Source organism: Sturnira hondurensis, unplaced genomic scaffold (genome assembly GCF_014824575.4).
Source record: "Sturnira hondurensis isolate 20B ecotype Veracruz unplaced genomic scaffold, ASM1482457v3 Scaffold0019006, whole genome shotgun sequence".
NCBI lineage: Eukaryota > Metazoa > Chordata > Mammalia > Chiroptera > Phyllostomidae > Sturnira > Sturnira hondurensis.
This window is the reverse complement of record NW_028091637.1, coordinates 481,816-551,468: the sequence shown is the minus strand read 5'-3', so window position 1 is coordinate 551,468 and position 69,653 is coordinate 481,816. Positions and strand designations below refer to the sequence as shown.

Genomic DNA, 69,653 nt, shown 5'->3' with positions numbered 1-69,653 from the left:
AGTGTGTTTTGCAATGCATCAAAAAGTAAGATGAATTCATGATGCGTCCATGAATGGGAAAATAAGCAGATGAACAGATAAAGAAAGGAGAGTAAAATGTTAAGGGCGAATCTAGGTAGTGGGTATAGAAGTGTTCGCTGTGTGGTTCTTCCAAATTTTCTGCATGTTTGAAATTTCCCATAAGAAAATATTGGAGGAGGAGCCCAGGTTTCATATTAACTAACTGTCACATCCCCCCTCCAAAGCCTCTCCCAGAATGCAGGGTGCAGCCTATTTCCAGGTTATTTTGAAGTAGAAAAAAAGCTCATTTCAATCCACCCTGAAAACTATCACTGTCTGAATGATGAATTGCTTGTGACATCAACTGAACATTATTTTTCATTATTTCCCTGCTCAGAGCACTCAGATGACACGTTGCCTGAGGCTGAAGGCCTACAGTTTCAAGGACTATTCAAAGTCCCCTATAAGCACCAGGCAGGAACATTTCAAGGGCAAAGGATTTTGGAAGGCTTCCTCATCAAGCTGTTGTGAGCATTTAGCTCCTGTGTGGAGAGCCCTTTTAGAAAGTGGGTATCAAGAAAATGAAAGGCAGCACCCTGGCCAGGGTGGCTCCGCTGGTTGGAGCTTCATCCTGTAGCAGAAAGGTTTCAGGTTTGATCCCTGGACATGTTTGGGAGGCAGCCCATCAATGTTTTTCTGTCACACGGATGTTCCTTTCCCTCCCTTCCTCACTCTTTTAAATGAATGCATAAATAAGTGATACAACAAATTGGGGTTTCTCCCTCTCGTATCAATTAATAAAATTTTTTATGAGAATAAAAGGGAACGCTTTAGCTTACAAAGTATTTACAGCTTATACTGAGGAAAGGAAGCCACAATCAGAAAAGAAAGGGCATGGGGCCCGTTGACCACTGGTGGCTACTTCTGCCTCATTGATATCTTATGAGGCTGTTTACAAAGAATAACCTTTATGCAAATGTTTAGGTGGATCTCCAAGAAATACTATTGAATGGACCCTAGTACAGTATATTACCATATCTGTTAAAAACAAACTCACATCGGCATATAAGCACAATTCTGTGTAAGTTCAACAAATGCATAGAAAAAGATTTAGACTCTTCACAGTACTTGCCTTTCACGGGACACCCTTGAGAGTAAAACTCATTTTTCTCATTTTTGTTTATTCCCAGTTCCTCACTCAAAGAAAGTGTTCAGTAAATACTAGTAAGTAAACTCTGTCTTTGATCTGTTCACTCTGTCTCCATGGTTATCACCTCTCACCCAGCTACTGACAGCAACTTCCTAACTGGTCTCTCTGCTTTTACCTTGCTCTACCACAATCCCCTCTAAACAGTAGTACAGAGGTTTAAGGCTGTAATGAAAACCTTATTTCGTAATTCCCTGCTCAAAACTTTCCAGGGACTTATCATCACATTTAAAATACAGTTTCAACTCCACAACCCGGTCGGCAAGGCCCACCTCTCCCTGCCCTCTTCCCCAGTATATGACATACCCCAGACAAACTCGGGATGCTCCTTCCTGCCTCAGGGCCTTTGCATTTGCTATATCCCCTGAAACTCTCCTCCAAACAGCATGGCTGGCCCAGAATACCTTTAGTGCTGTTTTATTCATTTTTAGTTTTAGTTTTCCTTAATAACATTTTTCTTTTGGGTTGTTTTTTAATTATATTATAATGATTATGCCATAATGATTATGCCATAACAGTTCTCCCAATTTTTCCCCTTTGCCCCCCTCCACCCAGCACACCCCATTCCTTCAGGCAGTCCTCCCACCATAGTTTTTATCCATGACTCATGAGGATGACTTCTCTGGTTCCTCCATTTCTTTTACTGTACTTTACATCCTCTTAGCTATTCTGTAACTGTAGCTCTTAATCCCCTTACCTCCTCACCCATCCCCCTCTACCCACCCCTCCCATCTGGCAACCACCAAAACTCTCTACATATCCATGATTCTGTCTCTGTTCTTCTTGTTTGCTGAGTTTATTTTTTTTTAGATTCAGTTGGCAATAGATATGTATTTATTGCCATTTTTTTGTTCATAGTTTTGATCTTTTACTTAAATAAGACCCTTTAACATTTCATATAATAATGGGTTTGGTGATGATGAACTCCTTCAATTTGTTTTTTCCTGGCAAGTCATTCATCTGCCCTTTGATTCTAAATGATAGCTTTGCTTGGGAGAGCGATCTTGACTGTAGGTCCCTCCTTTTCATGACTTTAATATTTCTTGCCAATCCCATCTAGCCTGCAAAGTTTTTTGTGTGTGAAATCAGCTGACAGTCTTACGGGAACTCACCTGTGGATAATTACTTTACTCCTGTGGCTTTTAAGATTCTCTCTTTAGCTTTAGCCTTTGGCCTTTTAATTATGTCGTGTCTTGAAGGGGGCCTCTTTGCATCCATCACGTTTGGGACTTTTTGTGCTTCTTGGACTTGCATGTCTATTTACTTCATCAAATTAGGGAAGTTTTCCACTATTTTTTCAGATAGATTTCGAATTTCTTGCTCTTTCCCTTCTCCTTCTGGCACCCCTATGACGTGAGTGAATGTTGCAACACTTGCAGTTGTCCTGCAGGCTGTTTACACTGTCCTCAGTTTGGGGGGGGGTTCTTTTTTCTTCATGTTCTTCTCCTTGGTTGATTTTTGCTTCCTTATGTTTTAAATCATTGATTTCATTTTCAGCTTAATCCGCTCTACTGTTATTTCCCTGTAAATTGTTCTTTATTTCAGTTAGTGTATCCTTCGTTTCTGACTGGATCTTTTTTATGCTGTTGAGGTCCTCACTAAGTTCCTGAGTGTCCTTATAACCAATGTTTAGAACTCTGCATCTAATAGATCGCTTATCTCCCTTTTGTTTAGTTCCTTTTATTGAGTTTTGTAAAAGGTGAAAATTCATATGATCTGAAGAGAAACAAGAGTATTTTTTTCTTGAGTTTTGATCTGTTCTTTCATTAGGGCCATGTTGCTTTGTCTGTTCATTCTGGCTGGCAGCCTCCCTGTGTTTGTTTCTGTGTGTTAGGTAGCGCTGCTATGACTTTCTGTTTTCATAGTGTTCCCTAATGTAGTAGTAGGTGTCCTGTAGGGTTCAGTGGCACAACCTCCCCATCACCCAGGCTGGGTACTCAAGGTGCATCCTTTGTGTGGGCTGTGTACACCCTCCTCTTCTAGTGGACCCTTGATTGCTGTTGGCGGGTCAAATATAGGGATTTATCCAGGCCAGTCAGTTGCAAGTACTGGTTGTGACCCCTGACCACCAACCTCCACCCTCAGTGGAAGATTAGCTATGCAGGAGTAGGGTGATGGTGCTCCAACATCGTCTGCAGCCATCCACTGGGTGTGCGGGCTCTGGGATTTCCCAGGTGGTTCGGGCCAAGGTCAGGCCCACCGGAGTTTTGCCGAGGACCACCCTGCCTAGGCTATAAAGCAATCTGAGATGGCTGCTACTTGTGCTGGGTTTGGAAATTCCTAAGTGAAGCCAAGCTGTGAATCTAGTCTGGCTGCTGCTGGTGCCAGGCCTGGGGCCTCTGAGCAAGCAGTACTAGGAGTGAGGGCTCACAGGGGCTGGCAATTGCTTCTTTGAGAGGATTTAGGAACTTGGGAAGCATGAGCCAAGCTAGACATTCACATGGAAAAGTATTTATAGATTGGGCAGGTCCGTAAATTGGGTGGGACAGAATCTCAAGGGGATCTCCCCTGAGGGCAAACTGTTATCCAGGTTGATGGAGTTTCAGGTGTGGCACCTGCCTGCCGGTTCTGTGGCTCTGGGGGGGGGGGGGGAGGGTTCAGAAAAGGAACAATGGCCTCTGCCCACCTTTCTGTCTAGCTCTAGCCTTGGGGCCAGACACTTTAGTTCCTCCCTGCATGCCACTGGTGCCTTTGAACCTATATCCAGGTGATGGGGCTCAGAGGGAGTGAGTCTCAGTGAGTCTGTGTTGGGTTCTTTTAGAGGAGCTGCTTGGGACTCCAGAAGTTTCTTCCACTGACTCAATCCCCACTAGCTTTTGCAGCCAGAAGTTAGGGGGACTTATCTTCTTGGCACTGAAATCCTGGGCCGTGGGGCCTAGAATGGGGCTGAGACTCCTCACTCCCAAGATACCCCTCCCGAATTTTTAGCCACTACATGGGAATGTGTGACCAGCCACAGCCATCCTCTCACCAGTCTGGGTGGTTGCAGTTCTTTCATTCCATAGTTGTCAGGCTTCCATTCAACTCAGTCGCTGATGGTTCTGTGTGATGGTTGTTCCATAATTTAGCTGTAATTCTGAGGAGAAGTCACAGCCTGATTTAGTTGTAATTTTGATGTGGTTGTGCAAGGAGGTGAGGCCTGTTTACCTATGCTGCCATCTTGACCAGGAGTGATAACAATACTTCATGTTTAATATGAATAGACTTAAATGTATTTGGCTGAGCATTGCCCTTGTCAAAAGGGCTTTGCCCCGTTCATTTCTGTTTTGAATATTAACACGTACTTGTTTTACCAGCTGACCTACCATTTACAATGACGATATAAACTAAGAAAAAATGAAGTCTCCTTTCTACTGAACTCAAGCTAAATGGCTGACAGCATTTCTAAAGCGATATGTGACTATCTTTTTCAGCAACTTGAAAATTATGTAAGAAAATGGAATTTCCAAGAACCAAATTTTGGTATGACCTAGATTTTCTGTCACTATCTGAATAGCATGAACTTTATCTTGTTATTGCCAGATAATTGTTTTTTAAAAAATCTAAGAGGGATGCTAATTCACTAACTCTGTGAAAATGTTCATATATGTAATTTTACAAATTAAGAAAAATTTTTTATCAGGACAGGTGTTCTAATTTAGGGTTCTTTTGTAAGGGCAAACCTATTGCCTCCATTCCTTTATCTTTTTTTGAAAGATTTTGTTTATTTCTTTTTTAGAGTAGGGAAAGGAAGGAGAAAGAGAGGAAGAGCAACCTTGATGTGGGAGAGAAACACATCAGAAACATCAGTTGGTTGCCTCCCACACACCCCCAACTGGGAACCTGGCCTACAACCCAAGCATGCGCTCTGACTCGGGGTCAAACTGGCGACCTTTCGGTCTGCAGGCTGGCACTCAGTCCACTGAGCCACACCAGCCAGGACATCCATTCCTTTATCTTAAGTTCCTGTTCCCTGAACCCTCTGCATCTGACTCTCTAGATCTAAAATCAAAGCTCAGAGCAGCGTTTCAGCTGCTGAATAGGGGCTATGTATCAGCAAGCAGTTTGGGTAAAGAAACCAAAGAAGAAAAATGGAAAGTAGTATATAGTACAGTAACTACTATGGTAACATGATATCCTCACAAAGTACAAACATTATATCTGTGCATAGTGACATGTTTTTCCAAAGCACTGAAATTTATACATTATTGAACTATTTCAAACACATAGAAAAATACAGTGAGTGATAAAAACACCTGTACATTCACTAACTGAATTTTCTTAATATTCTCATTATATATATATATGTGTATGTATATATATATATATGTGTGTGTGTGTGTGTGTGTGGTTTAAAAATAGTCCTTCATATTTCTCTTTGTTTCATTTCCCAACTGTCCTCCTCGCTCACGCTTTTTAACATTTACAAAATAAACCCTGTGAAGAAGGGTTGGGCGAACCTTTACTCTAAAAAGCTAGATCGTAGATTAGGCTTTGTGGGTCATAGTCTCTATTGCAACTACCCAACTCTGCCAAGGTGTAGTGTTCTGGGAAAGAACACTTCTCTCTCTCACGTGGTTGGAAACCAGCAGGATATTAGCATGTTATAACTGCCCCCCAAACACTCCCGTCTTTCTCATTGTTGTTTTGATCTACACTTTTTATGACACAGACCAACTTCGTATTTTACTGCAACATATTAGTTTGCTACGACCGCCACAGCAAAGTACCAGAAACTGGATGGCTTAAATAGCGGATATTTACTTCCTCATAGTTCTGAAGACGAGAAGTCCAAAATCAAGGTGTTGGCAGGGTTGGTTTCTTCTAAGGCCTCTTCCCTCTCTTTGTGTCTATATCCTAATCTCCTCTTCTTTCAAGGACACCAATTAAATGGTATTAAGGCTCACCGTAACCACCTCAGGTAACTAATTACCTCTTTATAACCTGATTTCCTAGTATAATCACACCCTGGGGGGTTAGGATTATGAATTTGGGGGAGGGGCATAATTCAGTCAATGACATGCAGTAGATCAGCAATTTTCAACTGCTTTGTGATGAGAATTTTAAAAATATGCAGTACCTGACTATTCAGTCGGGGACAATAACCTCTTTTTTTCTTAGATTGTCAAGTTAAAAAATGACAAAGCCAACACAACAATAGATATCTGGTGTGAATGAATCAGAATTATGTCTATTTTTTGTCAGATTGTTACAGAACAGACCCAAGAGGGGGTGTATGGTATACTATTACCAAAAGGGCCCTCCACCAGGTTCCCTGTGCCTGCTGCCAGAGGAAAGACATTTCTCAATGCCAGAGATTTGTGAAAAGGAAAGGAATTATTTATTTAAAAGCTATACAGACTTAGAGTAGTGACTTAACGTCTTCATTAAAATACTAAATGAATAGAATACCCACAAACATACACAGTCCTTCCTTCTCCCTCTGCCCTGGTCTGGGGTACTGTATCTCAGGAAAAGTTGAAGTCCATGGGGATTTGGGCTCCCAGCACCATCCGCTATGTCTCCACCGTGATCTCCAGTGAATCCAAAGCCATGTGGCACCTTCTCATGGCCCACCAGCAAGAGTCCTTTCACCCCTTTTCTTCCAAGCAAAGTCTCTCCTGCTTCCTAAGCCACGTGGCAAAAGGGATCTCCTCAAAGTCTCGTGGTACTGACTCTGCCAAAGCTGCGTAGTTCTCCCTGGTATGGCCACCTCGTCTGGTTTTAAATCCCCGCACCAGTCTTCTTCTGCAGCCCCATTTCCCACTCCTCCCCCAACCAGTTACACCTGCCAGCACTTCCGTATTCTTCCAGCTTTTGTGGGCTGCCATAGTGAGTCTGGGCAGGTGTGGCCCCACGGCACGGTGCCAATCATCTCCAAACTCTCAGGCAGGCGCTGTAACCAGGGGGAGCTGCCTCCCAGTTACTTCCTGGGTGGAAGTCACTTCCATCCCCCTGGTTCAAAGCATGGCCGCAGCTATTTAACATATCTATGAAACCAGTTAAAGGTTATAGGTATGTTAAATGACCATGCCAGAGGTTAGCTGCAAAGCTGTTGCTGCACAAAACAGCTCCGAATGGCCCTGCTCCATGTGTCCCTTCCACCAGCTCAGACTTGTGGAGGTAAGGACATCCTCTATGTATTTTTGTAATATTTCCTGGACACCCTGAGTTCTGGACCCCATTACAAATCTCTATTTGGGGCCACCCCTCTTGGCTGCACCCTGTTACAAGATCAGCAATATATACATGTATTTAGTAATTAGTTTATCTCATGTGTGCCATGAGATAAAAGAGATCAAAAATTGCTGCAGTAGATAACATATTTAATATATTTATGCCAACATAGTTTAACAATTACCATGTTCGCAGTTTCTTGCCCTATACTCCCTGAATTTAGCTTTGCTTCTTTTTCTTGCTGAACATACATTAGAGTAGTCATTTTAGAGAGGATCTAAAGCATTGCTTATCCAATCTTCCACTTAGGGAAGGCCTTAAATCCATAGGATGTAGAACATTTGCAACAAGTGTGTTATATCTGGTTAGGATGAGTTTAACATTTTTTGGAAGTCTATAAAGAAAAATGACAACCTTTACATTGGGATGGCATTTTTCTGTCAATTTTTAAAATAGACGTTTTTGGCCCTGGCCTAGTAGCTCAGTTGGTTAGAGTATTGTTCCCATATGCCAAGGTTGCAGGTTCTATCCCCAGTCAGGGCACAAACAAGGATCAACCAATGAACATATAAATCAGTAAAACAACAAATTGATGTCTCTCTCTCTCTCTCTCCCCCCCCACCCCCCACTTCCTCTCTCTCTAAAAATCAATAAATTTAAAAGAATGGACATTTGTGTTTCTTTCACACAAAAAGAAAAGAAGGAAACAAAGAATAGAATCAGAGTTCATCATGTTGTATTTTCAGCTGCTTTTATTCCTTTGTCTCTGTGTTCTGAGATATTTATTTTTAGTAGACTTTTTAAAAAGATGTAACATGTTTAGTTAAGTGCACTCATTTAATTGTCCAGCACAATGAAATTTTATATGCATATACTTAGCTACTCATTATTCAGATCAATAGATTAATTTACCAATAATCAAGAAGGCTTCTTTTTGCCCCTTTGTAGTCTATTGTAAGGCAGTTACTATCATCATGTATTAGCGCTGCCTGTTCTTAACCATAGAGTGTGGGTTTTGTTGCATATTATTGCATTGGCCAAAAAGTTCATTCGGTTTTTCCTTACAATGTCTCTAGTAGAGCTTAGTTGTCTTTAACTTCATTCAAAACAATTTTTTTTCAAAACAATTTTTAGATTGTCCTGTGACCAGTGGTACATCAGCATGCATTTGAAAACAGAACTTACCAAAATTGGTGAATTTTTGAATAACCATTTTAGTATCGAAGATGAAAGGAATAAGCAACATTTTCAGCATACTGTGCTTTATTATTTCACGAAAGGTAAAAATGCAACTGAAATTCAGAAAAAGATTTGTGCAGTGTATGGACAAGGTGCTGTGACTGATCAAATGTGTCAAAAGTGGTTTGTGAAGTTCGTGCAGAGAGTGCTCAGTGGACAATGCTGCATGGTCAGGCAGACCACCTGAAGTTGATCACGATCCACTGGAGACGTGACTTGAGAACAATCAACGTTATATCACATGGGAAATAGCCAACACACCCAAAACACCCAAATCAATAAAGTTCTTGGGGGAAATGAAAACTGTGCCGTTTATTTTAAGGACAAAACTGAACGAACTTTTTGGCCGACCCAGGGCTACGTTTACAATGCCCTCCGTGTTGCTCCGTGTGGGCAGGCGTCACTCCTCACAGCCGTGCAGCGTTCGGTCATGTGGCTATACCACGGTTTATCCATTCTCTCCATGATGAACATGTCCAGTTTTTTACTGTGATGAATAAAGTTGTTATGAATATTCTTATAATGCCATTTTGCAGTCATAGACACTCATTTCTCCAGGGGACATACCTAGGGGCACAGTTGCCCTATCATAAGAAAACTGTCAGTTTTCCAAAGCGATTGTACCAACTTATACCCGTCTACAGGGTACGAAATGATTCGTGTTGCACATGCACACCGAACCTTGATATTATCACTCTCTTTGATCTTCGCCATTTTGGTGGTGGTATAGTGGTGTATCTCTTCGTGGTTTTAATTAGCGTTTACAAAACACGTAATAAGGTTAAAATACATTTTCATTGGCTTAGTGGCATTTTCGGTACCCTCCTTTGTGTCTTTTGCCCATTTTAAAATTAGTTTCTCTTTTTCTTATTGATTTTGGACTTTTAATTTATATTTTGGATTTGAATCTTTTAGTGGACATGTGTTGCAAATTTCTACAGAAGCCCTTACTTTTATTGGTCTGATTTACCAATACTTTCTTTAATGGTTACTGCTTTTGTGTCTCACTTAAAAACTCTTTGCCTAATGCACGTTTGTAAGGATATTTATTCTCCTCCGTGTCATTTTAGTTTCATTGTTCTTTCACAGTTGGGCCCTGTTACATCTCAATCAACTGCTGAGTATAGTGTGAGGTAGTGGTTGCCACCTTATTTAAATTTCTTTTTATATTTCCTTTTTAAACTATCGGTGTTAAATGTTTGGAGCAGGAGTGCTTTTATAGCATGACCTTGTAGCTCAATCTTTGCTGAAAGTTCACTGTAGTGCTTTTTAAGAATAGTCTTGTACCCTATTAGAGATTGCATGGTCTTTAATTAGATTTTAAAACAGCATCATCATTAGCCTCAGTCAAGAGGAGCCCCAACTCTGTGACCCATAGTTTAGAGATTTGCCTGTGTCAAAAACACTCAAAGGCAGTGTGGGGGTGGTAGGAGGAGGAGGGTCACCTCTGTCACTTGTCATTTGGTGTGAGCACCAGACAGGGCAAAACAGTGAACCCAGACATTCAATTCACCCTTCTAGCTAACAGTATCAAGCCCCAGGAAGACAACCTTCCTCCCATCTCTTGTCCCAGTTCCTCAAACAGAAAGTGCCGGATTCAGAATACCGAGAAGTTTTGCATGTGAGAGAGGCACAATTTAGGAGCACACGAAGGATTTGAGTGGCAGGAATGCTTAGGTAAGAGAAAAGACAAATCAATTAACTTGTCAAATCCTTCTTCTTAGCATGAATGCAAAAGATTCTTGCATAACAAAGTATTGTTTCCCAGAGTGCCAAGCAGCCCTTTTCTTGCTTCTTTTTTTGTTCCAATTCATGCTTCTGAAGATGCTCATAAATTAGCACAGTAGTCACTGACACTGCAGTGTCTGAGGAACGTTTCATAATATTAAACAATTTATTTTACCCTTGAATTTACATGTGTATAGATCTGAACAGTACATATGGGAAGAGCGACATCAGTTTTTTAGTTGGCAAATAGATGAACACTGAACGCAAAAACCATGGACATTTTTTAAAAATTATTTTGAAAGACATTGAATTTTTTAAATAATAAGCTATTCAGCTCATTTTATTCTCTTTAAAAATTTGATAGTGACTTACTACAACTTCATTTTGCCTTTCAGTTTTGAAAGGTCCTTTATAATATTTTAAAGGGTAATGTTTTTTGACACGTAAAAATTATTTTAAGTTTTGAAATATACTGTCATTCACAGTTTGGGGTTGCAGATACACTCAAAATTTGAATGAAAATACACTTTAAATACAATTACATTTGACCATGTGCATGTATTACTTTGAATTAAAAATTTAAGGTAAAAGAAGGCAATAGAAATATCATAAGCAAAAAGAAAGTCTATAAGAAAAAAATGCGTCTGCAAATGATGGGTACTCAGTAAATATAAGGAATCCCTTTTTTCCTACCCTCACTTCCCCCCCTTGCTTTATTCTTGACATCAGATGAAACATCATTTTCCTCCCTTTTCCCCCACGCTCCACCCTCCAAATACAAACATACAGATTCCGTTTAAAATTTGGTTGTCTGATGGGGGAACACATCAAAAGTTTGGAAGAAAACAGAGCCAGCAGAACTGACAGGAGAAATGAGAAGAATCTCGTCGAGTTCCATATAGAAAATTTACATCAAGTGCAGCTGTTTAAGGCGACCAGTCTTCTTAGCAGCACTCTGATAGGTAGCCTATGTGAGGCGTTTCTTGGCCTGGTGAGAAGTCACAGGCATCTCAGAAATGGGAGTGTGACCAAGGGGAATTTAATGACTTTACTAACAGTTTGACTTACAGGCTGGGCTGCCGGCCTGCAGCAAAACCAAATGAGAGTTTCAGGAAGTTAGCACTGCTGGCTACATCCACACATCTTCAGGCACATACCTGGAATGTTTGAACAGCTGGAATCCCGTTTCCGAGTTGACTGATGAGAAATTCAAATCTGTTATAGCACTCAACAATAATAAAATAAGGACAGCTAGCAGGTTTAGGGCACATGCCAGGTACTGCGCTTAAGCCATTTTGGCAAAATATCCTGCCTATTCCTTACTAATAATAATGGTACTATTCCTATTTTAACAACAAGGAACTTAAGTCTCAGAGAAGTTAAGGAACTTGCACCAATGTTTCTCCTGCTCTTAACGACTTTAATTTTCAGCTGTTCAGGATGGTGGCTACCATTTTTTAGAGGGTCGACTAAGGACCTGAACATGTGTTGTACCTGACTTAATCCTCATAAGGACCCTCATAAGGAGCACCACTGGCAGATGAAACCACTTTAGCTGCAGTGGCTGGTATCACATGTAATACAAATGATCATTGTAATGGCTGCAGGGTCTCTCCCCAGCTCCTGGCATAAAAGCAGGAGGGAAAGCGAGCTTTCTTCCTTCACCCTGTTGAGACTCCCGCGTTCTGTACGGAAGAGAGTTTTTATTCTAGAGCAGCACCATTCAACAGAACTTTCTGTGATAACAGAAATGTTCAAGACTGGTGCTGTCCGACAGGGAAGCCACTAACCTCACGTGGCCATTGAACACGTGAAATGTGGCTAGTGAGATTAATAAACTGAACATTTCATTTTATTTAATTTTAACTAATTTAAATTTAAATACGCACGTGGTTAGTGGCTCCCATACTGCAGAGCACAGCTGCAGAGGGTAAGACTGAATGGTGGCCAAGGGCCCAGTAGAGTCTAGGAGCTTCTCATTTCCACTCCCCTTCTCTTAGCCCTCCTATTGGCCAGCTTATGGGGCACCTGTATCAGACTAAGGCACTGACAACAACTGAGGAAAAGGGAAGACAATTGATATCTTTCTTACTCCCTTTATTACAAACTAAATACTCATGTGCTCCAACACTCATTTCATTTGTTCATTGATTTATTTAACAAATATTTACAGAACTCTTCTTGCAGGGCAGGCATCTCTACATTGGCCCTGGGCTAAAAAATGGCACGGAAGACAGAAGTGGACAGACAGGAGGTACATAATCACACAAATTCATGATGAGAACCATGAACAAATGAAAAGCCTGAGTTGGGAAGGCAGATGGCAGGGATCGAGGCTTCATTTGAGGCAGTGGGAGGTCCCTTTTTGATGATGCTAAAGTTCGACCGGTAAAAGATGTTTTAGCTGAGAAATGAACAATGAGTTAGAATCCGTGGCAGTGAAGGGAAAGGCATTTGCAGCGGAGGGAGTCACAGGCACAGGCCCAAGATGGGCAAAGCCTGGCCATATTGGAGGAGCTTTATAGACGAGAAAAGCTGGGAGAGATGAGACTGAAGAGGCAGAGCCTTGTCTATCATAACAGGGCTTTTGACCTTTATCCTAAAAGCACGGATGAGCTACTAGAAGGTTTCAAGCAGAGGAGCGACATGACTAGAAAACAAATTTAAAAAACAAAACAAAACAAAACAAAAAACCTTGGCTTGTAATAAAGGCTTCATTGTTCTTTGTTCCTTCCTTCCTTCCTCCTCCAGCAGGCGGGCAGGTGACTTCCCCAGACACAGGCTTGCAGCTGGCTCCGGAGGCCGATCCTCAGAACAGACCAAAAGTGCTTGGTCCTGGGCCCAGATGATGAATGGAGCTAAGCTGTGTTCTTTCCTCTAATGCTCTGTGTGCTCTCTCTGTGTGTTTCTGCCATTAAATAAATACTGGGGTATTTATAAAAACTGTCAGCAAACCACCCACTCCATTTTCTCCACGGCAGGCCCAGACGCCCTCAAACAGTAACAGCCTGTACCAGAAATCTCCGTGATATCCAGAGACAGCTCCTGAAGGACTACTTAATATAACTCTCTTCCACAGGGCAGGTGCCTGCGGCCTTAACCTTTATGATCATAGTTGTGAAACATCTAGTAAACCTGAAGTTCACAGGCAGGCTTAAGCGGAACAAGGGCAGCCTATTAGAGAGATCGACTTTCGCTGTTTACTAGTCTGGCCACCTCTACACTGAGCCACATGAGGTCGATTGACCTTCGCTGGGAGAATGACAAGCTCAAGATGTATTTCTGTGGGGAAGAGGCAAGAAAAGAACAGTAAGATAAGAAAAAAGACTGGTGAGTGTATCCGAACTTCAAAAGCTTCAAATAATAAGCATCCGACTTACGGACGCAAAATGAACCACTGTCCTCTTCTTCCAAAATGAATTCATTTTACCTCTGTCCCTGGCATAACAAGAAAGTCACCCATTTTGCTGGTTGACACTCTGAGCATGATTCCCAACATGGCCACTTCCTCCAGGCAAGGCAACTCACGTTCCAGAGCTTCAGTATTTCTGTCTGTGAAATGGGTTCATAGTGTCCATTTGCAGGGTGGTATGGACATGAGGCAATGTAGACAGAATGCTTAGAAATAGTCCCTGCACATGGTAAGCTCCACTGACATTGTTATTATCCAGTAATACAGATGTGTGTCTATCTTTTCCTTGACACTGAGCTCCTCCAGTGTTGGGACCAGCCATTTGTTTTTAGGTCTAATGCCTACTGCTGTAGATGCTCAACACAAAAAATGAAATGCTAGCATCCACATAGTCATTGCAATATTATTAGCTCCTTTCATCTAGATATGCAGTCAAGATTCATCCATGTCTTTTCCTGGCCGGATAGCTCATTTCTTTTTATCACTGAACAATGTTCAGTTGTATGGATGTACCAAGTTTATTTATTCATTCATCCACCTATTGAACGACAGTTTGGTTGCTTCCAAGTTTGGCAATTACGAATAAAGCTGCTTTATACATTCCCATGCAGGTTTTGTGTGGATGTAAGTTTTCAATTAGTCTGGGTAAATACCAAGGAATTCGTTGCTGAAACATGTTTAGTTTCGGAGGAAACTGCCAAGCTGTCTTCCACAGCAGCTGCACCAACTTAAATCCCCACCAGCAGCGAGAGAGAGTTGCTGCGGCTCCACAGCCTCCCCAGCATTTGGGGTGGTCAGTGTTTTGGTTGGGACTTGAGCCAGTCTAATCGGTATATAGTGGTTGTTTCAATCTGTGATTCTCTAGCGATATATATGTACAATTGAGCATTATTTCACGTGTTTATTTGCCATCTGTATGTTTTCTTTCGTGAATATTCATGTCTTATGGCCATTTTTAAATTGGGGTGTTTGTTTTTTTATGGTTGAAATTTTAAAGTCCTTTGTGTATTTTAGGTAGTAGTAATTTGTCACCTATGTTTTGCAAATATTTTCTCCCAAACTATGGCTTGTCTTTTCGTTCTGGCAGTGTCCTTTGTGGAGCAGACATTTTTAATTTTTATGAACTTCAACTTCCCACATTTTGTTCTGTGGATTGTACTTTAAAAAAAAGATTTTATTTATCTTATAGAGAGAGGAGAAGGGAGGGAGAAAGAGAGGGAGAGAAACATCAATCAGTTGCCTCCCACACGCCCCACCCTCAACTGGAGGACCTGGCCTGCAACCCAGGCATGTGCCCTGACTGGGAATTGAACCCATGACCTTTCAGTCCACAGGCCAGCACCCAACTCACTGAGCCACACCAGCCAGGGCTGGATTGTACTTTTAATCTAAAATGTCACTGCCAAATGCAAGGTCACCTTGATTTTTTCCCTATGTTGTCTTTCAGCAGTTTTATAGTTTTGTGTTTTACACTTAGCTATTTAAACCATTTTTGGTTAATTTTGTGAAAATTGTAAGATCCATGTCTAGACTCTCTTTTTCTTTTTAAGATTTTATTTATTTATCTTTAGAGAGGAAAGGAAGGAGAGAAACATCAATGTGTGGTTGCCTCTCGTGAGTCCCCTGCTGGGAACTGGCCCACAACCCAGGCATGTGCCCTAACTGGGAATTGAACCTCATTCGTGTAGTTTGCAGGCCCGCGCTCAATCCACTGAGCTACACCAGCCAGGGCTAGACTCTCTTTTTCTACATGAGAATTTCTGGTTATTATAGCCTCATTTGTTGTAAAGATTATCCTTTCTCCATTGAATTGCCTTTCTCTTTTGTCAAAGAATAGTTGACTATATCTGTGTAGGTTTATTTCTGGGCTCTCTACTTTGTGGCATTGATCTATTTGTCTATTCTTCCATCAATACCACATTGTCTTGATGAGTATAGCTTTATAGTCAGTCTTGAGGGTGGGTAGTGTCCCTCCTCCCACTTTGCTCTTTCCCTCCAATATTGTATCAGCTACTTATCTGCTTTTTTACAATTAATTATATTTTAAATTTTTTATGGTTATTCTATTACAGTTGTCCCAGTTTCTTTTTTCCTTTTGTCCCCCAGTTACTTTTACTTTTAAAGTAGTTTTATTGTTTTGAGGGAAATTATTAATGTGTATTAATAAAAAACAAACAATATAGAAAAGTAATACCTATGTTAAAAATTGACTAATAAAGTAAACAGAAGTAAAGTAAATAGAAATCAAGTAAATAAAAGATTGACTCCCAATCAATGAGAAAAAGATCAACAACACAATAGGAAAAAAAAGTATCTGAGTCATCAGTTTCCGAGAAAAGGTCTAATGCCCTACAAATATTTGTAAAAACATTAACCTCTCTCTTAATTGAAAATGCAAAAAATAGGCCTGTAAAGTTCCTTTTTTAAAATTCTCATTATTAATCAGGACAAAGGAACTAAAACTCTCAAAAATGATGTAAGCTGGTACAAAGGGTAGAGGTGACAATATTTTGACCATGTCCTCCTTGAGGGAAGGGAATTGTTTTTTTCACATGCAATCCCCAGTGCTAAAAACAGTAACTGCCACATAGCATGTCCTCAAGAAAGTGCTGTTGCAAAACTTTGAAAAATTCAAAATACATCTGGTCACTGACGGAGGAATTCTACTACTGGGAATTGACCTTGAGGACAGATGTACGAAGATCCTTGTTGCAGCATTGTTTGTATGAGACAAATGCTGGAGCCGACTAAATGTCCATCAATAGGTAAAACGTTACATAATTTTTTGTATACTCATACAATAAGATATTATATAGCTATCAAAAGAATAAGGTAGATCTATGGGAACTGATATGAAACAATATTATTGCTAAGTGAAAAAGCAAATTATAAAACAGCATCAAGTGAGAAGATGTGAAATATAATCAATGTCTTTTCTGACCTGGATTGGAAGGATTCGTGTCATCCAGTGAGTCTGGTTTTAGATGGTGGATTGAGGAAGGAGGTAAAGGACGCTTTCACTGGAGACCTCACTTACTTGCTTTCTTCCTCCACTTTCATAAGATGCAAGTACAATATTTATGATTTTAAAAATTGATTTATTTTTAAAAATATAAAATGTGCAAAAGCTTGACATAAAATATATAAAGGACGTAGATTTATTTCATTGAAAATATCTTAATTTTTCAATGGGGGAATTTTTCAGTGGAGGGGGGAATGATACATTCTCATTTAAAATCTATATACTAAAGCAAAAAGAAGAAAGAAAAATCTCTTAGAAAGATAACACTAATGTTAGCATTAGTTTTAGATGTTTGATAAACATCTTTCTAGTTATTTTTTATGCATCTATATAATTTTACATTAATTGGCCCATTCTATTTATGCAGTTCTATTATCTGCTTTTTCTTTTTCTTTAAACATCTTTTTGATAATACTGTTCTTTTTTTAAAAAATATTTTATTTATTTATCTTTTTAGAGGGGAAGAGAAGGAGAGAGGAAAGAAACATCAATGTATGGTTGCTTCTTGTGCATCCCCTGCAGGGAACTGGCCCCTGCCAGGAACTGGCCTGCAACCTAAGCATGTGCCCTGACTGGGAATCGAACCGCGATCATCTGGTTCACAGGCCGGTGCTCAATCCACTGAGCTACACCAGCCAGGGCTTATTATCTGCTTTTTCTCATCAAACAACAGTTATGTGACTTTTTTATAAATAAATAAGATTTTGTATAGGCTTTTTAGTATGCTATTGTATTTACAACTCGTTTAGAAAACTAATCCGTTATCTTTAAGCACAATAATCACAATGCTGCCTCATTCATTTGTTTAATAATGAATTGGCACAAAGTAACATTTTAAAGATATACATAAAACATAACAGTGATACTATGAAGAATAATGTACACATCATCTAGTGAGCATTACCTGGAAGACCTCAATTCTATTACTTTTTCTGGCCTCTCTAAGTGCCATTTTGGATTTTGGGTTATCACTACTGTGTTTTTATTTATCATTCTATCACATATATTTGCACCCTAAAAATGTATTGTTTAGTATGCAAGCTTATGTACTTCACGTGAATGGAAATTTCCCCTCGAAATGCATTGAGACTGGCAGTTCTTTCAATCGATATAGACTGACTTCCTGTTATTCTTCCACATTGTGGATGGAGTGGTTGCTTCCACGGAGGCATGATATTTCATCGCGTGAATACATCATGATTTATTTACTCCTTCTCCTTGTGAGAGTCACTGAAAGGTGACCCAAGTGACCATCAGCTCTGGTATTCACACTCTTGTGAATTTCCCTCCCTTAGAGCGTGGGTGGGACCTGTGACTTGTTCCTCACCATCAAAATACCTGAAGTTCACGTCCCCAGGGAGCGGGAGCCTGCGGGAGACCCAGGACTTGCTTGCAGAAGATGCATCACTTGCATCACTCACTCCTCCCCACACTTACAGTGTGCGGGGCGGGGGGGGGGGGGGGGGGGGGGGGGGGGGGGTTGAACNGGGGCGGGGGGGGTGATGCAGCTGCTGGAAATGAATATGCAGTGCATGCACCCGTGGTGTGAATGAAAAGGCAACCGAATAATAAGGCATTCAGATTAAAAGTGTCCCACAGCATTCCCTACCAAACGTGTGAAGATTTGTTTATTGTCTCTACACGGTATTGGCACAGGGTAGGGAACAGTGATGAGAGGTTCGCAGAAGCCAAGGAGGCAGAGATTTCTCAAAGGAAGGTAACAAAGCCAAACACTTTGAGGAGCTTATCTGGAGGACAAGAGCAAGCCAGTGAGAAGCCTTAGACAGTTGAATCAAGTCTGCTGCTCCAAGGGGAATGCGAAGAGGTGAGCGCAGTGGAGGTGGGTGGAGTCGCTGAGAGGCTGGGGCAGTAACTCAGGAAAAATAGTCTGGTGCCCTGAAACAGTGGTAGCAGTGAGGAAGGAGGCCAGTGGGTGGTTAGAGAGACATTGAAGTAGGACGTCACATGGGCCTTAATGATTAATGCGCATATCCTGAAAGGGAGGACAGGGTGGTGGTGGCGGTCCCTGTTTGAATTAGGGTTCAATTAGTAAAGCCAAACTGTAGGAACTACAGAACAAAGAATTCATTGTTGAGCCCTGGCTCGGATGGCTCAGTGGATTGAGTGCTGGCCTTCAAACCAAAGGGTTGCTGGTTCGATTCCCAGTCAGGGAATACGCCTGGGTTGCAGGCCAGGTCCCCAGTTGTGGGTGCGCACAAGAGGCAACCATGCATTGATGTTTCTCTCCCTCTCTTTCTCCCTTCCTTCCCCTCTCTCTAAAAATTAAAAAAAAAAATCATTGTTGAAATCAGACCTCTGGGGAGGGGAGTTGAGGGACCAGCGAAGCCTGCGACCAATCAGTATGAGAAGCCAAGGATGGCCCAGCCACCAAAGAAGGACCACAAAGGGGAGGTTGATGGAGAACTCTGAAGGAAGCATTTGCCTTGACGGGGTCAAAGGCAGGCATCTGCTGATGGCTCTGGGGCTGCTGTTGGTCAGTAGGGCTTGTAGGATGAGTTGAATGCACAGTAGAGGGAGCAAGGACAAGCTGGAACACACCAGGCACCTCTGCCTCTGTGGGTCATATCATTGAACTGTGACGGTATTCAGATGTAGTGCTCCCAATTCCTTTCTTGGCCAACTTTCACCTGAAACCACACAGGGAAGGGTCTCTGGGAAAATAGTTTCCAGCCTCACCCAGCTAACGGTGGGGGAAGATTCTGGAGGAAAGGTAGTTAACTCCATTTTGGACATGACCACGGAGACATTTCAAGCTGGCCACGGAGATGTTCAGTAAGCACCTGAGCTTGTCTGAATCTCTTCAATGTGCAAGCAAGCTGATTCATGACTCTAATGACTCTAGATTATACTTCTAATCTACCCTGGGGTGAGAGAGTGGAAAGTAGCTGTAGATTAAGACTCTATGGATTAAAGACTTCTGGCAAAGATGGAGGCATAGGTGGAAACACTGTGTCCCCTCCCACAACTAAATTTAAAGACAGCAAAGTTTTAGAAACAAAAACGCAGACAGCAGTGGTGTGGGGTGGGGCTGGAAAGATCATTCCGTCCGACCGACCCAGGAGCAGAAGTAGAGGCGGTTGGTGGATCCCAGGCATGGGGTGGCGAGGGGTGGACCCAGTGAGGGTGCAGGGCAGCTGGCTGACTGTGGTCACATATTCGCACGCAGATAAACCAAGTGAAGAAGCGAGCAGTGAGACAGACCACTCAGGCTAGGGCCCCAGCGACAGGAATTAGAGCCTCAAAGCACCAACTGGAAAGACTTTCTTGGGGTCCAGGGGCCGGGAGAGGCTCCCAGGCTCACAGAGAGTTCGTCGGAGAGACCCACAGGGTCCTGGAGAGCACATGGGCCCATACACCCGGGAACCAGCACCAGAGGGGCCCAATTTGCTTGTGGGAAGCAGCAGAGGGGACAGAAATCTGAGAGAGAGCAGAGCAGAGCAAAGCGTCATTTTTTCCCCTCTCTGACCCCGCCCCCACATATAGCGTCACAACCCAGCTACTGGGTCGCCCGCCCTGGTGAACACCTAAGGCTCCGCCCCTCAAACATAACAGGTGCGAACAGACCAAGCATTATGACTTAAGAACAGCTCAAAGCCCCAGAGCCTATAATTCTAAGTGACCAAGAAATAGCCAAACTTTCATATGCACAGTTCAAAACACTGGTGATTAGGATGTTCACAGCACTGGTTGATTTTAGCCACAAATTAGAGGAACAAATGAAGGCTAAACTGATTGAAATGAATGGAAATGCACAGGAAACCAATAGTGATGGAAAGGAAACTGGAACTCAAATCAAGGGAGTGGACCTGAAGGAAAAAATTACCAAACAGAAAAATATGAAGAAACAAGAATTCAAAAAAATGAGGAGAGGCTTAGGAACCTCCAGGACATCTTTAAACGTTCCAACATCCGAATTATAGGGGTACCAGAAGGGGAAGAGGAACAGCAACAAGTGGAAAACTTATTTGAACAAATAATAAAGGAGAACTTCCCCAATCTGGCAAAGGAAACAGACTTCCAGGAAATCCAGGAAGCTCAGAGAGTCCCAAAGAAGTTGGGCCCAAGGAGGAACACACCAAGGCACATCATAATTACATTAGCCAAGACTAAAATGAAGGAGAGAATCCTAGAAGCAGCAAGAGATAAGGGGACAGTCACCTACAAAGGAGTGCCCATCAGACTGTCAGCGTATTTCTCAAAAGAGACCTTACAGGCAAGAAGGGGCTGGAAAGAAGTATTCCAAGTCATGAAATCCAAAGACCTATAGCCAAGATTGCTCTATCCAGCAAAGCTTTCGTTTAGAATGGAAGGGCAGATAGAGTGCTTCTCAGATAAGATCAAGTTCAAGGAGTTCATCATCACCAAGCCCTTATTATACGAAACATTGAAAGCACTTATCTAAGAAAAAGAAGATAAAAAATATGAACAGTGAAAGGACAGCAAACTCACAGTTATTAACAACCACACCTAAAACAAAAGCAAACTAAGAGGACAGCTAGATTGGGAGCAGAACCACAGAAATGGAGATCACATGGAGGGTTAGCAACAGGGGAGTGGGAGGAGGAGAAGGGGGGGAGAAGGTACAGAGAATAAGTAGCATAGACGGTAGGTAGAAAATAGACAGGGAGGGCAGGAATACTATGGGAAATACAGAATCTAAAGAACTTGTGACACATGGACATGAACGAAAGGGGGGGAGTGGTGGGGGAGGGGTGTGCAGGGTGAAGAGGAGTGAGGGGGGAATGGGACAACTGTAATGGCATAATCAATAAAATATATTTTTAAAAAAGAATCTATGGACTTAAGATATTGGTCAGGAGTGAAGGCAAGCTCAAGAAACCAAAGGACAGTCCAGAAAAGGTCTATGACTTACAGGCTGTGACTTGGAACAGTGAGATGGATAGGACAGGCTTTACAGCACAGGTAGGAGGGGACGTCCTGGAGAGATGGCCTGAGGTGCCCCAGATATATGTCGGTGGGAAGGCTACTGCTTTGTCTATTAAGAAGTGTCTCCTGGAATCAACATTTTAAAAGTGCCGGGACTTGTAAGGAAAAAAAAAAACTTGAAAGTCATTCCACTTGTTTTATTTTTATCTTACTATGCAAGCATAAGATAATATATTTAATGAATAGTCCTTCAAAGACTAGTTTGTGAATAGAATTTGGGACCTTATTGTTTAACTCATAAAGCGAGTTTTGATTGAGGTTCCGGGTGATGCAGTGAACGTTCCATGCAGACAGGTGTGTGCCATGGAGTATGTGGAACCCCTGCCGTGGCCATCACCACCCCCCCCAGCACGTCTCTACCACTGCCGTTGCCACCCCCACCCGAGCTGGAGGAACAGTGCTGGGGAAAGGTGGCAGGCAACAGGAGGGTGGGGCAAAGGAAGGTAACAATGCCAAAGGAACATGGAAGAGAATAGTGCTTTCAGGTAAATTGTCTCCATTTCTACTGAATAATAAACGTAATCAATGAGCAATTACATTTGCAATATTCTTTTTCCTCCACCTACTTAGTAATCAAATGAAACCTTGGCTCCTTGTTAGACTCTATGCATGAAAGAAGGATATATTCCTCTGACTACCTTATACAAAACAGGGCTTCTATTCCTCCCTGTACTCCAAATCTGTTATATTTTTCATAAGAGTACTTGCCTGTCTGATATTATGTTTACATGCATCCTTTATTTATTTTCTGTTTTACATATCAGAATATGACCTTCTTCTCAGTCTGTGACCATTTTGTTCACTGCTATATCTCCAGAAAATCAAACAGTACCTGGCCTATTGCAGACAATTAAGTATTTGCTGAATGAATGAATGAATGAATATAAACATTATATTCTAAGAATGGCTCCCTGAGAGAGAGACCTGTATTATGGCTATCTATTAGAAAAGATCAAGTCAAGGTCAAAAAATAGTATTCAGGTGTATTATGTATTTTTCCAACAGTTCATCATGCCTCAGAAAAACTGTATCCTTTACCTGCATGTTACCAAATAATAGCAGTTGAAATATTTAATATACATTTTGATCAGAAGAGCTTAAAAACTTTGCCAGTATTGATTCTCTTCCCTTACTTCTCTATTTACTTGTCTGTTTCTGTTGCTGAGTCTTCTCGCTCCTGCTGCTGTCTAACTGGCATTTCCCTTGGATTTGCTTTGGACTCCTTCCTGACTTCTCTCATTTGTGAGTTTTTCTAGGTCAGCTTCTCAGGTCTCATAATGCCTTTCCACCTAGATGAAGGGGTAGGCCCCTGGTCGGACACTGTAATGGGACTGTGTCCTGGGTTCCATCGGACCTGTGTAACCCTTTGTATGAGGATAGGGATGGCACTGCAAATTCTTCCCCTGTAACTTTGAGGACAGGACACAAACCTGATCTGTCTATGCATCTTGCGTTGCACACAGTCGTTGACCTACTGCAGGGATTAAAGAAGTTAACGGATGCCAATCAAATTTGTTGATGAGATTGAAGTATTTAAGAGTGACATAATTTGGGGATTGGCTTTAAAATTTTCCATTAAAAAATAAATAGAATAGGCCCTGACTGGTGTAGCTCAGTGTATTGAGCACAGGCTGCAAACCAAAGGGTTGCCAGTTCGATTTGCACTCAGGGCACGTGCCTGGGTTGCAGGCCAGGTCCCCAGTACGGGGCGCTCGAGAGGCAACCACACACTGATATGTCTCTCCCTCTCTTTCTCCTTCTCTTCCCTTCTCTCTAATTAAAAATAAAAAGTTATAAAAAATAAATAATAGAATAAAATAGAGTGGCTGAGGACACAGATGAAATAAGAGAAAAAATACTGATAATGGTTAAAACTGGTGATGAGTATATGGAGGCTCATTATATTCTTCTCTCAATTTTTATGTAACTTTAAATTTTTTCCATAAAAAATGAAACAAAAATTTGTTGATTAGATCCAGGGAGGCTTGCTAATATGCTAATAGTTCTAGAAGCATTTATACAGTAAAAAGTTGCAAATAAGATTCTAAATAGGTATGAGTAGCTATATCTAATATAGTTGTGACTTCAGAGAATTAAATATAAATTAGAAAAGCAGCAAAAGCACTTCAAACTTATCATAGTTTTGCTTGTCTCTTTAATTTTTAATTATATTGCCATGTGTAAACTATATATAAAGTTTGCTAAAGTCTACTTGCCTATCACATAGTCCACCATTTCATCTATCATTTATCACAGAAGTCTTTCCTAGAGATGAGATTTTCACATAGTTTATAGGGTGAAAATTCTATTGCCAAGAATCTTTTTTTTTAATTTTTAAAAATATTTTATTTATTTATCTTTAGAGGGGAAGGGAAGGAGAGAGGAGAGAAATATCAATGTATGGTTGCTTCTCGTGAGTCCCCTGCTGGGAACTGGCCTGCAACCCAGGCATGTGCCCTGACTGGGAATTGAACCACGTCCCTCTGGTTCACAGGCCCGCGCTCAATCCACTGAGCTACACCAGCCAGGGCTGTGGCTAAAAATCTTAAAGATGTTTGCTTATTTTCTATAGCCACTATTTTATTTATGCATTCACTTTTAATTTATTGACATTTCTCAAAATTGTGCATTTCGTCTTTCCAGTTTATTACTTATTAAACCAAATAACATAACTGTAAGTAGGCAATGATATCTACTCGTACATTTTATCACAACGTGTTAATACATGCACATTACTTAATTTTGAAATGCTCAGGTTAAGCTTCTGCTTTGAAAAATTCTCTCATTGATTTACTGCTATTTTCTTCAACTAGTTTTATGAAGAATACATTTCTCCCTAAGCACTGAAATTTCATGTCTGTAAGTAGTGTGTTTGCATGTGTTATGGTTCTCAGTGCCCTGTTCACTTGGCGGAGGAGGGGCAGCCATTTTTTCGGAGTGTCCCCTATCGCTAATTGCTTCACCGTGCATCTCTTTTGATGCTAAAACCAGTCCTGTTTGCTTTACAGATAAAAAAGCAGATGCTCTAGGAAATTGACTTTTTCTTAAATTTAAAAGCTTTTATTTATTTATTTTTAGAGAAGGAGGGAGGAAGAAAGAGACGGAGAGAAACAGCAATGTGTGGCTGCCTCTTGTGGGCCCCCCACTGGGGACCAGGCCCACAACCCAGGCACGTGCCCTGACCAGGAATCGGACCAGCGACCCTTTGGTTCCCAGGCTGGTGCTCAATCCACTGAGCTATGGGCAGAAATTGACTATTTTGACTAAGGTTGTGTAGTTAGTAAGTTAAGTCAGTTTAAAGAAATCCAAAGTCTACATTGTTCACAGTTCTCAAACTTTCAATGCTTGAACTTTCAATATGAGGTCATGATATAGTATTGAATGAAAATGGCAGATTCCAGGATGGTATGCAAAATATGATCCCACTTACAATTCAGAAAAGATGACATACGTATATTATATATTACAACACATATCAATACATTTGTTAATGTACCACTATAATTTATAACATTATATATCACTATATTATTATATTTAAAATTATCATATAGTAATATCTATTATAAATATATACTACATATTTGGAAGGAGAGCAAGCTGTTAATTACTACTTGCACTGAGATTTGGGAGTTGAGAATGGGATGGAAAGACAAATAGAACATTCTTTTGTTTCTACTTTGTATCCTTCTACATTGAACTTAAAAAATACTTTTTTCATTATATATTACTATATAAAAATATTATTTTGTCATTATTATTGAGCACACACAATGGGCTTATTTCTTATCTAAACCATCAACATTCTTGAATACCTATTATGATGCTTAGGATGTTTTAAGTCCCTGTGTTCTCCAGACACTCTTATTTCTTTAGGCCCTACCCTTTATTACATCTAATGCATTAAATGTACTCATACCAAGCAAAATTTATGTGAGTTGAATTCAAGTTATCTAGTTTTCAAAATGCCACACCTCATAGTACTTGAAGCCACTGACTTTGATGTTTCAGATTTTTGAAATATTTTATAACCAAAGCATTTTTCTTAGGTCTCTCATATTTCCATTGGTCCTTGCAAAGATCCCATGCCTTAGGAGTTGTGCATAAAATAAATAAAAATGTCTCCTGCTGAATGTTGCTCTAGATGCTTCTGATGGGGAGGGTGTCAGCTCTCCAGAAATCTATCATCCAACTCCACATCTTTTCTTCCCTTTCCACAGTCCATACCTCTTTTCCATCGCAGATCTAAAAAATTCTGTTCTTACACGCAATTTGGTTTTAGTGTCTCCCATTTTCTTATGAACCCTTTAATTAGGACAAGAGCATTTTAAGCAAGGCAAAAGAGAGTACAAAGGCAAATTATACTCATATTTTGAAATTAAATCCCTAGGTATCAAGCATGTACGTCCATATACCTGGGGTTAAACACTGGGCTGATTTCCCTGAGTGTTTGTTCTTCGGTGGCTGACTCTCTGGAAATTTTGACTCTATTTCGTTCTGTCATACACAGGTCCATCACCAATTTATTCAGTATTTGCTATGTGAATACTGATTTGGGGGGTTCACAGAAAGATGCATCAGAATATTCAATTCTAGGCCTATATAAAATGGTGAGGAACCAAAGCAAATCGCATAGATAAAGGTCTGCTTGAAGATATTTTCAGCGAGTCATCCCTGGAATGTAACTCAAATTTTTAATCTTGTTTGCAGAGTGTTTTGGAAATCAAGGGAATGGGATGATAAAACATCAACATTTGATTCAGATGAGGAAATCCTACCTTTACCAAAAAAGTATATTAAAAAGAAGGAGACACCATCAAGCGACTGTGAAGACCATGACAAGCAGATCTTTGATCAAGCAATCACATGTCCCTGTTCCATATGCAAGCGCAAAATTAGCCTACCTGGCCTTTTCCTCCATAAAAAACAACACGCAGCTCTGGCCACGCTGGGTCTCACACAGAGGGGTGAAAGTAAGCCAGCACCTTCAGTGATTGCTGTTCAGAGACAGCTAACGATTACTAAACTACTGTCATCTTTTACATTTAGTGAAAAAGTTCTACAGAACATTAATAATGCTGTTGAACTACTTTGGAAGAAGCAAATACCAGCAAAGTATAACATTCATAACATTCACAACAGTTTCATACATCCACAAAAGATCTGCCATCTGTTAATTAAAGGCGTAGCCATTTGCGATGACAGGAACTCTACATGGAGAGTTGATATGAACAACAAATTCACGGTAGTAAATAATTTTGGCAATAAACCCAATGTGTGTTTTTTCGGGTTGTTTGACGGGCATCACGGTCCCTCAGCAGCAGACTTCACGTCTACGGAACTCCCAGTTTTGCTTCTCCATCAACTTTCCAGATTTGATCCTTCCTACCAAATGACCACTGAAGAGCAAAAACTAATCAGGTCCTTTCACACAGTGTTTAGGGAAGAATACAGAGCTATAGAAAACCTCTTCTCCATGAAGAAACAAACAAAAGAGTTGAGGCGCGAGCAGGAGAACATACACAAAGCCTTTGCGAAAGCATTTTGGAGAATGGATAGGCTTTTACGTCTTGGAAGGAAAGAAGTCTCCAGGGTTCAGTGGAGTGGGTGTTCTGCAGTTGCCTGTATACTGGAATGCAAAATTAAGAGCCCCTATGCCAAGAGGAATCAGAGGGGAATTGCTGGTCATGATGGCTGGCCAAAGAGGTTTCCTTCCCAGAGGATGCCACAAATAATTTCTGGAGAACTACATGTTGCAAACACTGGTATGTACATTGAATAATGGCCGGGTTACAACCTTAACATTTTTTATTCCTGGCAGTTGAAGGCTCTTATGCTTCCAGAATTATGTTGCGACTTCTTAATGCCTAGAAATTGCATTGAGCAATTTAAGAAAGGACCAATATCTGGTTTAAATGCAGATTGCAGGCACAATTAATTGCAGTTATTTATCAAGGAGGCACATATATGAATTAATGTATTCAAAACATTAAATTACCTAAGTGGATAGCAATACAGCTGTTGATAAAGTCAAAGCAAATATAGTTGTTTAGATCTGAATGAAACAAAAAACATTTCTCACAATTCTCTTTTTCAAGAGAATGGGAAGTTCTTCGAATACTGTAGGTGTAATTGTTCATTTGGTCCATCGGTAGTTATTCTGATAATTAATACACTTCCAATAGGCCACGCTTGTGCTCACTGGCCAAGTAGCATCAGTTTCTCCTTACAGAAAACAATAGTTTGTGCCTCAATTTTATGGGTATGTATTCTCTAATATTTACTGTACTCTTTTAATTTTTTTCAATTTTTAGTCATAGCAAAAGATTTTATTTAATTTTTAGAGAGAGAGGAAGGGAGGGAGAAAGTGAGGGAGAGTAACGATGATGTGTGAGAGATACATAGATTGGTTGCCTTTCACGTGCCCCCACCCAGGGACCTGGCCCACAACCCAGGCATGTGGCCTGCCTGGGAATGGAACCTCTCTGTTCGCAGGCCGGCACTCAACCCACTGAGCCACACCAACCAGGGCTTCATATGAATTTTAAGATCAGCTTGTCAGTTTCTCAAAAATATCTAGGATATTTTGGTTTCTACCAAAAAAGGCATTATGTTGATTCTGCAGACCAATACAAGTATTGTCATCTTAACAAAATATACAGGGTCAGGTACAAATAATGTCCCTTTCATATTACAAAATTATGAGCATGTAATTCTGTGACATAAAATATCACACTCAAGTACACCATATGACATTTTAGGTGAAATTTTCAAATTGGAACTATAAATTATTACACTCATATTATTACTCTACCAACCACACATAAGCAGGTATTACTTCTGCTGGACCCTGTGTGTTGCATGTAATATGTATTCTTGTTGTTTAAGCATTTAAAGTAAATTTAAATAAGGCAAACTGACATATTTACCCACGTGGTTACCATTCCTGGTGCTCTTTATTTCTTTTTATAGATGTATGTTTGGTATTATTTTCCTTCTGCTTCAAAAACATCTTTCAATAGTTTTTGTAATACAGTATGTGTCTTCTGGTGATGAATCTTAAGACTCTATTAACACTATTTTTTTTCAAAGATGTGCATTTATTTGGTATAGAATTCTCGATCGTCAGATTCTTCCTTCCTCCTTTCCTTCCTTCCTCCCTTTTCTCTTTCTTGCTGTGAAGGTATTTTTATTTTCCATTTCTATGAGTTTTTAATCCCTTCATCTTTTTCACACAGTTCCCCAGCCCTCCACCCCACTCACAGTTGTCAGTCTCATCTCTCTATTGTTGAGTCTGTTCCCATTTTGTTAATTTTGCTCATTAGATTCCACATATAAGTGAAATCATGTTACTTGCCTCTCTCCAACTAGCTTATTTCACTTAGCATAAAACTCTCCGTCTCTCATTCCTACTGACACAAAAGGTAAAATTTCCTTTTTTTTTTTAACAGCTGAGTGGTGTTCCATTGTGTGAATGTGCCACAGCTGTTTTGTCCACTCATCTACTGATGGACACTTTAGGCTATGGACCAATAGCCTAAATTCTGGCTATTGTAAATAGCGCCGCCAATGACATAGTGGTGCCTATATTCTTTTGAATTTCTTCGGGTATATTCCCAGAAGTGGAATCACTGATCTACGTTGCATTGTTCATGATGAGGAATCTGTTGTCTAGTATCACTGTCCCTCTCTGCCCATAATATGGTTACCCTCTTTGGATGGTTTAGACGTTGTATCATTGGGTTTAAGCAAAACTGGTCGTGCTGTACCTCAAATTCCATCCCGCCCCTCAGTTTTCTCTTATCCTTAAGGAATTTCAATGATATACTTTAGGCCAATTGAAATTATCTAACATCTCCACAATGCTCTTTTCATTTTTAAAAACTTTTTGGCTCTATGCTTTGTTTTCAAATTTTTATTGCCATCTTCAAAATCACTCTTTTCTTCTGCAATGGCTAATTTTCCATTAATCACATCCACTGTACTTTTCATTGTTAACATTGTAGTTTTCATCTTTAGAAGTTTCATTTTTAAAAAATTATCTTCCATGTTTGTACTTTTTAAGCACAGGGCATGCTGTTATAACTTTTAATGTTCCTGCCTACTGATTCCAACATTGATGTTGTTTCTGAGTTACTTTCAGTTGTTTGCTTTTTCATTTTATTGTGGGCAGCATTTTCTTGCTTACTTGGTGTAAGTAAGCCTGGTGTTCTCATTTCCTAGGCCTGCCATACAAATTAACACAAACTTGGCTGCTCTCAACAAGAAAAACCCATTCTCTCCAAGTTCTGGAGGCCAGAAACCTAAAATTAAAGTGTTGGCAAGGCCATGCTTCCCCTGAAGCCACTCCGGGAAAATGCCTTCTTGCAGCTTCTAGTGGCTCTGGGCACTGTTTGGCCCGAGGCTGCAAAGCTCCAATCTCTGCCTCCATCCTCTCACGGCTTTCCACTCTCCTGCATTTCTCTTCTGTCTAATAAGGATTCTGTTGGATGATCTCAAGATTCAGTTACACTTGCAAACCCCACCCCCCACCCCCTGATAAGATCATTTTCAGAGGCTCTAGGGGTTGTTAGCATGGGGGTGTATTTTTTTTTGGACATTATTTTAAGCTTTGTTTTGGGATGAAGTTATTTCCCCAATCAGTTTGTCCTCTTAGATTGTATACCTTTTATGATTTGTTAGGGGTGTCCAGGTAATGCTCAATTTTGGGCTAAATATTTTCCTCTATTGAGGCGAGACCTTCCTAAGTTCACTACCTAGTGACCCACAAATTTATATTTTTCCAGTATGAATGGTGAGAACAGACATTGTTCCCAAACCCAGGTGAGCCCTGGGTGATACTCTTTCTAATCCTTTTACAATAGCTGTTTGCTTTTTCTTTTTGTGAGGGTTCAGGGGAGTTTCCTCACACACACCTTGGCTGACATCCTACTGAACACTGGGGGATTCTCAGCTTCTCTCTGTGGTACACAGTCCTAGGCCAACTCCAGCCCCCTTGCTGTCCTCAGACTCAGTTCAGTCACCTCAACACAGATGAAAGGTAATTCCAGTAACTGGCCAGCAGCAGAAATTACCTCAAGTTTTTATTTTGGGGACTCACCAGAGGCCTATGTTATCCTGAGTATGCATTTGCTGCCTGTTAACACAATCAACTTGAGGTTTTCCAGACAACAAATACAGAAAAACCTCAAAAATGTGAGTTTGGCTCCAAATCACTGCAATGAAGCAAGTCATAATATTTTTGCTGGGGGAAGGTTTTGGTGAAAAATGCAGAGTACATGAAGCACCATGAAGAGCAACAGAAGAAGGTATGCCTGTATGTGAAGGTTGGTGGTTCGTAATGGTAGTTCCCTTTCACTGTTCAGCTTCAGCTTATTATTATTATTGGTTTTTGGTTATTTGGGTGGTGGTATGGGGCATGTTTTAGTTCATTGTTTTCAGTGAGGGGATGATCCTTTAAGGTCCAAGCTGTGTTGGGAAGAACCGTTAGTTTTCCCCACCTTGGACAGGCCCTATTTTGCCTCTTGTTCTACAACCTTGTGAAAATTAAAAGCTCATTCATTCATTCAATCTTTTGACCTGAGAACTCTTTCTTAATAGCTCATCCATGCATCTCACCTAAAAGTATATGCAAACCATCCAGGGCATTTCTGGTCCTCAGTGGAAAGTCAGTTGGAGACCCAGACTGCCACATTACTGCTCCTTTGTAGTGCTTTAGCGTATCTGCTATCCCAATATTTATTGTCTAGACTGTTTGTTGTTAACACTTTCTTCTAATGAGGCCCCCCAAACTGCTTTTGTTCCCTAGCGTCTAGTTTCTGTCCCCATGAACCCACTCGAGATCCAAAGAGGAAGCAGAGCTTTACCCACTTTTCTACTATTCCCAATTCCTTAATTTTGGCCAGCTCAAGTCCCCTTCCTTCTCTTCTTCCCCAGGTTACCAAGAGATTCCTTTCTCTAATCCTCACAACCTTTGAGGTAAGGATAACCATGTTTTAATAAAGGAGATGACTGAGGATCACCAAAGTACTAAATAAGGTTGCATCATTAAATAATGAACAGTGAGTTGACGTCCTTTAGACTAATCCTGTTACATCAAATAAACATCACCAGCTGTCGTTTCTAGGGTTTATCTTCCTTCTGCTGCCTTCACCTTCATTCACGATTGATGCTGTATTTGCAGATCTCATTTAATTTTTTGTCATTTTCTTATCAAGATTTATTTTGCGCACTCATGGTAGTCTACTAAGTTGCTATTAAAACCACTTCCAGCCCTACCCTTTCCCCTTAACACCTAATTCAACTCCAGAATCACCTTATTTTATGCAGGAAAGAAACTGTATTCTTAACACTGGCCTTTTACACACTTTACCATCCCTTTCATTGGTGGTTGGTCGTGGACTCACACACCTGATTCTGAGAAGACATTCAACAGATATTTGACAGCTGGTTGACTGGTGCATGAAGCACCATTAGGCTCCAGATGTACGATCATGAAATACATCTTCCATGATGAACAAACGTTTTAGACATCCAGTGAAAACTAGCTCCACGTCAGCGAGGCTCCTGGGTGTTCAGTAGGAAGCCTGGTGTCCATGTACACAAACTCAGCCTCTTTTTGCCAAAACTACAGTCCTGAAGAAACTGGATAGGTTGTTTCCTTAATGTTTTATTTACATGTATTTCTGTTATGCTTCCATTTTAGATATATTTCATGTGCATTTAAATTTCCTTAATATTACTTTAAATTGCTTTTTCTTTCCTGAATAACTTTCTCATTTCTCAGTTACTTTTCCCTATTCCCTTAACCTATAATTCTACTTCATAATTTTTTTATATAAATGGGTCTGATAGAAAATACAGTTGTCTCAATCTTCTTTGAATAGGCTCTTTGCCTGCTTTCCCCTTCAGGGAAACTTTATCAAGTGTCTACTTATTAAAGTACCTTCTTAAATCCTCACAATAACCTTGACAAAAAAACTGCAGGTGGAAAATCAGTTATTCAGGTACATGAAAGTGACTTAGTCAAGGTCACAAGGATGCAAAATTGGGACTCAAGTTCAAACGTGTCAGGCTCCCAAGCCTGTCTTTCCCCCACGCTTTTTTCTAAACAAGCCATCTTTTTTACTCCAGGGCACTCACACATCCTACCTAGGTATGTTTCCCTTTCTTACTACTACATAAAACTTTTCTTCTTTTTTCTAGTTCTTTCTTAAACTGCCATGTTATCAAGTAGCTTTACCTGGAAAAAAAATCTTGATCTTGTCCATTCAGATGCAGAATTCCCCTTGGTATTTCAAGGTCACTCTGAGCTCACAGGAATATTCTTTTCACAAGTTGGAAATAACGCAGCAATTACGGGAGGCAGTTACATCATTACCCTCTACATAAGGAACACTTTGCTGGACTATATATGACATCTTAAAAAGGCTTAAGTACCATCTCAGAGCAGTTTTTCTTAATGCTTTCATCATTCATGTCCCTAACATGTTACTCTTTCAGTAGCCATCTCATTTTTGTTCTGGTATCATTTTCTTAAGAGCACACTTTCTCCAGCTACTGATAACTTTATGTCTAGGAATTTGAATTATTTATGCTTAGATTCGTTAAAATCTTTGTGTGGGGATCATCACAGTTCATCGCTAATTCTCGTATTCTCTGAACAGATGTTACAGGGACCCAACTTTAAAGCCCATCTGTCCTCCCTTTTAGTCATGACTTGCTCTTCTCTCTTCCTTCAGTTTTGCAGACACAAGGACATATAGTGCTGTTTTAAAATCTTCCTCATTTTCCATCTTCCTTGGGGCTTTTTGTTCATTAGTTTACCCTAACTTTTTGCTTAATAGTCAGCCCCATTCAAGCACCCCATTTGCAGCGACAGATGTGCAACCCTAGGTGGTCCAGGAAATAAAATGATTTGACTTCAGCACGTCCAATTTTTCTTACCTGTTCCATTAACACTCTTCCAGGCCCTCAATTTTACTTATCCCTTTACTTCCTGGGCTATGCACGAATAGTTGAGAAGTACCAGGCACCTGTCCTTCACTTTAACCTTCTCTTCATGTACCATTCACACAGGTAAGAAGAGTGTGAGTTATTTGGAAAGCACTATCTCCCTTTTTATCAGGATGAATGATTTGTCAAAGAAATTAAATAACTCACCTAAAGTCAGACAGCGTGAGTCAATGGCAGAACAAAAACTGCAACACAATGATTTAGTGTCCCTTCTTCTAGAAAATAGTAACAAGAGGACAATCAAGCCCTGGCTGGTGTAGCTCAGTGGATTGAGAGCGGGCCTGAGAACCAGACAATCACAGTTCGATTCCCAGTCAGGGTACAGGACTGGGTTGCAGGTCAGTTCCCAGCAGGGGACTCACGAGAGGCAACCATACATTGATATTTCTCTCCGTCTCTCCTTCCCTCTCCCTCTAAAGATAAATAAATAAAATCTTTTAAAAAAAAGAGGAAAATCAGCCAAAATGGCAATTCCTACTCTCCAGGCAGCAATTAAAAAAAAAAAAAGGCAAACAGTGCATATGCTACATGTATCAAGCTCTCTGCAGAGGCAGCTAAAATCAAAATACCAGTTTGCTACCCTTCCAATGCTAAATACATAATTGTATCAAATTCTCTTCAGAGTGGAAAAATAAAGCTTTTTCTTTTTGCTGAATGGGCTTTGAACTGTGACATAAGTAAACATTTAGGAACTCAGAGGATCTGACTATTCTGGGCCAAAATTTGTCTCATTTTTCAGAGCTATGGTTGCACTACTTTCCTGTGTATATACACATAGAGAAATTTAAATTTAACTTAAATGAGGTACTATGCCTTCCTTATAGAACAATTCATTTTACAGAGTTGGCATGTACAATTCAGTTTACAAAGTTGCCATTTTCTGTTGCTGGTACAGCAATAATTCACAACTAGCTAGAGTTAAGAATTATTAAAAAGACAATTTTATTTATTTAGAGGGGAAGGAAGGAACAAAGAAAGGGAGAGAAACACTCCCTACTGGGGACCTGGCCCACCCTGGGAATTAAACTGGCAACACTTTTCTTCAGAGGCCAGCGCTCAAATTCCCTGAGCCACACTAGCCAGGCCTGACAAATTAATTACTTTACTTATTTACCCTTTGCAGAGTCTTAAGTACAATAATCAGCAGAAAAGAAATGTGAATACAAATTGATAAACCCCACTACAAAGAAGAGGTCATGTAATTTTTAGGATTATCATTTATACAGTTTGTAGATCTAAAACATTTTCCACATACATCTTAAACTTCTGGTCCAATTAATTAACTCAAATACCTTAACAATTCCCATTATGTAAAAGAACCAATAGGCTCAGTCTATGCCTGATACCAATCCCTCACTAACCTATGCTTTCTGTCCCATCACACTAGACTGTAGACCTCCATCTTCTGAAATTTAAATTCCTTCACCTTAAAACCCAGGGGTTTAGCCCTGGCTGGTGTAGCTCAGTGGATTGAGTGCCAGCCGGCAAACCAAAGGGTTGCTGGTTAATTCCCAGTCAGGGCACATGCCTGGGCTGCAGGCCAAGTCCCCAGTGCGGGGCATGTCAGAGGCAATCACATGTTGATGTTTCTCTCCCACTCTAAAAATTAAAAAAAAAAATCTGTAAAAAAATTTTAAATTTAGACATGAGCCTCTGCAACAACAAACTTCTGATTTGGGGTATAGCACCATGTTTGAACCAGAATAGTCTATAATTCTCATTATTCCAGGAAAAGTCATTCTCAAAGGTATTATAATATCCAACCATCATTAACCCCACCTCAGAGTAATTTAAATACTTTTATAAATGATTCTGTATCAAGTATGGACTATGCTTGAATATACAATTATGTTTCAAAAACTTGCGAAAAATTAATTTTCCTAACAAACCACCCTTTTTATAAACCAAAGAAAGTACTGGTAAAACCATCCCTCCATCTGTTCAGTGCACTGTTTATTTTCTTAAGATTTCAATGAAGCACACATAACAGGTTCATCTGAAACATTAACTATAATCGACTTTTATATTTCAGTTTTCAATCAAAAGGTTTAATTTCATGTTGGCTAACTATTAACCATTTAATACATTAATAATACATAGTTTTTTCTTCACAGGGGTGACTTGATTTCTTTTTAGCCATACACACCAGGAACCTTACAAGACTGACATTAACAGTGGTATTTTAATTTTTCATCACCCATACATATGTTCGGTTTTTAATTTTTACCAGTTATAAAATCAGCAAATTTCACTTTTTTAAAAAAAAATCAAGGTTTATGATTTTAAATGAAAAGGTATTTATTTAAACATTTAAAAATGTCTGCTCTATGGAATATATGTTGGTTATTAAAAAGTTAAACTCTTGGCTCTACAAAATAAGTAACATTTGGAAGTGGTTTCATAAACAAAATTGACTTTTCAGTATCTATAATTTTAGTTATTTTAATATTAAATGCAGTATTTTAAACACTAAATTGCTTTAAAAGAAGAAATAAACTGGCTTCCCAGTCTGAATTACTATCTATCACCCAATTAATGATATCAATATTACACATACTGGTTTATGCAATGAAACAGAATTAATAAAGTTAACAGCATACTTTGATACAATTGGTTATTAAATCTGTAGGATCAATTTTTTCTAATCATCTTTTAGGTAATGTGCAAGCAGTCTTATGCAGAAATGGGCAAGGGTTTTGCCTAACCAAAGAACACACTATGCGAAACACAGACGAAAAAAGAAGAGTACTTCAGAATGGAGCAATAATTAGTTCCAATGAACCATATGGGCTCCTAGAAGGGCAAATAAAAACTACAAGAGGACTTGGATTTCATGGAAATCCCAAACTGAAAAAGTTCATGATTCCAGCACCTCAAACTATTTCTGTCCCTATAGATAATTTATGTCAATTCCTTATTTTAGCCACTAATAGACTCTGGGAAGTTCTGGATAACAAGGAAGTCACTGCACTGGCAATAACAACGTTTCAAGTGTATAAAGAAACACACCATTCCATCATCCAAAACAAATCTTCACCATCCAAAGTTCCTCTGTTTTCCCCAATCAATGAACCAAGCATTTCTAAATCAGACAGTAATATCCATGTATTGTTTCAACGTAAATCTGAAGAATATGTGTCAAGTAAAAATTCCGAAGAATATATGTCTGATTCAAAATATTCTCAATTTTTCACTCGTGATTCTAGAAATGCACAAATTCTACCAGAAATGACTAATCGTGATCCTTGCAGTGGGGAAGAAACTGACAGACATGTACATGGTGTGCCAAAAGATTCAAGTAAAAAAGAAAAAATAAGCACTGATAGTTTCTATGAAGATGCAGCTGAGTATATCAGCCATGAACTTGTAAATGCTGCTTTAGTGGCTGGCTCCAGAGACAACATTACAGTTATGGTCATACTTCTCAGTGGAAGTGAGTATCAGTTTCTGAAGATAAAAGATAAAAGTTCTGATTATCCAGAATACAAAAATATAAAGACAATTTCTTCAATGAACCAGATATTAGGATAATAATACGTCAATACCACACAAATCATTTTTAAGAACGTGGTTACGAAAATATAAAAGAAGATTTTAAGTTACACAACACCATTTATATATGTTCACTGTTCCATGCCAAAAAAGAGAGAAAAAACAACACTTGCTTTTTATACCACTTTATTCCAACCTAGGCACCTCAATATAAAACTAAACACTGGTGAACCGTTTTCCTTACTAATTCTGAATTACTGTAAATATACAAGTTCTGCTAGCAGTTCAACACTTAAATAGATTAAATCATCTCTGACACATGGTAGATTTCATATAATGAAAATACCAAAAACAATTAGTGCAATATACCGAACTGATCCAGATAAAATGAACTTTGGAAAACAAGGCTGCAAGATTGTTACTAACATATTGCAGTACTTACGCTACAAATTACTGGTACATTGTTTATCATGGTTCTAGCCATGTAAGAACTGAAGCCCCTTCCACTGAAAGGGGGTGAGAAGGGAAAAATTAGCTGTTTTAGTAACTGTACATTTTGTCTACTTTTAAGCAATTCTTAAATATTACAGAAAAGCAGTAAACAGATGGAGATTACAATGCAGTACCCTATTTACAGTACAGCTTGAATTTAAAATAATCAAGTTTGAATGTACATAATTGTTAGTGCATTGACTATATCATGTCCAAAGGGAACAAAAGCCCCTTCCACACCCCCAAACAACTAAACCTATATAAATGGCCTGCAGTGATTAAACAGAAATTACAGACACCTGGTTTGTTTCACTTCTGTTGAAGAGCTCACATGTTTGAAGGAAACACTACCCATTAAAATGCATTTATCAGTTTTCATATTCATAAAACAAGATAGGGTTAACATTTGATTTTTTTTACACCCCACTTAAAATAACAGGACTATCTACGATTTAAATGCCACTAATGCTCATTTCTTACCCTGTCCTGAAGATGTGGGATTGTTTTCTTGTGGCTAATTTTCTAAAATGTGGAATGTACGCTTTAAATATGGATACTATGAGAAATTACCAGTTGCCTGTATACCATAGCTAAGCATAAATATCTTTAGAACCTTCTTCTACAAAAGAATGTTTCTGAAAAGCTCAAATTAAATTTAAAATCTTTTTCATAGGTCTGGCTGGGTAACTGTAGGTTCAGATAGTCCTTTATCTCTATATATCCCCGGTGATGAGAAATGATTACCCCTAACCTTCCAAGGAAACAAGTGTACACACAGCTCTCATTTCCCCCTTCTACCGCTGAAACATTAGTCAGAGGGTCACATGCATGTTATTAAAAATTAAGTTCAAAACACTTAAAATAATTCTGTATTAGAAACTTGACTCTATTATAAGTCTCTTCTTTTGGAAGTCATACTGAGCTTGTTAAATGCTCCAATTCCACCGTTAATATTTAAGAAGCAGAAGAATATTCCAGCTGGTTCAGACTGGAGGTTTAGTTACTACAACACTGACTCCTGGTTGGCTGCGTGGGCTCAGTAAGGTCTACTCCTCTTCCCCGGGCAGAGTTTGCTCCTGGATTCTGCGGTTCATTCTTTGGCAACTTCTTAGCTGAGATATTAAATTATTAAAATAAACATAATCAGAATATTCATACTAGAATTACTTCCATCTGCTTATTTATAATCTTCCTTTCCAGTTAGGATATCCCAAAATTAGTACATAACCATGTCCATTAAAAAAAAGAAAAGAAAAAGAAAGATACCATTGATTGGCTGGCTACCTCTTGTACGCACCCCGACCTAACCTAGGACCAAACCCACAACCCAGGCATGTGCCTGGGACCCTTTTGGTTTGTGGGATGACGCCCTAACAATTGAACCACACTGGTCAAGGGCACCACATGTCCATTCTGTTCAAATCTTTACTGAATATCTATTAAATATCAAAACACTGATCACTGGCCTTGGGGAGTTTAGTGAGTTGATGGAAGGGTAATTGGGGACCAGTTGCTGACACACAATTAAAACTTAACCTGACTAGAGCTATATTAAATTCTTTACATAGATTCACTTAGCAATACCAGAAGAGTTGTACTTGATTTCATAATCATTATTTTTTTATTTTAATTTTTATTTAATTCTTGTTCAAGTACAGATTTCTGTCTTATATTCCCAGCCCCGCCCCCCCCCATTTTTAAAAATTCTAAGTTAATAAATGTGTTTGTAAGGGCAGCTCAACTTGTATCAATGTTTTTTGAATTGCCACAAACACCTTTTGGAACAAGTCAGGATATAAACGAATACCATTACCACCACCCCAGCAGAAATTGTTCTCTACTGTGCTACCTAATTATTATCCAAAATTATGACAGATCACATCTCTTATTTTCTTTCTGGCTTATAGACTTCGCCCTTCAAATACCTACCACTTTTCTCTTTAGTGGCTGATTAAGAACACTAGGCTGATTCACCAGGAACTCTACCTAGTGAGACTGTTCCTCAGGCTTTCTCTCTCTCTCTAAAAAAAAAAAAAACCCGACAAACTATTTCCCAATTTTGAGTCAGATGAGCACGGCCTGCCCCTCAACCAGCATTTAATGGCATTTACTCTGGGAAGAGCAGGGTAACATGCTGTTCTCTGGAGCATGGCTCCTACGATTAGATGTCGCCTGCTTGGAATCTGAGGATCCTTGATGTGCTGGATTCATCCAATGCTGAACATCTCTAAGAGTACAGATTGTTAAGGGTGGCTAGACACACTGGTCTCTATCACTTTTGGGGGTAGACTACTTACTATAGTAAGACTCTAACTTCACCTCAGCCTTGGCTCAATTTTACAAAAGTTAAACATGCTCTACTTCAAAATCTGAATGCCTAGTTATGTTCTGGACTTCTTTCCTTTATTTGTTGTAACCATCTTTAGAATTCTAAATGCTGGAATGACCAATGGATCTGGGAGCCAAGAGCAATGAGGTCTGGGAAGAAAAGCCATTACCTTGGGCCACTTCTCTAGGAACTGCTCTGGAGATGGTGTTATAAATGGTAAAACAATGGTACATTTCCAGTCAACTGTATTCACAAACAAAGCCTTGTCGGATAAAGAGTAGACTAGCACTATAACCTTTCATTGAGTTACTACCAAGTTAGGTTTAGGACTGAGTGATCATTTCTCACTTTAGCATGCTTCTCCAAGGGCTACCTGTAATTAGATATGAGTGAAATCAGGAAGCTGATGAAAATAAACTGCAATGAAGAACTTTTAGCTTCTACTGGTTAATTTTTACTGTGCTGATAAACTAAAAACACATTTTGGGGATCTCAAAGGAAGTTGTTTCCTGTCTCATATCTTATTGAGTGTTATCAAAGTAACACTCAATAAATTGATAACTGTGAGAAATTAAAAATCCTAGATCAAGTTCATGAAGATGTGCAAGAAAAGAAGCCTTTCAAAACCTTGTACATTAAAAGCAGACCATAAATTATTGTAGACTCTCCCACGAAGTATTTATTTATTCCCTTTGGGAAGCCATCAGAAGCAAAAATGTGAGTGCATTGTGTGATTTATTTGTTATAATCTAGTAAAAGAAATGGCAACTCCATTTCTCTCAAAGAAAGTAAATGTTCTAATTTCAGAAAAATAATTGAAAACTGTAGTATATTGGCTACTTTGACTGGAAAAATGACCTTCCTAGCACACCTGAATAAAAAATACAAATTAAATACTGCCAGAAAGCTTTAAAGTTCAGCTTGACTTGAAGGACCTATCATGTCGTTTCCTGTTAAACTTACAGGCCCAGTTCTGGGTGTCACCCATCTCCTTTATAAAAAAGGCATGTTGCCAAACAATTCTTCACAACTGTGCTAGCATTCCCCTAGTAACTGCAAGCCTGAGTTTCTCAAGAAAATATTTTATACAATAAACAGGCAAGTTTTTCCCTAAATAAGCCATCATTCAACTCTTTCATCTAATGAAAGATATTATGACAGTACTTGCAACTTTTAATGAGGTTTCTCTAGCCCCGGAATCAGCTCTAAATTGGTCAATCTGTATGACTTCAATATGAAAGAGCATTCCCTACTGGAGGACAGGAATGTGGACAACTGGTGAACAATCACTACTGTCTAACAACAAATGCTACGGCAGAAGAATGCTCGCACCCTAACAGCGTGGAGGCAAAAAACTGAGAGCCACCTAAGTAGACCCTTCTCATAGAATCTGCCCCTTGAAACTAATGGAAGAGTCAATAGAAAACCTTATATTTTTGTTATAGACAAAAGGAAAGAAACGTCTTTATTACTATTCCAACCTCTATTACCTACACTCAGCAACTGTGGACTAGCAGTCATCATCAGTTAAAAGTATCTTGAAGGAAAGGTAAGAGGTCTGCACAGGATCAAGGATCAAATGACCACTGAGCTCACACCAAACAAGAATGTTTTGCCTTCCCTTTGCCTCTGTGCCTCATGCTTTGAAACTTTCAAATGCACTATTTGCATTAAAATAATTTATACATCTGTATATTTATACATCGATGACTTAAAAAGAACTTGAAAAACAAAATTGAAAAACATGAAAAACAAGTCATCTTTTCAGGGCACAGAAGAGAGATGAAAACTGTTATTGATCAGTGAGAAAAATCTCATTATGCCTACATGCTGCATTGAAAACTATGGCTGAGCATATCACCTTTTATATAAAAAAGTATAATCTAATAGAAAAAACACGTTGATTCAAATTTCTCAGTGAAGTCTTTAGGGAATTCAGCTCAGGATTCAGGCTTCCAAATGAGAAGAAACTAAATTGCAAGTATTATAACCTAATAGGTAATAATCAAATTTAACACTATTACTAACAAAGTAATGAATACTTGGTCAAATGAATCTAAAATAGTTGTAATCATTAAAAAAAAATTCAATAATTTTTTAAAAAGTCAAACTAAAAATGCCCTAGTGTATAACTTGTTTTGCCTATATTTACAGTTTGGAAAAAAAGTTATTCTTACCTATTGCCATGAATATTTCATTTACATTCATTGATGTTTTAGCTGATGTCTCCATGAATAATAAACTGTTGTCATCTGCATAAGACTGTGCTTCCTGTTTACAGAATAAAAATAATAAGATGTATCTTTTACATACACTATACCTGCATTATTTTTGTTATTAAAAAGAGGCTTCCTTATTACTATTCCAATTAATTACCTATAATCAATAATTAAGGTAAAACAAAGGTCAGAGTATTGTATAATTTTCTTTTTGCCTTACTTCTTACCCTGTCCCAGCCTGATTAATCTGGTCTCATCTTAAATCTGCTTTCCATAGAAGAAAAAATTTAACCTATTCTAAATATAAAAATTTCTTTGATCTCAATGGACAACTGTACTACTTATGCTAATTATTTGCAAAGAAGTCAAAGGGAAACCATGGCTTCAATCACTAAATGATACATACTCATATAAATTCTAAATGACTTATATAATCATTTTAATTTTTAATATGTCATGAATCATTCCATTGAAAATTGTGCTACTACTCTAATTTTTGTCATGCTTTACAGTTTATATATATTATTGCCTTTGATGCTCACAGCTGTTGTTGTGGAGAGCAACTAATTACCTTTCCCATTTGACAAACAATGAGGTTCCTTTGAACTCTAATGTGACAGCGCCACTTTTGACTATAGGTGCTCTATTTACCACTCTGTGCCAGGGAGGTAACTGTCTTAGAAACAGTAATAGAATATACTATACCTCGTATAGTTGTCACTGGCATCAAATGAACTATGTGTGCTCAGCTTACTACCTAATGGGTGTGACAACCATTTCTTCCCTTTATCTAGCCATCACCAAAAAAATTAAAAATTACAATACTATATATAGTATTTTGTACTACACTATACATACACTGATACTATACATATAATGGCCACAGTCAAGCTCCTCTGGTAGAAAAGTTAAAGAACAAAAACTAGAGATTTTAAAATGTCTAATTAAAGACATTTGCTTTATTTCTTACTCATTGAGAGACAAGAGGGGGAAATATCAACTTGTTGTTCCACTTATTTATGCATTCACTGGTGCATGGGGATGACCGCATCCAACTAAGCCACTAGGGTATTTGCTTTATTTTAAACTACTATACTTAGTTTAGGCCAGGGACCATTCCTAGTTAGCTATATTAGATAACATGCAAAGTGGGCTTTTAGAACACTTCCAAAGGCCCTTTTAAGAACCACCACATGAGTGTAGGTTTATGTGTACCACAAATGTGTAAGGTAGATATGGGTATGCACATGCATGTTGATAAATATAGTTAAACAGAAAAAGGATGAGAAGGAAGGGTAGAAGACATTTGGATTTTATTTATTTCTGCACTAATTGTAAACAATAATTTATTTCATAATTGTTTAGGTAAACAAAATCTGAATTTTTATATACTACAATCATGTAAAGATATTTAAATATTCAGGTTTATCATGACAAGCATTTTATTACATATAGTACATCATGTTTGTTTAATACATGTTATATTCCCTTATTGGCATGGTTTTGAACTAATAACTGTAATTCAAGTGTAGATACAGAAAAAAAATTACAATAAATGTGTGCCTTCAAATAAAAGTTAAATTCAACATACCTGGAAGTCAACAGCTCTTTTATTTGCAAGGTCAGCCTTGTTTCCAGATAAAGCTATTACAATGTTAGGACTGGCTTGCCTCTGAAGTTCTTTAACCCAATTTTTGGCTCTGGCAAAGGATTCCTGGGAAATAAATAAACAGCCATTTTGAGGCACAAATTTAAAAAATGGCTGGGGAAAGTCTTTGTGAGATGAGGCTTTAAAGACTGTCCAAAGTAACTCTTGAAAAGAAAATTCTTGAGATAATGTATTATCAAAGATACTTAAAAAAAAATCAGCTTTTCTAATTCAAAAGCTTTTGGCAGAAAATCTCATGCTTTACTATATAAAAAAAAGATTTTCAAAGATCTTTTCTCTAATCAAAACTCTGAATATCAAAAATGGATATTCAAACTAGTTTCGTTATATCAAGCATTTTTACTTACCTCATTTGTGATATCATATACAACTATGGCTGCTTGTGCTCCTCTGTAGTACATTGGTGCTAGGCTATGGTATCGTTCTTGACCAGCTGTATCCCATATTTCAAACTTTACTGTTGTGTCATCAAGACACACAGTTTGGGTTAGAAAAGCAGCTGAAAAAAAAAATAAGTACAGTAAGTTTATCATTTCCCCCTTAATATTTTCATAATACTGAAAATACCTGGAAACCTGATGTATTATTGCATAAACACATTTAATGGTGGCTTTAAATACTTGCAAGATTGGCTTCAAAGCTAAATATACATGCTTTTACATTTATTAAGATCATAAATATATATATGACCTTTATAATAAAAATATTTTGAAAGTTTCTTCTACATTCTTAAAAGTTTTTTGTAATAGATAAGCTTGATATTTTCTCAAATTGTCTTACAAACTGAAACAATTTAAAAAATATATTTATTAAAATTCTTGAAAAATGGGAGAAAAATCAGCATACCTATAACTATCTTCTACATTGCCAAACTATGCCCCCTTGCTCCATTCTCTTGATTTTTACTGGCATACTCTGGGGTTTTAGACCCATCTATTACCACTAAGTCAATATATCTTGTTATTATTTCTTCAAAACACTTACACTTTTAATTTTTCTATTCACAATCTAGACTTAATTTTCTAAATGCAGATTCAATATTAACTCTTTCACTGCCTGCTATAGGACTTTTTAGATTTGTACTTTTCCATCTCCTCTCAGATTTTAACAATAAGAAAAAAATGATTTTGTAAGGATATCTTTGCTTTTAAAATTGAGAGGTTGCTATCAAATTCTGCAAAGTATTACTTTATCACTTACTTTCTGAACTGCTTCATAAGAACAATATGGAGTAAAATATCTATCACAAATAATTCTCTTGGATCTATGATTAAATAACATCAGTAAAGACACTGCAATGGACTCTTATGAAAAGATATACAGATTTTTATAAAAGGTAGGTTATAATCAAGTGCATTAACTTTAAAATACCACATGTTGGAGAAAATGTCTAACCGTAGCTAGCTGCACTAAAGATAGTTATGAACAAGAGCTCCATACAGCCATTTTTAGCAGCACACTGGCCAACAGTAACCACACCTTATAGTTCCTTCCTTCGTTTACTTTGGTAGTTAAACCCTCAGCTCTATCATTCACCTTAAGCTGGTATGCTCCTCCACTTTTACTTTCAGCTAAAGGTGTGGTCTTCAACTCCAGGCAAATTGGCATAGAATTGTTATTAATTTTACAAACGTAATAATTAGAAATGTAGTTTAAGCTACATTTCTAATTATTTCTGTGAATTCTCACAAGAGTAGTCATATTTAAAATATGCTCTAATTCAAACTTCTTTTCCCATAAAACATTAGCAGTAATATTCATTTTCTGAAATCCTGTCTTTATGCTCTGGCTGGTGAGGCCCAGTGGATTGAATGGCAGGCTGGTGAGGCCCATTATTGAATGGCAGGCTGTGAACAAAAGGTCACAGGTTCGATTCTGTCAGGGCATAAGCCTGGGTTTCGAGCCAGGTCCCAGTAGGGGGCATGTGAGAAGCAACCACAAATTGATGTTTCCCTCCCTCTCTTTCTCCTTCCCTTCCTCACTCTCTAATAAGTAAATAAAATCTTTAAAAATAAAAAGCAAATAAAATTCTGTATTTATGATAAAAGATATCAAGAAAGAACTATGTCAGCTTTTTTTTCACTTTCATGAATGGTTCTCCCATAGAATCAAAAATATTTTTAAACACTTAAAATTTACCCTCTAAGACAATGCCTTTTCAATAAAAGGGGGTAAAAGATATGGACCACAAAATACAAGCTTTTTTCAAGTAAATTTTGATACAAACTAAAAAAACTGGGTTATAATCTGCAATTCAGATTCTGTTTTCTCTTTTCAATAACCAGAAAGTACACTGGTAGTAAAAACATTCACTTACACTTTCATAAGTCAACTCTAGGCTCAGGGAAGTAACTATTAGTTAATGCTGCCTTAAAACAAACATAATCTGCCCTGGCTGGCGTAGCTCAGTGGATTGAGCGCGGGCCTGCGAACCAGACGATCGCGGTTCGATTCCCAGTCAAGGCACATGCCTGGGTTGCAGGCCGGTTCCTTGCAGGCTAAGTACCAGCAGGGGACATGCAAAAGGCAACCATACATTGATGTTTCTCTCCCTCTCTCCTTCCCCTCTAAAGATAAATAAATAAATAAAATCTTTAAAAAAAACCAAAAACAAAACAAACATAATCTGATTCTCAAACCAGTTAAATATATCACAAAAGGCTACCAATTCTTTTAATCAATGCATGTACAAAAACAAATAAAATACACAGGCAAAGAAACAGCAACAAATGTAGTAAAAAACAAACAAACAAACAAAAACCCCACAACCCATGATCATATAGAAATTCTTTCAGAAATACAAAGCTATTACACCAGTAGGCTAAAAAAAGAAAAACTGTAAAACTGTGTATTATTGAAATATATTAAAAAGGGTATTAGAGTCAACATGTGTTCCTAACATACATATAAAACTTTTCCCTTAAAATTTATCAGGTGTCCACTTCATCCTTAAGCCTGAAATCAGCATTCTGATTAATAGCAAAGCTCTTTGGCAGTATCTCTAAATCTGGAAACCAAACAAGAAAGTACATCATCACAATTATTAACATTATCTTGGGTATCCATATAATAATAAAAGTAAAAAATATGGGAAAGAGACATTTGGAAGAGACAAGACTGACATGAAAATCCAAAGGCAGCAGCTAATGTAAAGCAGATAATAACGAGTTCTTTAAATTGACTAGAACAGATCAAAGTCAACAGCCTTACCATACACTGACAATAACCAGGTTTTCAGTATCATGCTGGGAGAAGAATGGATCTCAATCACATTAACAAAGAATAAGAACAATCAATTCACTCGACTCCTCTTAGAAATCATTCTTCAGCTCACACTATTTAATAGCTCCTACTGTGAAGCAATACCTTTCACACTTTTAATAATATTTTTAAAAAGATTATATTATCTGTTTCTTTTCTTAGACTAGAAGTTCCTTGAGAAATTACTATTAGTTATTCTTCTCCAACATCTAATATAAATCCCAGTTCATACAAATGTTCAAAATGTTTGCTAAAAGTTGTTCATACAAGGTATGTGGAACTATTTCTGGGCTAGTACAGTTAAAATTTGCAACAGACAGTTCCCAATGGGAAAAAATAGACATTTCAAAAGGCCTGTAACTCAAGCTACCATATTTTGCCATATATATAATGCATACCTTTTGGCCCAAATTTTTGAGGAAAACATAAGGGTGTACTTTATATATAGGAGCACATCATACATGTCCAAATACTGTATTATATACCTCACGCAATCTCAAACAAAATACCATCAAACTCTTTTTAAACTTGGTAACACTGTACTGTTGCTCATGTGGTATGATGACAGTGTCATTTTGGGAGAGAAAAAGACCAGTGTCAGAAGCCAAGGAAGATTTAGGACACATCAAAAAATATTACATCAATTAGCCCTGATCTGTGGCTCGGTTGGTTGGAGCATCATCCCATACACCTGATGAGGGTTTGATCCCCAGTTGGGGCTAGTAAGGGAAAAGAGATCCATGTTTCCCTCCTTCCTCCCCCCAACTCCTAAGTCAATAAACAACCTTGGGTGAGAATTTAAAAGAAAAATTAAAATGTTGTAGTGCCACAAGAACATACATTATGGGAATAGAATAACCCAGCATTATAATAAACACATACTGCAAGATCATCATTATTCCCCAAAGTTCACAAGTTTTCAAATATTACTAAAGCATTTAACTTCTCCATAAAATGCAGTGATGTACAGCTGACATCTTCAAATCCTTAGTGCTTCTAAAAATGTATTACCAGTCGTTTACAAAGTTATAAAAAAATAAATTCTGGCACTCAAATATAACTACATCAATACTGTAGCAACATTAACCAACCACAAACTTACCTGAATCTGCAAAAACACTTTAATATATCCAAAACGTCTATTTTCTGGCTAAGAACCATCACTTTCTTAGACCTCTTCATTTTCTCTTCACTTCCATCACCAGCACTAGCAGTTGGTTTTCTTTTCGGGCCCATATTTCACAAAGAAACAGCTTTTATCACTTCGAGAGTTACTGTGTACGCGACGACAAGTAGAGAAAAACAAAGCTGCGTTGAGATGCGGGGTGCTGGCCTGTCTAATAGGCTCCCTCATTGAGCTACACGGTCAGTTCCTACCTGCAAGCCTAGCAGCAAGTACCTAACAGTTCAGTCTCAGCAAAAGTACAAATTACTGAATCACAGACCTTGGGGTGACCTGACAATACCCAAAAGTGTAAATGTTAAATCTCCAAATACCAAAGGTCCAGAATGTGTTAAGACCTTAATAAATAATAAGCAAGGAGGAGACACTGCAAAAACAGTAGGCAGGGGAAAGACTATGCAAATCAATAGCATTAGCCAAAGGCCAAGAACTAAGAAAAAAAGTTTAAACTAACAACTAACTAAAAATCCAATATTATGACTATGAGGTTTAAGTATACAAAAATTTGAGACTAGGTTTGCAAAAATATGTATTATACACCCATAACACAGGAGAGAATATATTTAAGAAATTCTCTACAATGAATGCTAACAGATTAGTTTTAATGTGTGGGAAGCTCATTTAAATCTTACAAAAAATTCCAAAAGCATCAAGGATAAATTTGTAAAGAAAATTCACAAAAGGAATACACATAGAAAAAAGTATCACTAGTAATCAACAAAATGATCTTCACAGCAAAAATGTTAAGTTTATCTCCTAACTTACCAAAAAAATATGGCAGAAACACCCTGCTGGTGATGGTATATAACTGTTTTGGAAATAATCTCGTCAACCAGGCAAAGCCATGAAGTGCTATTATTACTTGTTAATCTACTATATCATGGAATTACCAAAATATGGTATAAAGGGAAGGCAGGGAGAACAATATGTTTTGTACCAAAAAAATCGGAAACAACCTAAATGTATAAATGAAAAGACACTGGTGGGTGTGGTAAGTATTAAATAGCAATGAAAAAATGGTTATAAAAAAAAAGACCTATTTAAATTTTGGCACTCAAAATATAACTACACCAATACATTAACCAACCACAAATGGTTATAAAATGACTTATTTAATTGCCATAAAGTTAAAAAAATCCACCTATGTAAAAACATGAATGGAAAATTTTACACAGAAGAGAAAAAAATTAAAATAGTAGTGTCACCTTAGTTGAATCACGACTGTCTTCCCTTATGTAAAACTATCAAAAGTGGTGGATTTGAGGTTCTGTCAACACTGAAAGTTAAAAATATAAATTGCTATAGTGGGGAAGGGTCTTGTTGAAGATCTCAGTAGATCAGGACCTTGGGATCATCAAATCCAAGTCTGGCATCATTTGGAAGTGATGTGTAGGGAAAGCAAGGGTCTTTAGAGCCAAGTAATTCAGTAAGAGTTCAATGGATCTGGATCAAACGATGAGTATTGGATCAAGAAGAATTAGTACCCTTGACTGGTGTGGCTCAGTGGACTGAGTACTGACCTGCAAACCAACCTGGGTTGCTAGTTGGATTCCCAGTCAGGGTACATGTTGGGGTTGTGGGCCAGGTCCCCAGTTAGAAGCATAGAAGGGACAACCACACATTGATGTTTCTCTCTCTCTGTTTCTCCCTCCCTTCCTGTATCTAAAAACAAAATAGAATCCTTAAAAACGAAGAAGAAATAGCAGGAACTGACTAAGCAGCATCAACGACCAGGTACGGAAGTTATCCGTCAAGTTAGAAGTTGCTTTACTGGGAAAATGAGTATCAATAGCGGTAATCTAATACAATAATGGCTTTTCTCAGACAGATGAGCACTCATTGCAGGTAAGAAAATTGTACAGAGAAGAATATATGGATGGTCAGGACTGACAAGAGGCAAAATAAAAACTAAGGCCACTTTTATCACCCATTAAAATTGTATGTATATACAGGAGGAGTACCCAGTGAATTACGGCAGCAAAGTAGACTAGACCAATCCCACATATCTAACATAGTTAGGGAAGAGTTACATTAGAAAACATATACAGCCCTGGCTGGTGTAGCTCAGTGGATTAAACATGGGCCTGTGAACCAAGGGATCACGGTTCAATTTCCACTCAGGGCACATGCCTGGGTTGCAGGCCAGGTCCCAGCAGGTGACACATGAGAGGCAATCACACATTGGTATTTCTCTCCCTTTCTCCTCCCCTTACCCTCTAAAGATAAATAAATCTTTTTTAAAAAGTCCACAAAGAATTCCTTAAAGAAAAAGAAAAGAAAGCATATACATGTGACTAAATCAAAACAGAAAATATTCCAAGTCTGACAAAAATATAAAAATATTTACTATACAATATGTAAAAAGACAGCAATATTCCCAAAAGTAAATCCACCTTATGAGATGATCTAAAACATCTATCATATAGGATTCATTCTTAAAACAAAAACAAAAACAGTATCACCTGATAAGGGATTGCTACAGAAGGAACTTGCATGACTCAGCAACCCCAAACCCCCAAAGAACCTGATTAAAAAATGGGCAAAAAATTTCAGTAGGCATTTCTCCAAAAAAGATACACAAATGGCCAAGAAGCACATGAGAAGATGCTCAACATCACTAATCATCAGAAAAATGCAGATCAATACCACAAAGACATCCATCAGGACAATTATTAGCAAGACAATAAAAAACAACAACTGGCAAAAAAAAGTGAGAAACCGAACCCCAGTGCATTACTGGCAGGAATGTAAAATGGTGCAGCTGCTGTGAAAAGTGTTATAAATTCTTCAAAAACGTTAAACATATGATCCAGCTATTCCACTGCTGGGTGGATATCCCAAAAGATGTGAACACAGGAACCCAAATAGGTATTTGCACACCAAAGATCATACCGGCATCATTCACAATAATCGAAAAGTGGAAGAAAACCAGTAGTCCAACAAAGGATGAACACATAAGCAAAATGTGGTACATACATACAACAAAATATTATTCTGCCCTTAAAACGTAGGAAATTCTGACAGGTTACAATACGAACCTTGATGACATGATGCTAATAGAAATAGGCCAGCCACAGGACAAATATATCATATTTGATGATATGATATGACATAACATATTTGATGTTTCTCTTACATGAGGTTCCTAGAGCCAAATTCATGGACACAAGTAGAATGGTATTTGTCATGGGCAGAGGCAGAGGACAATAGAAGTTATTGTTTGGGTAGGGTTTCAGTTGGGAAAGATGAAAAAGTTCTGAAGATGAACAGTAGTGATGGTTGTACAATGTGAATGTACTTAATGTCACAGAACTATAAACTGAAAAATGCTTGAAACCATAAATTTTATATTATGCATATTTTACCACAACAAAAATCACTGAGCAACATCTTAAGGTAATTGTTCCCAAATGAACTGCAATCTTGGGAATTATTGCTACACAGGAAAGAGTCTGCATAAAGCCAAGTAAAATGAGGTGAAGATTAACAATTTTTCAATATTGTATGACTAATTCATACAATTTTTTGAGAAATATTCTAAGAGTAAGAGAATTCAGTGTGTGTGTGTGTTTACTATCACAGCTTTACAGTTACTCTAAAAGTATGTATACCCAACTCTCCTAAAGGAATTCACTAACCAGGACATAAACTGGTTATATGTCACCAACTGAACATTGTCATGATAGTTTTCTGATACTACATTAATGCAAATTCTTTAAAATTAGTCTTAGAGTGCACTGCCCATCCCAAGAGCATGTCTGTGTCTTTCCCTCCCCCTCTTCTTCCCTCTCAGGCGTGCATCTCCTAAACTATAAGGGACACCACAGACTTGCAACCAGGGGAGCAATGGGTAATAGCAGCAGCTCATCCTGGGCTAACAACCTAGACCTTTCTCCGAGGCGCCCCTTTTCTCTGACTTCTCATTGAGTCAAAGCAGCCCCCACCTACACTCATTTCTTTCCTCTATCATTTCTAGACATCCAAAGCAGCCCTGCCTACGCTCTCTCCTGTTGCTTCTTCTATCCTAAGCCCTTCTTTGTTTTACTGTCACCAACTTCAATAAATGTACCCCCAAAAATCACCTTGGGGAAAAAAAAAGTCTGAGTGTGGTTAGTATTAAGTTACATCCCCAAACCTGATCACTCTAGAAATGAACTGATGAACCCTCAAGGCTCAGCAGCTGCATTTACCACACCAGAGGCACATCCTTATAAAGTCTTTATTCACCAGACTAGATTTATCTAAAAAAGACGTAACAAATACTGAACTGGGATGCAGCATGAAGATAGACATTACAAAGAGAAAAGGTGAAGACATGTGAGAAAGGGGAGAGGTTATTAGAAGTTATTAACTAGTATCAGTGCCCCTCAATATTGACAGTGAAAAAGTTAATAAAATCAACTTAGCTTTAACAGATACATGTCTATGAAAGACATTTTATCTATGGTCAAGAGATGCTTTATTAAGTAGTTTGAATATTATTAAATTCCAATAACGTGCAAGGAAAACGACTGTTTCTGGTTCCAAGTGTTAGGACCTTAGAAGTCACCACTTCATTCATCCTGACAAATAAAATGCTTAACAAACAAAATCAACAAATCACCTTGGATCTCTAAGAGAAGTGAGGTCACAAGGCAATCTGCTGCCCTTGAAATCAGAGAAACAGGCAGGTGGATACAGAAAAGCTTATCTCAAAGCAGAAATCTGACGAAACCAGGGTTGGGGTAGGAAAACGTGAACTGTAACTGACCCAATCATACTGGGGTTCACCATATTTTTTCAAGTTTTACCTCTAGGTACTTGACTAAGTTCTCACAGTAAATGTCAAAGAAAATCCTCTCATGTTTCTGGCCAAGGTGAGGAGAAAGGACCTATTTTGAAATAAACCAGATCCTCTGCTCTTAACAAGGCCTGCCCTCAGGGAAACTGGTTAATCTGAGTATAATCGGCTAGGGTATTATCAGAATCTAACTGACCTGGGGGAAGTAACACCCAATTCCAGCCAGTTCTAGCCTTCCAAACAGGAGGAAAAAAAGTTTTAACTCCAGACTTGAACCATCCTAACGGGAGACGGGGGTGGGGGGAAACACCTGACAAATACTTGTGAAATCTACTGTCCAGACACATAGGCTCACTAAAAAACAGACTTAATCATAGGACTACAGAATGGTTCCCTTCCCTCCACAATGCTCCAGCACATCTATTTATAGCAGTTGCTTTTACCCACTATATCATATCCAGCTAGCATAAAAAATCACCAGGCATACTAAAAGGCATAAAAATGGTTTGAAGGGACGGAGTAAGCTTCACAACCACACATAGGAAAGATGCTGTAATTATCGGTCTTGAAATTTAAAACTAGGATTAATGTAATAATGGCTCTAATGGCTAAAGAAGACTGTATGTAAGAATAGACAGAAAATGTCAGCAGAGATACGGAAATCCTAGAAAAGGACCAAAACAGGATACTAGAGATAAAAAACACTGATAGAAATGAAGAACACCTTTAAGAAGCTCATTAGAAGACTACACACAGCTAAGGAGAGATTCTCAGGCCTTAAAACTTCTATAACTGAAATTATAGAGAACACAGACTGAAAAAATAAGAACAGAATAACCCAGGAAGAACTACAGATCCAGGAAGCTCAGAGAACACCAGGAAAGATAAAATACTGAAATACCTACACTTAAGAATATCATTTTCAAACTATAGAAAATCAAAGATAATGTGCACGAATAATGTCCAGACTATTTTGCAAAGGAAGCTTTCTCCCTTCTCCTTAGTGATACCCTTTCTCCTTTTGGGTTAAGAACCTAGCACTTAATGTTCCCTGACCTCAAGGGAATCTCCCGCACCTTTAAAATATTACCATCCCTAAAAGTGACTCTTTAAAGCTTAGCAATAAGCCTATCTACTGAGTTCTAATATCTGAGAATTTTACAACACAGAAATGAAAAAGGGCAAATTAAAGGGAGAAGAGATGGGAAGCCTCTAACCCCAGAGTAATTACAATTACAGGAAACCTGTAGTCTCAAAATAGAAGTATCTATGCCAAGCAATGAGCCCCCCAAATTGGGAGCACCTCCATGGGAAGCAAAAAGTGATGAAGACTGAAATCCTTCTGATCCCACAATAATTAGATAAAATTATTTCTGGTTCAGTACCACATCTAGAAGTTGATCTTACAGAAACAAGTCCAAAGGGGGAAAAATCCCAGTATTATACATGATTACCTGAAAGAGCAAACAAAAAATATAAACACTAACTGTCCAACAATAAGGGTATGATTAAAAAATTAAGATTATCAGTTAATAAAATAAATATGAATACAATCCAGAGATATTGAGAAATAAAATAGAATATAATATTACTATTATTAATGCATCTACATAAAATATCATAAAGTCATAAACAATTCAGAGAAAGGAAATACAATGGGCTCTAAAATGTCAGGATGCTTGATCTCACTATGGGAAAATTGAACATAAAAAATGCAGAGATCAATGCACATAAGAATAGCAAAGATTTACAACTACAATATTTATCTCGAGTTAGTAAAATATGATAATAGGCATTCTGTGCTTTGCTGATTGGAGGGCAGTCTGGAAAAATTTATCAAAATTACAAGTGCATAACCTTTGACAGAGCAATCAACTTACAGAAATTTATACTACAAAATTACTTGAAATATGTGAGAAATAACTAAGAATTAAGTTATTCACTGCAGCACTGTTAAGAGGCAAAACAAAAAACAAAACAAAAAAACAATGTGCATATCCAAAACTAGAAAATTGAATTAAATGTATATTGATGTGATCCATGCAATGGAATACTAGTACAGTCAAGAAAAATGAGGATGCTCCCCATAAAATGACATCGGGAGAAGTTTGACAGACTGTATTTCTAACAACACTGTATTTCCAATCTTGCTGTATGGCTGCAACAAGATTTCTCATAACACATTCTTCTTATGACACTGAAACTACTCTCTTGAAACTGTTTTGAGTTTGTGGCTAGAACATAATTGATGCTATCTATGTGACTTTTGGGGCCAGGTCATAAAAGACTATCCAGCTTCTACCTGGTACTTTTGGGACACTCATTCTTGAATCCAGACCGCATACTATGAAGAAACCCAAGCCAGGTGGTGAGGTCACCTGTCGGTGTTCTGGTTGTCAGCTCCAGTGGAGGCCCCAACCAACTGCCAGCACTAGCTGCCAGATATGTTGAGATGAATCTAGGCCCAGCACTGACTGTAACCCATGAGAGGTCTGAAAACCACTTCCTAAGTCCATTCAACTCCCTGTACACAGTCAAATAAAAGAAGCAGTTCAAGTCAGTTGAATGACGACATCTACAAAAACAGAGGTAGTTCACTATAGCTAGAGCTAATTAGCAAAATCACTCTACCAAACAGCTTGAAACATGTAAGCACCACCAGAGAGCATCAATGAATTAAGTGAGCCAGGACTAAAACTGATCCTAAAATGTGAAATAAATTTTAAGAGCAAGGAAAGGTAAAATTGTATCGAGTATATTGTTTAATATGGAGAGAGTACACACTTCAAAAGAAAGTTGGCTCTAGAAAAATCCTTATTTAGTTTAATCTGCACATCTTAAAAATGTATAAAAAGGGTTTATAAAAGGGTGCCAGAACTAGAACCAAGCTTACTGTCTCCTAATTCACAGCAATGTTTAACTAGCCACATACAATCACATTTTAATCTAGAATATTGGAGAATTGATATTAAGATTACTGAAAGATTATTTTTAGATGGTAATTAGTACAAATCTCTACCAACTTTTCTGAGTAATATAATCTATCTCAAATTCAGAATTATGTACTTTCTAAAAGGAAATATTATGCATAAAGATCATATCTTTTCACTTGAAACAAAAAGATTAACTTCCACAAGTTCTAACTCTTGCTGTATCAGACAATGAATGTTTCAATAACCATTTTTCTCACGAATCAAAAAAACATACACTGGTGGTGGTTGTCTCTATATCTTGTCCTTCCTCAAAAGTAATTTTAACTGAAAACAACATACAGATGCAGAAAGACAAAGCAAGTAAGTAAATGCAAAGGTTAAGTATACAAACAAATCTTTCTGAAGATTAGTAAGTGAAGGACAATAGTACAAAGTTCACTACAGGAAAAACATGAGTTATTCAAATTTAAATTTTCTGGCTGGTTTTTACTTCTCAGTTTAGAAAGCAACTTTGATATCTGCATACATGTAGTATTCTATTTAACTGTGTAATTTCTCCCTCTGAAAAAACTTCCACAAATAACTTAGTTGATGTGGGTGACATACATTTAACGTAATATATATGATTAACCACTTTGGTGAAACCAATAAAGAGGGAGAAAATTAGTAAGAATTAAGCATACAGAATTTTAAGAAACTTAGTTGTAAATGCTCATAATTACATACTTGAATGAATCTGCAAAAACTTCATTTTTAGGAAAGCTCAAATTTAGTAACTACTTGCTCATAGTTTAAAAAATCTTTTTTGTTCCTATAATTCTTTTTTTATTAATTTATTTTTAGGAAGGGGAAAGGGAGGGAGACAGAGGGAGAGAAGCATCACTGTGAAGATGCCTCTCACACAGCTGGCCTGCAACCCAGGCATGTGCCCTGACTGGGAATTAAGCCGGCGACCCTTTGTTTTGCAGGCCAGCACTCAATCCGCTGAGCCACACCAGCCAGGGCTGTTCTTTAATTCTTGATGAGAAACTTCACCTTTTAAGAGATTAAAATCTAAACATTCTTGAACACTGTCAAATGCTAAACCAAATACTGTGCACAAGGGAGAAGAGCCATGATTCCAAAATAATGCCACGCCATGAACAATATAACAAAAACATTGTAAGTAATTAAAAATGAATCAGGAAAAAATAATGGTGGTCACGGTAGTGTTGATAAGCATTTTACTCTGTGCTTGGGCACTGTGCTAACATTTATATGCACTTTCATTTAATCTTTGCAAAAAGATCTTTCAAGTTAGGTACTATTATTTCCATTTCATAAAAAGAAAAACAAAGCTGGGTATGACTTGCCTAAGATTGCTGTAAGAACCAGGGCTAGATTTAAAAATCACACCACATGGCCCTGACTGGTGTGGCTCAGTAGATTGAGTGCCAGCCTGTGAACCTAAAGGCCATTCCTAGTTAGGGCACATACCTGGCTTGCAGGCCAGGTCCCCCACTGGGGGTATGCAAGAGACAACCTTCTCTCTCACACTGACATTTCTCTCCCTCTCCTTCTCCTCTAAAAAATAAGTAAATAAAACTTTTAAAAAAATTTTAAACAAAAAATAAAACTAAACCATAAGGATACAAGATCCTCTACTTTTTTAACTATAATAATTTACTCTTGAGAAAGTCCTAGTAATAAAATGGTAACAGTGCATTAATAACTTTGAAATCAACCTTGTTTCTCTTAATTTTAACAATAATTTTTCCCATTAGGTGTTTTTGTGTATAAACAGAAAAACAGATCCTAGTAGCCCCTCAGAGAAAATTAGATGGATGTAGAAGTATAATGAATTTTGTTCTTCCAGTAAAAACCCTGAAATAATACTTTAGGCACTCTACTTACGAGCTAATAATTGCTGAAAGTAACTTTAAAGAGGTACATATTTCTTTTAATTTAGTGCATAATCAGTCCTTGATTACTTGTGGTGACAAAGGGGTGCAGCACGGGTACCAATGACTGAGAACGACGGATACCCAAAACTCCTCTACAGTAGTGACAAGGGAGAGTATCCTTGATGGGACAGGGAAGGGACCACACTTTACTAAAGAGACCTAGCAAGTCACCAGATCCATAGAAAGGGGTTTCCATGCAAAGAGATACAGGTAATATGCAGTAAAACCAGCACAAAATTCTCAAACTGAAGTATCTGAATGAACTGTATTTTTTTAAAGTCCTATAAAAACAACAGTTAAAAAAAAAGCAATGACTCTATCTCCATCTGTGGGAGAACAACTTTAGTGTAAATGTAATACCGACTACTCAGAACACAGAAAGTGGTTCTCAAAGTATAACGTGCAGCAGAAACACCTGGAAGGTGTTTTAAAACTTCAAATTAGGTAGTTCTGCCAAGATGGAGGCATAGGTGGAAACACTGTGCCTTCTCCCACAACCAAGTTTAAAGACCACAAAGTTTTAGTAAACAAAAACGCAAAAAATTGAACTATATGGAAGTCCGACAACAACGAACCATTCAGCCAGACCGATAAGAGGGGCAGAGCCCAGCAGCGGAGCAGGGTCCGGCAGGAAAGATCCCCCGACCCAGGCGCGCAGGCAACCGTGGGCGGATCCCAGGTGTGGGGTAGCAACAGGCGGATCCAGTGAGGGCGCAAGGTGGCAGGCTGACTGTGGTCACACATTCGTGCGCAGAAACACCAGCAAAGGAGCGAGCTGTGACAGACCACGTAGGCCCCAGCAGCAGGAAGCAGCAGAGGGGACCGCCAATGCTCCTCTTCGACCTTGCCCCCACATACAGAGTCACAACCCAGCTACTGGGTCGCCCCGCCCTGGTGAACACCTAGGGCCCTGCTCCTCATATGAAACAGGCACAAACAGTCCAAAACAAGGCTCCAGAACTCAAAGCCCCAGAGCCGATAACTCTAAGTGACCAAGAAATAGCGAACCTCTCAGATGCACAGTTCAAACCACTGGTGATCAGGATGCTCACAGAACTGGTTGATTTTAGTCACAAATTAGAGAAACAAATGAAGGCTAAACTAATAGAAATGAAGGGAAATGCACAGGAAACGAATAGTGATGGAAAGGAAACTGAACTCAAATCAAGGGAGTGGACCAGAAGGAAGAAAGAAATGACCAAACATTCATTCAAATGACCAATGAAAAATATGAAGAATAGAAAAAAAAGAGGAGAGGCTTAGGAACCTTCAGCACATCTTTAAACGTTCCAACATCTGAATTATAGGGTACCAGAAGGGGAAGAGGAAGGGCAACAAGTGGAAAACTTATTTGAACAAATAATAAAGGAGAACTTCCCCAGTCTGGCAAAGGAAATAGACTTCCAGGAAATCCAGGAAGCTCAGAGAGTCCCAAAGAAGTTGGACCCAAGAAGGAACACACTAAGGCACATCATAATTATTACATTACCCAAGATTAAAATGAAGGGGAGAATCCTAGAAGCAGCAAGAGATAAGGGGACAGTCACCTACAAAGGAGTGCCTATCAGACTGTCAGCAGATTTCTCAAGAGACCTTACAGGCAAGAAGGAGCTGGAAAGAAGTATTCCAAGTCATGAAATCCAAAGACCTCCATCCAAGATTGCTCTATCCAGCAAAGCTTTCATTTAGAATGGAAGGACAGATAAAGTGCTTCTCAGAGAAGGTGAAATTCAAGGAGTTCATCATCACCAAGCCCTTATTATATGAAATGTTAAAGGGACTTATCTAAGAAAAAGAAGATAAAAAATATGAACATTGAAAGGACAGCAAACTCACAGTTATTAACAACCACACCTAAAACAAAAGCAAACTAAGAGGACAGCTAGATTGGGAGCAGAACCACAGAAATTGAGATCACATGGAGGGTTAGCAACAGGGGAGTGGGAGAAGAAGTGGGGAGAAGGTACAGAGAACAAGTAGCATAGACGGTAGGTAGAAAATAGATGGGGGGAGGGCAAGAATAGTAGGGGAAACATAGAATCTAAAGAACTTGAGACACATAAAGGGGGGAAGGTGGGGGAGGGGGTATGCAGGGTGTAGGGGAATGAAGGGGGGGAATAGAACAACTGTAATGGCATAATCAATAAAATATATTTTTAAAAAAATCTTCAAATTACTGGCCCCACCCCAGTGTCTTGGTTCAATATAGGAGTTTGCATTTCTAACAAGTTCTCGGGTAATGCAAATGGTTCTGGAACAGATAACAAACACTCTTTTGAAAACTAACTAAACTAAAGCGCAAAAATTATAGTACCAGAAAAAGGAATGTTGTCAATATTCTCACATACAGTTCCATAACCTAAACTTTTACAGTACGTAAAACATTTCTCTGATGATTAATGCATATACAATTAAATTGTGGTATCAAACTGTCTCTCAAAAGCAAAAAAAGAGTTGGATGACTGTATGATGTTTCATTCTATATTTTAACCTTGCTCTGTCTTACACTGAGAATCCATTTTTTAATAAATATCATGCAAATGTATTCATAAAAAAATACTGTTTTTTTTAAACAAGAGGAATTCATTAGAAATATTTGAAATCTTCAGGTATTAAAGTATAAAATGAAAGCTGGTAGCCCTATCATCTAGAAAGTGTTTGCTGCAGAGCTACTGAGCCTCCAGATGAGGCAAAAAAAAAAAAAAAAAAAAAAATCCAACAAAAACCCCTCTGCGCCTAATTCTCCTTGCTAAACTTCCGTCTAGACAACCAAAAGGAACATAAATATCCTGCAGACTCTAACCTCTACAAATAAAATAGACTTCCCTAAAGTGCTAAACCCAATACCTACCTAGCTAATCTCATTATGAGTGCGATAGAATCAAGGGGCAGGGGTGTGGGTGTGGTGAATCAACACGGATTCTTAAATCAAGCTATCATATTTAGAAGAGCCAGACAAACCCAGGAAGAAACTTCACTATTCTTCATGAGTATGAGGTTCTAGAATACACAAGAGTGCAGCATATGATTTCTACCTTAAAACACAGAGATAAAAACTTTAACTTCAGGCCACAACTAATGTAACTAGATAGAAACAAGTAAAAAATAAAGAACATAAGAAATGCACACTATATGGCCAGGTTCACGTGCTAGATAACTGTTCCCACACACCAGCCAAAACTAGAATATGTATTACTTACAAGTTAAGCACCTTTTGTGGTGTTTATTAACCTTGAAATCTTTGAATGCTTAGAATTTACTATAGTCCCTAAAGGTAAAGAGCTGTTAGCAAAAAAGCATGAAACAGTGCTCACTATATGAACATATCAAAACAACATGTCTTAATAGCTTAAACTTACAGAATGCCATGTCAATATCTCAAAAAACAAACAAACAAAAAAATGCCCTCAAAAACAAAAAGAACAGTGTTCACAGCTATAATGGTACTGTCATACCTCCTGAAAATATTAACATGTGGTCGACACAGTGAAACACTGTCCAATAGTCTAGTCAGTAACATAGAAATTTGAATGCAATGTCTTTCTAAGTTGATTTGGAAAGACTGATTTGATCTGTATGGGTAGAAAATATTAAGGAAGCTTTATGCACAGGAATAAACAAAAAATCCTTTTGGAAAATTCATTAACAAAAATGCAGACAATCTAACTGGTATAATCTAATCTAACACATATACATACACTAGAGAATAACTGTATTTATGATGAACTCATATAAGATTAAATCTTACTTTTAAACATTCTGGAGATGTCATTATGAAAAAATCAACTTAAAAGATGTCCGGAGTATCCAAGATAAAAACAAAACTTCTATTCTGAGGTTCTTCAGGCTCCAGCAAACTTTTCTAGGAATTAAGCTCTTTACTACAGTACTTCAGTGTTTTTTATTATTTTAATATGTGCACCGTGGAAGTGGGGGAGGGTAGCATATCATAAGTTCCAAACCTATCTGGTCTAGATATTTAGCTTAGAATACACACGTACTTTGGAAAATGCTACCACTGACAATCACTTGCCAAGAAGCCAGTTAATAAAACTTCCTGCTCCAGGTAAAGGTAGGTGGACATGACCTAGCAATCTTTAAAACTTCCTATTATGTGGGCCGTTAGCTGTATTCACAAAGAATGTGTAACATACTGCTTATTAAATTTTTAATAAGTACCAGGATTTTGATTCCAATTAAAAGCTCCATGATATGGACATTTTTGATGCTCACCCATTATAAAAACATGTAACACTAAAACAATGTAACACTGTAACACAGTCATACAAACATAAGAAGTTGACAAATACTATTATACTGCTGAGTCTGTTACAGTGAGAATACTATTTATCTAGTCTATTTCCTGTAGGTAGGGAAAAGCCAAGATGTAGTAGAGTTTTGTAATTTATCGTACTGGAAGGGTCTGAGACTATGAATAAAATTCTCAAGAGTACTTTCCTGAGAATATACACAAAACACACAGCATAAAATCATGCTTCTGCAAGATGGTCTAAGAAGCTGCTACATGCCAGTGGGTATATCTTACCTAGTTCAAAACTTTGACTTTATTATGAATCTTAACACTGTGATTCCTCTGACTTTGCCCCACCACTACACATATAATAGTTATGATTTTTTGATTAAATTCAGTGATATAGTTTCTTTTCTTCTAATTATACTGAACTGTTCGTTGTCTCCTCTTTGTCCCACATATTACCCTCCCCGCACCTTGGTCATACCACAACGACTGTATGCAGGGCCTACACCACTTCTCCCCCCTCTTTTTTTCACCTTTCTCTTCAGGTCCCATTTCTTTTCATGTCTCTCACCAATATCACTCACTTTTTCCCTTTTGTCCCCCTAGGAGCATTTTAAAACAAGTTTAATAAAATTTAGCTTATTTTTACAAATAGTCCAGTAATATTTAGAATTAAAACTTTAAGGCTAATTCTTTTACTATTCTAAAGCCAATATAATTCAGCACACACCTGTAGTAATTTGAAGAAGCTTCTAATAATTATAAAAAAAGTAGCAGATAAAATCTTATTACTTAGGACATGAAATCTACTCATACTTATATCTGTATTTTAGTTCTTATACAAGCACTTAAGAATAACCAGAAAATCAAAATGTAGAAAGATGTTAATAAGAATCAAGGTAAGTTTTAAAGCGTGAGGTATGATGAGCAGTTCTTTTCTTCACCGAGTTACCTATTTAGGTTTTCATCATCACACCTGGAACTGCAAAACCTTTTTTGCCAATGTATGATTCAATTAAATGAAGGGGAAAAAAAGAAAATCTCACCCCCGATGGTACTCTCTTGAAATTCATGAAATTGGCCTTTCACAAAACGAAGCACTAGGCTTGATTTGCCAACAGCAGACTCTCCCAGAAGTACTAGTTTGAACTGGCATATTTTATTTCCAGTATTTGGCCCGTTGGGTCTTGTTGCTCCTCGATTAGCCATGTCCAAATTTTAAAGAAGTCCCTAATTTCAGTCTCTTAAATGAACTTCCAGGATGCAAGGTGTCAATTTTTTCTTTCTGGAGGTAAAGAAACCTGTAAAGAAACAAACAGAAATTAAATATGTAAGTCAGTAAAACAAAATAAATATATTAATTAATTCAGTAAATTTTGCCTATAACACTCAATGTCCAGTAGAGGTTATAATTGGCATATAATAATATTATATGCCAATTATAACCTCTACTGGACATTGAGTGCTATTTATAGTCTTTAAGTCCTCTGTAATAAAATAATGTAAAGGCATTAAGATTTGAGTCTAAAATCATGCCGCTAAGTTTCAGAACTTAAAAAAAAATTTAAGCCGAACTTTACTAAAAACTCAAACTACGGGCCCGGGCTGGTGTAGTTCAGTGGATTGAGCNGCCTATAACACATTATTATATGCCAATTATAACCTCTACTGGACATTGAGTGCTATTTATAGTCTTTAAGTCCTCTGTAATAAAATAATGTAAAGGCATTAAGATTTGAGTCTAAAATCATGCCGCTAAGTTTCAGAACTTAAAAAAAAATTTAAGCCGAACTTTACTAAAAACTCAAACTACGGGCCCGGGCTGGTGTAGTTCAGTGGATTGAGCATGGGCTGTGAACCAAAGTATCGCAGGTTGATTCCTAGACAGGGTACATGCCTAGGTTGTGGGCCAGGTCCCCAGTAGGGGGCATGTGAGAGGCAACCATACTCTGATGTTTCTCTTCCTCTCTTTCTCCTTCCCTTCCCCTCTCCCTAAAAATAAATAAATAAAATCTTAAAAAACAAAAACAAAAAAACCCCTCAACTTTGTGCCAGGTAGTTAACATAGTCAGTCACTCTAACATAGTCAGTCACTCTAATCTTATAAAGTTAGACTATTACAATCCTAAAAAATGAGGAAACAGGCACAGAGAAGTTAAGTAACTTGACTGAGGTCACACAGTTACTATGACAGGGCTGTGGCGACAAAAGTTTCAATCCCAGGTAACCTAAGAAGTGACTCAAGAGTTTCAGGTTCCAGAACCATAGTACCTTGGTTAAAGTAGTTTTAAAGACTATTAATAAATGGAAAGCTCTTAGAACATAAGAGCTCAATAAATCTTGGCTATTATTATGTAAAAGTCTCTGTTAAATTATACATGTTTTTTGTTTAATTAATGGTGATTCTGGAGCAACAATTCTTTTAAATTTTAATTTTCAACTATAGTTGAAATTTAATATTATTTTAGTTTCAGGTATACAGCATAGAGATTAGGCATGTATATAACTTATGAAGTGTACCCCTTCCTCCTAACTCTAGTGTACACAGTCATTACAATATTACTGACTATATCTCCTATGTTGTACTTTACATACCTATGACTATTTTCCACCACCAATATGTGCTTCTTCATTTCTTGATCAACAAATATGTTTGGCTCCCAGGTTCGTGTGTCTGATGGCTAAGAGACTTAGAACTATTTCTTCATGTGCTCAAGTACACATACATGGAAGTGGTAACTGTGGTTCTCTGTATGGTGAGATTTGTGTCTTATTTACACCTGTCTGTTGTTTGGAGCCTAACAATTAAACGTCATTATTTTCTACTTAATAATTTAGAAAAAAACTAGCCTGAATGGCAAGTTCTGACTTCCCTTATTATTCTAATTTTCAATCTCAAAGGAATTAACAGACATTTAAAGAGCTCCAATCTGGTCACAAAATCAATCCTAAAGTTTCCTTTTTTCCCCACCTTTAATAAAAAATCTGGCATGTCCTTACTAATACTATTAAGTCTGAGAATTTTTTCCCTGGGATCACTGTCATATTTCATTTAGATATCTCCTAAGAAATTTGCCTTCCCCATGAGATGAGTTTACATAAGAATCCCTCAACAATGAATTTTATTAATAAACACATCCAAGAGAAATGTGTTTCACATGAGATGAATAAAAACACACACTGAAATATTTACAAATGAAATATGTCTGAACTGCTTCCAAATAATGGGGATGTAAACAAAATAAGACTGGTCATAAGAGAATCAAAGCCAGGTGATGGGTTCTCTTGTACTATTCTCCTTACTTCTGTGTATTCAAAATTTTGTCCGAAATAAAAAAATGCCCCAACCCTTCCACCACCCTAAATTTATACCAGATTTGGAATCTAACCTGGCTAGCTATACCAATTTCTGCCAGGGCAAATTCTTTCATTTCCAAGTCTCTAATTTCAGAATACCTAATTTACATAGCTTCTGTGACAATTAAATGAGAGAATATGTTTTAAAACATCCCTAATATAGTGGCACAGAGTAGGGACTGAAAACTGGTAGAGGCCCTTTGATGAGGTAAGGGCCATGTATCAAACAGTATATCATGTTGCTCTGGCCAGGTAGCACAGCAGGTTAGAGCATTGCCCTGATTCCCCAAAGTTTTGGGTTTCAGCCCTGGTCAGGGCACATACAAGAATTGTCCCATCGAATGAGCCCTGGCTCATGTGGCTCAGTGGATTGAGTGCTGACCTGTGAACCCAAGGGTCATGGGTTCCATTCCCAGTTGGGGTGCATGCATGGGTTGCAGGCCAGGTCCTGGGGGGTGCAAAACACAAGCACGCACTGATGTTTCTCTCCCCGCTCTTTCTCCCTCCCTTCCCTTCTAAAATAAATAAAATCTTACAAAAAAAAGACTCGACCAATAAATGCATAAATAAGTGAAACAAATCGATGTTTCTCTCTCAAACCAGTAAAGACAAATTAAAAAAAGATATCATATAGACTGAATATGCACCAACACACCTTCAGTTATTATATACAATAGCAATCGAAATACTTCACAGTTGTCTAATTACCTTACAAAACAGCAAATTAAATCACTCATCAAGGAAAACATGTACTTCCAAAACATCAGGAAAAACATCACATTCCCATTTAAAAAAAAATGATTTAGCTTTGCCTTCTATCGGGTTGTGGTTCCCCAGAGGCTTTCAATCAGAAAATAACTAAGTTTACTTATATACAGTTAGCTTAACACTAAGGTGAAATATTATGTGCATTTACTCTTATTAACTACTGAAACTCTTGTAAAACAAAGATTTGGCATAAAATGCATTTGAAGGTTTTGAAAATAACTGCTATTCTACAGTTAATAAAAACTGTTTTAATAACAGCAGCTAATCTTTACTGGGCCTTATATTGTGCCAAGTACTATTCTATGACTTTTGCTTACCGCAACTCTGAGCTGTACTAGGGGCAATATTATTGCCCCAATATTGCCCCCAGCTTAAAGTTCTGGAGCTGTCCCTTATTATCACTGCGTTGTGCCTGTTTCTTTTCCTACTAGGTTTGTGAAAGGCAACTGACTCAACATTTTGATGCCATTAAACCGAAGACAAAAACCGAGTACGTGAATTACGACGTTCAGAGCTTCAAGTCAGTGACTCGGAGGTAACCGGCTTCCAGCAGAACACAGAGCAGGTTTAATGGTCCCTACCCAGTGAGCGTGTGCGGCGGCCTAGTCGTCTCGAGTTCTGTAAGGCTGAGGTTCACCACCGTCCTTAGATGAGACAAGAATCTCCAAACAGCCTATCTTGACGAGCCTTCTCCCTCCATTACCCGGTCTTTGGAAGTCGAGGGTAGGGGCGGAGCTCCCCCAACTCACACCTGCTGTAGGCCCCGGTTCCTTCTCGGAGAGTACCGGAGTAACTGGTACCGAACTCCGACCGCCCGAACCAGCCGGGCCCGCCAGGCCCCTGGGCCACCTTTCCGGCCCTTTTCCCTCGAATCGGGCCCGGCTCTGGCCCGGACCTACCTCCCCCTAAGACTGCCAGGACAGGGGGCCGGCGAAACCGCGGCCTCCAGTACGCTTTCACGGCGCCATCTTGAGAAGGGAAGAGAGTGACACCCGTCGCTCCCTTACCCAGCCCCCAAATCCTAGTCCCCCATAGCCTCTTGAAGGGTGAGCCACCGGGGCGGGCAGGATGAGACGCCGGGGTCAACAACTCTCTGGTCCAGGGCACTGACGCGCGAGAGGTAGAAGGGGTAGGGGACTGAGCGCCGGCAGGGCCACCGACAGCTTGGGGACAGCGGAGAACCAGGGGTCCCAGCTCGTCCCGGGCCCGGGGAGGGATGGTTTCTTACCTTAGACCGCAGCACGCAGAGCCGCGGGGCTGAAGCTTCCGGGCAGCAGGTCCCCGGCCTAGTCCGAGAAAAGGCTGTCGCTTTGGCGGCGGGGCGTCTCCTCCTCGCGCCGCTCCCCTCAGACTGGACGGTGCGGGGCTGGTTCCGTGGTGCCGCCCCCGTCGGGCTGGGTCTCCGCCGGTCTCCGCCTCTCTCCGCTCCGCCTTCCTCTTTTCTTTCTCCTCCTCTGCCGCCGCCGCCGGCGCTAGAGCTCCCACTAATTCTTCCTCCGCCTCCTCCACTGCCTCCTCCCCTCAGGCCAGCCGCGGGATCCTTCGCGAACCAAAACACAAACACTCCAGTCCCTGCGCGGGAGCCACTTCCGCCGCCCGGAGCCGGCCTCGCCGCCACGTCGCGGCACGTAGCGAACTGCGCCCGTTCGTCACTTCCCGCCGCCGCCGCCGGCCCGAGCGTTTCCCCAGCTCTTCCGCGCCTCTCAAGGCCCTCCCCGCGGGAGCTGAGCGAGGGGCGGGGCTAGGTGTGTCACGTGGTCCCCGCAATTCCACCGCCTTGCTCCCCACCGGCGCGCTTGCCCTGCCCTCGCTGGCGCCATTGTTATCTGGGCGGCGGTCTTGGGCTACCGGGGCTGGGTGAACTCCATTGCTTCAGTGGTCTCGGGAGATCGGGAGAGAACTCGGGTTTGCTGCTCCAGCCTGTGTGGGGCGGTGAATATTGAGTCACAGTCCCTCCAATCCTACCCTGCCACGCCCAACCCTGGCAACCGGTGTACGGACAAGTCTGGCAGGAGAGAACCCCTGAATATATCCCTGGGGTTGGGTGGGCCGGTAAAGGCAGTTAAGTGGTACTTTTGTCAGTCTAGACAGCAGTCTTCGGTCGTGGTTGTGGAATTAATGGATGAGGCGTACCTGTTTCACAGGTAAAGAATTTGACGCACAGAGATTGTGTAATTTGTCCGAAATCCACACGGAGTTGGTGATGAAATTCTTAACCTGCAGGCTGGTCAAAGAACCTGAGTTCTGAAGCACAGTTCCAGTTAGTGAAAAACAACTGAATATATTACCCTCCACTGCAGACCTTGGTAAGACTGGTTCTTTGGTTAAAACTCACAATGGCCAGTATCTGTCCATTACAAAAAGTTGTTTTGTAATTTGGTAGACTTTAATTGGTTTTTCACTCAGGATAATGGGCTACTTTTCAGTATGCAGTTTACCATTATAGCTCTGTTGTGAGGACATCAACAGTGACTGTCTTGGATGTGTACTTGGGATAAGGTATTCCGTGGGTGCTCAGTCAACATTAGGCAATGAAGATGGTTTGAGCCCTTGAACAGCCAGTCTTTCAGATCACTCCCCAGTTACTAACCAGAAGAGTGTAATGTGTCATAGGTAAATAGTATCTGTGGCACTTTATCCCCAAGGGGTTATTCGAATATGATATGTTAGTCATGGTAATACCTCTTACACAATCCCAGGAAGAATCAGGAATAGGTTATGTCACATCAGTTTTGGCCTGTCAACAGTATGACCAAAATCGAGCCTATACCACCACAAACTTGCTTCTGCTTGGAAACATATTAACAGCCTCCCAGTCACCTGCACCGGGAAGGGCAGAATCATCTTCAACTCTACTTTCTTTTTCTTATGACCCATTGTTCATTCTAGCACCAAAAATTCTTTAATCCCCCAAGAGAGATCTAATCCCTGTGCCGGGGCCATGATAGCATTTAAATAAACTGGAATTAATGTACATTCTTGCCTCTTCAGTTCATTCTTAAGTTTCAACCAGTCACATTTGAAAAATGGTCAGTAGTATCTCATTACTTGCTACGTAGAGCCCAAAAATCTTCAGCTCTAGACTTAATCCACTTTCATTATGTTTCTCTAGCCTACCTCTTCCCAAATACTTATTTTGTCCCTCAATCATACCAGTCTACTCTGTGTTCCCAGAATGTTGCCTGTGTGTTCTCATCTTGGTGTCTTTTGATCCTTTTGTTC

General features: G+C 38.8%; 2 protein-coding genes across 2 annotated transcripts; one reads left to right on the top strand and one right to left on the bottom strand.

Moving 5' to 3' along the window:
• Positions 1–22,194: 22,194 nt before the first annotated feature.
• Positions 22,195–37,377, top strand: PP2D1 (protein phosphatase 2C like domain containing 1). The gene is made up of 3 exons (XM_037070747.1): positions 22,195–22,217; positions 26,443–27,497; positions 36,404–37,377. Exons 1-3 carry the CDS (start codon positions 22,195–22,197, stop codon positions 37,276–37,278), a joined length of 1,953 nt encoding a protein of 650 aa, XP_036926642.1. The 3' UTR covers positions 37,279–37,377.
• Positions 37,378–37,408: 31 nt separating this feature from the next.
• Positions 37,409–68,038, bottom strand: RAB5A (RAB5A, member RAS oncogene family). Its single transcript, XM_037070687.1, has 6 exons — positions 67,660–68,038; positions 63,353–63,607; positions 44,296–44,447; positions 43,871–43,993; positions 42,238–42,331; positions 37,409–38,843 (listed from the first exon to the last, which is right to left on the bottom strand). Exons 2-6 carry the CDS (start codon positions 63,513–63,515, stop codon positions 38,728–38,730), a joined length of 648 nt encoding a protein of 215 aa, XP_036926582.1. The 5' UTR covers positions 63,516–63,607; positions 67,660–68,038; the 3' UTR covers positions 37,409–38,727.
• Between the last annotated feature and the right edge of the window lie 1,615 nt (positions 68,039–69,653).

What these genes read in the sequence shown, in the direction of transcription:
- PP2D1 (XM_037070747.1), top strand. Translation starts at nt 22,195, where the DNA reads ATGGAAGAGAATAGTGCTTTCAG. An exon ending in GAAGAGAATAGTGCTTTCAG is followed by an intron (nt 22,218 to 26,442) that starts GTAAATTGTCTC and finishes TCTTGTTTGCAG; the next exon opens with AGTGTTTTGGAAATCAAGGG. An exon ending in ACTACATGTTGCAAACACTG is followed by an intron (nt 27,498 to 36,403) that starts GTATGTACATTG and finishes ATCATCTTTTAG; the next exon opens with GTAATGTGCAAGCAGTCTTA.
- RAB5A (XM_037070687.1), bottom strand. Translation starts at nt 63,515, where the DNA reads ATGGCTAATCGAGGAGCAACAAGACCCAACGGGCCAAATACTGGAAAT. An exon ending in TATATGATATCACAAATGAG is followed by an intron (nt 43,994 to 44,295) that starts GTAAGTAAAAAT and finishes TTTATTTCCCAG; the next exon opens with GAATCCTTTGCCAGAGCCAA. An exon ending in AAAGAGCTGTTGACTTCCAG is followed by an intron (nt 42,332 to 43,870) that starts GTATGTTGAATT and finishes TTCTGTAAACAG; the next exon opens with GAAGCACAGTCTTATGCAGA.